This window comes from Mauremys mutica, chromosome 5, assembly GCF_020497125.1.
Source record: "Mauremys mutica isolate MM-2020 ecotype Southern chromosome 5, ASM2049712v1, whole genome shotgun sequence".
Taxonomy (NCBI): domain Eukaryota; kingdom Metazoa; phylum Chordata; order Testudines; family Geoemydidae; genus Mauremys; species Mauremys mutica.
In genome coordinates, this window is record NC_059076.1 from 10,214,689 (window position 1) to 10,286,777 (window position 72,089).

Below are 72,089 nucleotides of genomic sequence, written 5' to 3' on the forward strand. Positions count from 1 at the left end.
TAAGTTGTGGAATCAGCCAGATATTAGTCCCCAGAGGCAACATCCAGGAAAGTAACCAATGCCTGGGTGGGGTGCCAAACAACCCACCAACCGCCATTGTCCAGCAAGGGACCTACAATGCGATGACTCACCTGCATGGGACCACACCAGAGGAATTGCTCAGCCTAGCCTGGAGACTCAGTAATGCTCACCTGACTCTCTCTGAAGGGGGGCGGGGCAAAGCCAAGAGGGAGGAAAGGACAGGATAAAAGGAAGAGACATTTGCCATGCTCTTCCTCTCTCTTCTACCTCCAACTACAGACACCATCAAGCGACTAAAGCGCTGATCAAAGGGGAGAGCCTGGCTGAAGAGCAACCAGCCAGCCTGTGGTGAGAAGCATCTAAGTTTGTAAGTGTAACCAAAAGTGTTAAGATCAGCTTAGAATGCATTTTGCTTTTATTTCATTTAACCAAATCTGACTTATGTTTTGACTTATAATCACTTAAAATCTATCTTTATAGTTAATAAATTCGTTTGTTTATTCCACCTGAAGCAGTGTGTTTGGTTTGAAGTGTGTCAGAAACTCCTTTTGGGATAACAAGCCTGGTACATATCAATTTCTGTGTTAAATTGACAAACTCATATAAGCTTGCAGCATCCAGAGGGTATAACTGGACACTGCAAGAAGGAGGTTCCTGGGGTTGTGTCTGGGACTGGAGATATTGACTAGTGTCATTTGATTGCACAATCCATGGAGCAGCTTACATGCCAGAGGCTGTGCGTGAACAGCCCAGGAGTGGGGGTTCTCACAGCAGAGCAGGGTAAGGCTGGCTTCCAGACTCAAGGATTGAGGTGACTTAGCAGATCACCGGTCTGAATAATACCAGAGGGGAATGTCACAAATACCTTTATACTGCTAATCATTTTTTAAATTTTAAGAACTCACCTGTAAGAGTGTCTGAGTAGTATACTCAGTATGTAACCCCACTGAGCTACTCAGGTTTTCACTTGGAATTTCCCAACTTCATGGTTCCATTTAGACTGTGACACACACACACCGGTGGTATTTTAGTGTTACTGGTTGTGAATTTTTTTGATGAAATGTTTTTCTGAGGAAAAACACTGGTTAGTTAAAGCCAATACTTGTTGTGGGAATATACCAGTTTCGTCAAAACTTTCATCAGGAAGTGTTATGAAGGTCCAGAATGAAATTTCTGGTCAAAATGAGACAGCACCCAAACTAGTCAATAACCCAATTGATAAGGCAATCACCTGAGATTTGAGAGACCCAGGTTCAAGTCCCTACTTTGAATCAGGAGAAAGAAGGACTTGACGCTGGGTTGTTTCCTATTTCCTAGTTGAGTGCCCTATCCACAGGGCTAATAGCTATTCTGGGGCAGTGTCTCTTGTTTCTGGGGGGTCATTTCACATTGTCTCCGTTTTTTTCCAATACAGGATGAGAAAAGTGTTTTCTGACCTGCTGTCATTACTAGGTCCACATTTAATGTGGAAAATCAGTCATGTCAAAATATAAAATAGAGGTAAAAATTATTTATTATTATGTTGGTTGTTTGTACTGCAGTAGTGCCTGGAGGATCTAGCCCGGAGCATCTTCAGGGCAGCCATAGCTTCTTCCATTAAATTCCAGTGAGCCAATAGCATAAACGTTTTCCCGACTGCAGCACTTGTAATAAGAATAGACTGTGGCAATGTATACCGGAGACTGTATTCATGGTAATGATTTTTTCCCATATTTTGAATATGAACCTGACCTAAGCTGTCTCTTGCATTATAAGAACCCACTTTTCTTTGCTGCTGGAAAACTCATTATGACAAATTCCAAATCTCAGTCTTTATCTGGGTGACAGGATTGCCTGTTGACAGCTAGACGTATAATTGTATCCTAGTTAAAAGAAACCACTGTATATGCTAATCACAAGTGTGAAGGCTTTTCCTGGGGGAGGGTGTGTGTGCATGTTTTTAAGGTAATAATCTGGTGTTAGATTGGGGTGGGGGGCAGAGATAACCACTGACAGTAAAGATCATTCCACCAATATGTGAAGAATAGTCCTTTTTTTCATGGTAGACTTTATTTTTAAAGGCATTCTCACGTGTGAGTTGGCCCAGAGCTTTTTGGAGTCAATAGACTCCCATTTACTGCAGTGGACTTCAGATTAGACCCTTAAACTAGGTGAATTTTACTACATGACACTGTTACTTAGGTGCTGTAAACTCTGATAGCTACCTTGCTACAATGCCACCTTAGACTGATGATTCTGCTTAAACTAATCCTTTACATGTGTCACTTTGGGATTCTCCAGGTGATTAGGAATTTCTTGTTGTTTAGAAAATCAACAGGCCAAAGCATAAAAACAACGAGGAGTCCGGTGGCACCTTAAAGACTAACTGATTTATTTGGGCATAAGCTTTTGTGAGTAAAAAACCCACTTCTTCAGCTGCATAGAATAAAAATTACAGATGCAGGCCTTATTATGCTGACACATGAAGAAAAGGGAGTTATCTTACAAGTGGAGTATTATTGTTGACAGGGCCAATTCAATCAGGGTGGATGTGGTCCACTCCCAATAATTGATGAGAAGGTGTCAATACCAAGAGGGGGGAAATTGCTTTTGTAGTGAGCAAGCCACTCCCAGTCCCTATTCAAGCCCAAATTAATGGTGTTAAATTTGCAGATGAATTGTAGCTCTGCAGTTTCTCTTTAAAGTCTGTTTTTGAAGTTTTTTTGTTGTTGAAGAATGGCTACTTTTAAATCTGTTATTGAATATCCAGGGAGATTGAAGTGTTCTCCTACTGGCTTTTGTATGTTCCCATTCCTGATGTCTGATTTGTGTCAATTTATTCTTTTATGTAGAGACTGTCCGGTTTGGCCAATGTACATGGCAGAGGGGCGTTTCTGGCACATGGTGGCATATATCACATTAGTAGATGTGCAGGTGAATGAGCCCCTGATGGTGTGGCTCATGTGATTGGGTTCTCTGATGGTGTCACTAGAGTAGATATGGGGACAGAGTAGGCAACGGGATTTGTTACAGGGATTGGTTCCTGGGTTAGTGTTTCTGTGGCGTGGTGAGTATTTGCTTCAGGTTGGGGGGCTGTCTGTAAGTGAGAATTGGCCTCCCAAAGTCTGTTAGAGTGAGGGATCGTTTTCCAGGATAGGTTGTAGATCATTGATGATGTGCTGGAGAGGTTTTAGCTGGGGGCTGTACGTGATGGCCAGTGGTGTTCTGTTATTTTCCTTTTGGGCCTGTCCTGTAGTAGGTAACTTCTGGGTACTCTTCTGGCTCTGTCAATCTGTTTCTTCACTTCAGCTGGTGGGTATTGTAGTTTTAAGAATGCTTGATAGAGATCTTATAGGTGTTTGTCTCTGTCTGAGGGATTGGAACAAATGCGGTTGTATCTTAGAGCTTGGCTGTAGACAATGGATTGTGTGATGTGTCCTGGATGAAAGCTGGAGGCATGTAGGTAAGTATAGCGGTCAGTAGGTTTCCGGTATAGGGTGGTGTTTATGTAACCATCACTTATTTGCACTGTAGTGTCCAGGAAGTGGATCTCTTCTGTGTACTGGTCCAGGCTTAGGTTGCTGGTGGGGTGAAAATTGTTGAAATCCAGGTGGAATTCTTCAAGGGCCTCCTTCCTGTGGGTCCATATGGTGAAGATGTTATCAGTGTAGCGCAAGTAGAGGAGGGGCGCTAGGGGACAAGAGCTGAGGAAGCGTTGTTCTAAGTCAGCCACAAAAAATATTGGCACACTGTGGGGCCATGCGAGTACCCATAACAGTGCCGCTGACTTGAAGGTATAAGTTGTCCCCAGATCTGAAATGGTTCTGAGTGAGGACAAAGTCACAAAGTTCAGTCATCAGGTGTGCCGGGGCCTCATCGGGGATACTGTTCCTGATGGCTTGTAGTCTATCCTTGTGTGGAATATTAGTGTAAAATGCTTCTACATCCATAGTGGCCAGGATGGTGTTTTCAGGAAGATCACCAATGCATTGTAGTTTCCCCAGGAAGTCGCTGGAGTCTCGAAGATATCTGGGAGTGCTGGTAGCGTAGGGTCTGAGGAGTGAGTCCAAATAGCCAGACAATCCTGCTGTAAGAGTGCCAGGGCCTGAGATGATGGGGCATCCAGGATTCCCAGGTTTATGGATCTTGGGTAGCAGATAGAATACTCCTACGCTCTAGTGGTGTCTCCGTGTAGATTTGTTCCTGTGCTATAGCAGGGAGTTTCTTGAGCAGATGAGGTAGTTTCTTCTGGTATCCCTCAGTGGGATCGGAGGATAGTGGCCTGTAGAATGTGATGTTGAAGAGCTGCCTGGCAGCCTCCTGTTCATAATCCGATCTGTTCATGAGGACGACAGCACCTCTTTTGTCAGCCCCTTTGATCATAATGTCAGAGTTTCTGAGGCTGTGCATGGCATTGCATTCTATACGGCTGAGGTTATGGGGCAAGTGATGCTGTTTGCTCACAATTTCAGCCTGTGCACGTCTGCAGAAGTAGAAGTCCAGTCTGTCATTTTGACCGTCAGGAGGAATCCACACAGAATTCTTCTTCTTGTAGTATTGGTCGGAGGATTCCTGTGAGTCAGTGCACAGTTCAGTGGTTGGGGGGAAAAAGCCAAAGCATATGAACATACAGGATAGTGCGATGGAGTGACACCATCACAGGGTTGCAGAGGCTGTCACATTTTAGATTGTTTGACTTTAAAATGATTTTCCTGGAGAATAACTTCAGAAAACCTGGCTAAGATTTTGCAAGGGGTGACTAAATGTAGGTTTCTAAGCACATTTTTACTTAAGTAAGCAAAATGCCTCAGAATGTTTGAGCATCCAGCGTCCATCATTGACTTCAGTTTATAGTACATTCATGGGATGGGTGGAACTGGAAAGAAGGGGTCAGGTTTCTTGAAGAACCTAGTGTTGTGTGTCTCTAGGTGGCTTGGGCCTGCAAACTAGAGTAGGCTGCTACCAGATAAAGACCAGCCTCTGAGCATGTTTAATAAAGATATTTTTTGCATATGGCTCTCCCTGCCAGCTGCATCACTTACTGCTAATAAAACAATATTAAACGGCAGCTGCTCCCCAGCTTTAAGCCATAAATAGCCAACCACAGTAAAAAAAAATAGGCCCAATATTACCCCATTCCCTGTCAACAGATTACAACCCCCATCCCATCCCTGTTGTTCCAGAAGCTCGGGTAAGTAGGTGGGCATTAGAGTCCAATACCAAGGCCTCCATAACAGAGAACACCCTGGCAGTAGCTCCTTCTCCTTTACACTGAGGTGGTCCCAACACACGTGCCTTCTGCTGATCACAAAGCTGACATTGTCACATGGGGAGAGAGCTCATTTCTCAAGCCAGGTTCCTGGCCTTCATTGCTTTTTTTTTTTAATTATAAAACCCTAATTTTCAATTCTACCTGCAATTGCGTGCCACAGCACAGGTGTTAGATGCTAGCATGGGCATATCTCACAGCCGTAAGGTGTGTGTCTGAAAGAAGTGGTCCCAGTCTCCCATCTGGGGTCGGGGGAGGGAAAGATTGTGACAGTTAAGCAGCTGGAGATCCAATAGATTCCCCCAGATTGTGAACTCATGTATGAAATAGGGGGCATAAACTCTCAAGAAAGCAGCAGATATAATTCCAAGACTGGTCTCCCCAGCCTACTAGCATCAGCTCAGCGTTTTCCAGCTGCCGTTTCAGCTGGTTTGCTCTCATCTTTGCCCTGCCCCAACCCAAACCCAGGGCCAGGCATTCAGTAGCACAGGGTAGTGTGGGTGAAAATGACGGTGACACTGAGCGCATTGCAGCCTAGACTGCAACACTCCCTCTCCCAGCAGCCCCCGAGAGGGAAGATATGATGGAACACTGAGGAATTCCATGACGCTGCCCCTGGAGAAGGACAATGGCCCTAGACCACCCTGGGGGAATGCTCACAAAGGAAGAGATGGAGCCACCCAGTAACAACCCCAGGCAGGGCTTAAATTCTCATACGCTATTTCTGGAGAAGCCTCCCCACACCCCCATTCACGCTTCAGCTGCGGGGCAGGGGGTCTCGGGACTTCCCCTCAGGGCTCACAGGAGATTGGGGTTGAAGAGGAGATGTGGCTCAGGGCTGAAGCCCCAGAAGGTATGCCGGTGCTCACCCCATGGGTCTGAGAATATTTATCAGTGCTCCAATCTGGAGAGCTCCATCTGAATTGAAGCCCTGATCCTAGACGTATGTGCCTGCATTCCACCTCCATGAATGCATATGTGAGAAATTGCAGAGCAGTGTGACAAATAAATGTATCCTGCTCCTTTGACCACCTCACCTATACTCTTCTCCTTCAACTATCCACCAGAGTTACTTCAATCAGTGACTGGTTGTTTTTAGATCAATCTGCCATAGGAATATTTTCTCCAAATATAGAGCGTCCCACCATACTCCCCCCAAAAATACCCCTGCTCACTTGGGCCAGCTGAAATTCAGATCGAGTGACAGTTTTTCTATAAAGAATCACAACCTTAAAGGTCATTAGGTCAGGTTCTCACAGGGCTAGAAACAGAGTTTTAGAGCAAAAGACAAAACAACAGCAAACTTCATTTGCCACAAGAGCAAATTGTACAGAGGGTGAAAACATGGGAGTTTTGCCACTTACTTCAATGGAGCCAGGATCTCACCCACCCCCTATGGGGCTTTAATTTATAGCAGGCAGCAAAATCTTTGGTAACTATTTTGGGTAGGGAGGACTATAATGTCATAAGTCAAAGCAAACAGTGGAAAACTTTATATGCTGCCTATCAACAGCAAATGTCACTGGAAGAGCATTAGTAATAAATGCCATGGAGTGCGCTAATTACCTCCTACAGCTCTGCGCCTTTAGGGTAGATGTTCCATCCACTGAGGTCATGCTGTGGTACATATTAATTAAATGTCTTCAGTGTTATCCGCTGTGTCTTGGAGGCAGCAAAAGCAATGTGCAAAATAATGGTTTATCTTAAAAGAAAAATAAACACATCCCGGAGCAGGGAAATATCTTGAAATTTCAAAACATGTATCTGTTATTAAAACAACAAAATAATCAGCTGATGCTGTAGATGGATTTTCTTCCCTTTTTCATGGCATATTTTAGAACCAATTAATGAACAGAAGTAAGAAGGAGAAATTGGGCTCGTACATGAAAGCACAAATGCTACTGTTTACTAAATATCTGTGCCTCTTAAAATACTGGCCGCATTATCATAGATGACTTGCAAGAAAATGCTTCTCTGTACTCACTGGCTGGTAATGCATCTACAGGCAGACCCATGCCCTTTGCAGAGAGAGAGAGAAAGATTTCATTGTGCTCCTAGAAGCCAAAAAGTGGTTTGTTCTGGTCCAGAGTCCACTGAAGTCAATGGGAGTAATGGAAGAATTCCCTTTGATGTTAGTAGGGTTTGAATGAGATCCCCGGTGAACACTTTTATATATGAAGACAAATATGAAGATATTTGAGAGACACTTGCTGCTACTGTTGCAGCTTGTTCAATCTTGGTTGCCAAAGGGATATCTGTAATGTCTGTGGTGGAGAAAATCATCCATTAGCTAGGAATCATCACCCACCAATAGAGCTTGAAGAGGAGATTTTCCAATGTATCAAAGGGATTTGGGAGCAAAACTCCTGCTGAAAGTCATTGAAACTTGTCCCCCTGAATCCCTTAGATACTTTTGAAAATCTGGCTCTCTAAATCTTGAAACCCTTGGGAATCCCTAACAACCTGTCCATAGTAGGACATAAAAGTATGTATTTTTTTAAATGTTAGCTTATACATTTTAATAAACAATCTTTAGTGTTTACAGGAAAAGTTGTATTTTAATACATTGTCTGGTCAAGATGAATCTGAAGCCATGTCTACACTATGGGGACTATAGCATCATAGCTACAATGTCACTGCTCTGCTGACATGTAGTGTAGTGTAGACAGCCTACACCTATGGAAGAGGTTTTCCCATCAGTTGTAGGAACACCAACTCTCCAATCAATGAGAGCTAGGGCTTGTCTACACTTAAAGTCACTGTAGCACTTCAGTGAAGATGCTACCTGCACCAATGGGAAAGCTTTGCCTGTCGGTGAGATGCTTTACCTCCCTGAGGGGGAAGTGCTATATCCTTGGGGCAGCCGGTGTAGGAAGCAATCACTTGAGGCCAGAGAGCAGACAGCTACCAAAACCTCCATTTTATTTACAGATATACAGAGAGCTCACTCAGCCGGTTGAAACCGGCTGAGCTATCCCTTAATAGTCTAACTCAGTTGCGATAGTAACAAAACCCATGACAACCAAATACACAACAGGAAGTAGCCAGGTTGATGGGAGAATTCTCTCCTCAACCTAGTGGTGTTTATGCCCGGGGTTAGGTCAGTTTACCTGCATCTCACAGGGGTGTGGATTTTTCACACCACTAAGTCAGAGTTGTACCGTCCTAATTTCCTGGTGTACACTAGGCTCTAGTTACATGAAAGCATTCTTCCAGTGACCGAACTCTGTCTACACTGTTAAGTCGGCATCCCTACATTGCTCAGGGGTGTGGATTTTTCCCATCGCCGAGTGACATAGTTATGACAGCCTAAATTTTAAGTGTAGACCAGGCCGTAAGCTTGCACCTATGGAGCCAGGTAACATGTTCAAATACAACTTGCCTTGTCTACACTAAGGCCTTGTCTACACTTGCAAGTTAGCAAATTATGGTAGTTATCCCAGTGTGCAAATGGCTGCAGTGTGCTTTGGAAAGGGTTTGCAAAGCATGAGGGGCAGAGTGTGTCAGCATGCTATCTTGTAAGTTCAGACAGTGGCGGGGGAAGGAGGAAACCCAACATCAGCACCGCCTCTGCCCCCCCATCTCTCTATCTCTATCTCTATCTCTCTCACACACACACACACACACACACACATGCACGAACGCCTGTCTCTGCAGCAGGAGCGTTCCACAATAATGGTTTGCTTTGTGTCCCAGAGCAGATAAGCCTGAGGGCTGTCAGAAACAGAGCTTTGAAAGGGGATATTCACATGCCTGCAGCCAAGTTCAAAACAATGACCAGATTGGCCACTTGACTTCAGGGGATTATGGGATGTTTCTGGAGGCCAATCACAGCACAGTAGTGCAACACATCGTTCACACTGACACTCCGGTGCTCCATCCAGGGCACTGCAAGCTCTATGCTTCTCATTGAGGTGGATTACCAGGGGCGCTCCAGCTGTGGGGTCCGGGCACTCTAAGTGCCTTGCCAATGAGGACACCTCAGGAGTTATAGCGCCCGGGGCTGATTTAATGCGCTCTAGCTTGCAAGTGTAGCCCAGGCCTGTGTTATTTGGGCTGCATCCACACAATATAAATACTACCTGTATAGCCCTGCGGATATCGCATGGGCCACAGCTGTGTGTTGTTTCGGCCTCAGGTGGCCCGTGGGTTGAGAACCACTGCCTTAGAGAGTCGATAACACCATGAGAAGCCACCTGAACAGTTGTCCTTTCCTGGAGTGAAGGTTGGCTGTTGAAAACTATAGCTAAATTACAAGAGTAGTAACATACCGGTATATTCTGACTTAATGGAGATGCATTGGTCTAGTGCCCAATGATTGCATTAAGTGTAATGTTCTTCCCGCTTCTAACAGGGAATTTACCAAATACAGTTCAAAAAAGAGGAAGGAAGGAAGGAAAGAATGCACCGTGTTATTTCTATTGATCTATCTTAAATCAGTACAGAGTTTTTATTTCCCTTTTGAGAAATGCGTGCAACAAATCTCTGGATTCAAACCCTCACTCCAGAACTGAAATTTGCCCTGTTATAGGCCTCATCTAAACCTACTGAAGTTTTGGGAGGACTGAATCTGGATCCAGGGATTAGATTCTGGCTGTTGTTGAGTTAAGAAGTTAGGAACCAGACCCAGAGTTTGGCTCTGGAGTTTTAATTTGGGTGCATTTCTAATGTTAAATGTTTTCAGCATTTTTCATGGTCTTTTCTGAGGCAATGCGTTGAAGTGTCCTGGCTAAGAAGTTTATGGTATTTGGCATATTTCCCATGCATATCTTCTTACTGTGCTCTGTTGTCTCTTTCATTCACAAATATCCAATTACGAATACTCTGAACGCTTTTCTTCTAAAAGCATCCGCTGTTCTCCTGTGTCTGATGGCTGGCGTGTCACTCTACTCTAAACATCAGATGAAGAAATCAGATCAGGTAGGATGGATTAAAATTATTCTTTCATTTTCTTCACATCAAACTGTGAATAGGCTCATTCTTTCTCCATGAGGCTGGGCAAGAATGTTATAGCCATAATAGTCAGAGCTGTGCTTATGTAACCTGACGCATGACCCCATCAAATGGAGTCTTGTCTATTTGAGTTTTAATGTGTGTGTAGGCTCAGAACAATTATTTTAACTATATAAAATAAATGTTCTTAGCTTTAAATCCTACTTTACATTTCTACTCATCAATGCCTGTATGCAGCCATTAGCCCTCTCTTTTGAGTCTGATAGATTTAGTCACTAACAATATTCAGGATCCTTGCACGGAAGAAATTTCACAGTCACTTGCAATAATGAAGTTGCTGCGGTCTAAACACACATCCAACTAGTGATTCCACTGCAAATCCCTGACAAAGAGGCAAATGGTCTCTTCAAGATCATGACATGGGAAAGGAATTCCTGTTTCAGCCTCAAAGAGATGGAGCTACTTTCTGAGGGCACTTGCGTAGAAGGTCATTAAGCAGAAATGATTACTCAAAAGCTGTGAAACAGTGATATTTGACATCAAGTGAAGTCACAGAAAGCCATAGCACAATCACAGCATGGCATCCTGACATTTCACTGTGATGTCTTTGTGATGACATTGCATTGTCTTCAGTCAGTGTCACTATGTAACATCACAGGGCAAACACCGCATTTAAAGGTCATACTATCGGGCCAGAATTGTTTTGGGTTTTTTTGATTCTCTGAAAAATGCAATATCTTACCTTTCTTCCTTCTTGGGAAGTGGGAGGGGGCAGGAGAGGGGGATTTTCCAACATATTTTCTCCACTTACAGACGTGGAGAAACCAACTCTTCGTGGCTTCCATCCTGCTTGTTCTACTTTCTCACCACTTGGCATTTCCTCTCGTCACTTGGGAAGCAGTATGGTCTAGGTCGGCGTTTGCCGACCTTTTCAGGTTGGCAGCCCCTAAATGGAGGTGGAAAAACTTTCGTGACCCTTTATATTTATTACAAAAGGATACAAAATGTATCAATGATGTTAAGTCTATGCAATTGAATTGTGTGTGTGTGTGTTTTGAGAGGTTGACAGAGAATGCTTGATCTTGAATGGTAAAGGTGTGTGTGTTGGGGGAGGAGGGAGAAGCAATATATTTTGCTTTAGATTCCACTAAAAGTTTCAATTTCTCACAAGTGACCTTACTGGTTGCCTTTTGTAACCCCTCTAGGGATCACTAGTGATGCTGTGCAAATAGCTGATTTTCTGGTTTGTGGCAATTTTGACAAATTAAAAAAATAATAATTTTGTGTCAACCAGAAAACTTTTTTTTTTAAATTTTTGGGTGAATTGAAAAGTGTGTGTGTGTGTATTTGTTTTAGTCAAACAAACCATTTTATTTGATGCAAGATGAAACATTTCATTTCAATGTTGAGCATTCTTGAACTTTCATAAAGACAAAAGGAAAGGAAATGTCTTAATGAAGAGGTGTTTTGAATTGAAAGAGCAAAACATTTTGAAATGAAAATATTGAAACAAAAGATTTTGATTTTGGGGGGATTTTTTTTTCAACCAAAACAATGAGGTAAAATGGACCAAAATTCACAGGTTTCTGTCCACGTGCACCTGCATTTTTTGCAGAAGAAAGGTTTTAGTTAAAAATTTTCAACCGTCGCTATACATGGCCTACGGGTTGAGACGCCCTGGTCTAGCGTAAAGAGCAAAGGGACTGGAAGCCAAGGCTTGAGCTGTAATCCCAACTCTGCCAGTAACCTCTTATAAGACCTCAGGCAAGTCACTTTCACTGCAATAGGTTGCGTATCACTGCCTAAAGGGGCATCCTACGAAAATATTACAGACCTGGAGACAGGAACTCAAGAAGACTCAGAACTATGTGCTAACTTGATAGTTCCCATCTATAAATGCAAAAAAAGTTGTGCATGTTCATTAATAATCATAATACCCAGTTCTTAGATAGCACTCTGCAATTCTGTAGCTCTCGAAGTGCTTTACAAAAGAGGTCAGTATCATGATGCCTTTTTACAGATGGGGAAACTGAGTCACAGAGCAGTGAAGTGACTTGCCCAAGGTCACCTGGCAGACCAGTGACAGCACCTAGTATAGAAGCCAGGTCACCTGAAGCCCAGTCCAGTAGTCTAACCACTATCCCATGCTGCTTTGTTTAAAGCAGTTAGAAAGTGGGAAGGGGGAAATATATTCATGATGCTAAATAAAAACATACTTATGCACTGGAGATATTTTAGGAAGTGCTCAAAGAAGAGAAAGGCAATGGGGCCCAGTGAATAAGGCCCTGCACTGGGTACCTTTGCTCTATGTCTCGCTCTGTTGCTGACTTGCTGTATGACATTGGGCAAGTCTCTGTGATTTCTTCCCCATCCTCCCCTTTGTCTGTCTTGTCTATTAAGACTGTAAGCGCTTTGGGACCGGGACTATCTCTTGCTCTGTTTGTACAATGCGGCCCCAATCTCAGTGGGCGACCCTAGCTGCAAATGAATGAAAATAATAAATAAACAGGCCCAGATCATGCAAATACTTATTTGCATGAATAACTTTACGCACAGTTACTCCCACGTGTAAGTGCTTGTAGGATTAGAGCCCAAATCTGACCTCCACAAGTAGCAGATTTATATACCTGCAAAGTGCCGGTTCCAGAGATTGCCATTTAAAAAGTCACCATGTATCATTACTGCACTGTGCTATCTCAGGTACCACAGCTATGTACATACCTTCTGCTTGTCTCGATGGGGTAAGTAAATGTTAATTTGTTTTAAGGTCAGCCTTTAGAGATAGGTAAACACTGCTGGTGAACTGATTTTAGCTTGCCATGTTGGGCCAACCCCAAAGTCTGGCTGCTAATGCAATCTCCAGGCACCTATACACATGGCCTGATGTTAACAAATGCGGGGTGCCCAGCAGCTGCCATAGATGTCAATAGGGAGATTTTCAGATGTGGCTAAAGGAGACAGGAGCACATGTCCCATTCAAAGTCAGGCTAAGTTTTGTCACCCAGGGTCTGAAAATATTGGCTTAGATTTTGCAGATTCTCTAATAAGCTTTGGAGGTGACATTGATCCTGTTTCCACCATTGTGCGTCTGCCGTTAATTTTTCTGCAGCCTCCAATCCCTTGCCATTCTGTGACGGATGGATGATGATATTTTTGAGGTTATTTAAAAAGCAGAGTCATTTTCCCTGCTACTCAGAAGAAATTGGCATTAAGCAAAATAAATCAGTAAGGGGAGGAGCATAGTCAAAGTGCAGTGTTCGGATTTCTTAACATGACTTCGCAGAGTGCCAACATGGGCATGACAGAAAGAAAATAGATTCTTTAAAGACTTTATAGTTTCTTTCTTTGATATAACAAGCTGTAGCTTTTATAAACATGGGGATTCTGACAGGTGCATAATAAAACTGCAGAGATTCTGCTTTGAAAACCTGTGATTCTAGGAAGATTTACAGCGGGGGAGAGAACGCCACTCGCTTCTGTTCAGAGTTGTGGGCCTGCAAAATTCAAGATGAGCGACAAAATTATTCTGGATTGGAAGCCCACAGTAATTTAGGAGAAGATAACTTTGTTGGTGGCTGTGGCTCAGAGAAGCTGTTTCATTGAAAGTTAGGTGCTCAGAAGGGTATGTGATGCTTTGCACTAGGGTTGTGATATAGTTCCTATTCTGTCCTGGCTTAGGGCCAAATATCTACCATTGCTTCAAGGTAAGTGATTTGCTTCCATAGCTGTGCCTTTAAATTACACTGTGTTGCTTCTCTCGCCATTGTTTCCTATTAAAAACATTCATTGTCATTCTTAAAACAACAGGCAATATCCCCCCCCCAAAAGAGCCACCTTGGCTTAGATTCAAATATTACTCTGTGTGCTACCTTCCTGTCAACCTTCATCGTATTATATGTTAAAAAAGCATTAAAAATAATAATAAAATCTGTAAATCAGGCCTGCTGTTTACATTTCATGTCTTTTGGCTTGTTTAGGGCTGTTTAGAAAGAATGATGTATATAAATACATATTTAAGTTGTGCTTTAAAGCCAGGATCCTCTGCTAAATCACTTCCTTTAATACCATTGCTGAAAAATCTTGAGTATGTGTGTGCTCAGAAAGGGTTATTGAAATTTTTTATTGTGGATTAAAGAGAAAAAATGCAGATCATCTACATACCATAGTGGGGATCTGGAAAGACCGAGAGGTGTCTTGCGGTTAAAGTGGTGGAGTTTCTGAAACAGGTAAACTGGGTTCAGTTTCTGGCCAGGACACAGATGTCCTGGGTGACCATCAGCAAGTAACTTAGGCCTGGTTCCTCAAAAGTCTTTAAGTTCCTAACTCCCATTGATTTCAAAGGGAGTTAGGTACTTAAATACTATTGAGCATCTGGGCTTCAATCTCTCTGTGCCTCAGTTTCACATCTCAGAGATGGGAGATTTTTTTTTTGTACTCACATCCTTTGTCTCATCTATTTAGACTGTAAGGCCTCCAGGGAAGGGACTAGCTCTTAATATGTGTATGTATGAGGTCTAGCACAATAGGGTACGGAACTCAAGTGGGGCCTTTATTAACAACATTAACTCACAGCACAATAACATAGGAGACACATGTAAATCCTTATGAACCAGGACTTCTATGAGCAAACAGTATGAGGTATGGAACGTCAAGGGTTTGATCCTTCAACCTTTCTCGTGCAAGTTGTCCTTAGACACAGCAATAAATCCACTGATGTAAATCGGGTCAGATTCCATTCTCAATTACACTGGCATAACTCTATCTGAGCCAATGGGGTTAGTCCTTATTTGCACTGGCGAAGCTGAGATGATAGTCTGACTCTAGCTCAGTGGGGCTCCTCACTTTCAGATGGTCTGTTTAGATGCATAAGGGTTTGGAAAAGCTGGCTTTAAAGTTCTAAATATGGAGGAATGATTCCATTTCTGGGGGATTTGACCTGCTCCCAATCAAGTCAAAGGCAAACTTCTGCCAATGTCAGTGACAAGAGATGTGTCCCTTTGTCCTTTATCCTTTAAAAAGCTGAATATCTTTATCTCCCTTGGGTGCTCAGGATCTCTCTAGAATAATTAGTATCTATCATGAGAAGATCAGCACCTCATGGGGGGAGGATCTATAAGCTGTGGTAGATGCCATTGATGCATTTTACATAGAATTCCCTTGAAAATAATACAAACCCTAGACACCGACCAGAACTGAATGAACTGATAGTTGAACTTGATGAATAAAGGGACAGAATTTTCAAAAGTGTTTAGCTCCTATGTAGCCACCTTACCAGATTTTGAAGAGGATCCAGTATCCAGCAACTCCCATTGTTCTCAGGGGGAGCTGCTAGTGTGGGCTGAGAACTGGCAGTAATGGAGGAGAACAGTCAGAAACAGGTGACTCGTGATTCGATCCCTCACCAGAAGAGGTGAAGTCAGACCCCTCAACTGCAGATGGGTCCTGAGGACTGGCATGACCTGGCAACAGCTGATCTACATGTCGCCGCCAGGTAAGATTCTCTGCAGTCCGGACTGTGTAGGAAACAGGTCCTGTTTGAGTGATGACTGTGGCCGGAACCCATTTAGCTATGGAAGTATAATTCCGAGCCAAAACTGGCTGTCCCGGGCTAAAGGTTCGGTCTTTTGCTCTGGGTGCTGTTGTCCCCTTGCTGATTTCAAAGCGTTTTTCATTGTCTGCACAAATCTTTCAGCTAATCCGTTGGTGGACGGATGATATGGTGCTGACATGATGTGGTGTATCCCATTTGCTTTCATAAAAATTTGAAACTCCTGAGAAACGAACTGCGGTCCGTTGTCGCTCACAAGTTGTTCTGGCAGACCAAAACGACTAAAGAGTCCTCGTAGTTTTTGGATAGTACTCTCTGCAGTAGTGGACTGCATTATAGAGACTTCTGGCCATTTAGAATGGGCATCTATTGCCACCAAGAACATGCTTCCTTCAAGGGGGCCAGCAAAGTCAACGTGAATACGTTGCCACGGGTTTTCAGGCCAGTCCCATGGGTGTAGGGGTGCCCACTGGGGTGCATTCCTCACACCCTGACATGACATACAAGCTTTTGCCTTCTCTTCAATAGCGCTGTCCAGTCCAGGCCACCAAAAATAGCTTCGTGCAATTTCCTTCATGCGCACTATTCCACAGTGACCGGAATGTAGCTGTTCTAACATCTGTGATCTCAGTGGTGGTGGAATAATGACACGTCTCCCCCACAACAAACAACCAGATTGGACCGATAACTCCGTCCGCTTGGACATGTAGGGAACAAGGTCGGATGAGACCGGAGAGGTTTGTCGAGATGTTCCACGCATCACCAGGTCCATAACGTGGGACAATACTGGGTCAACGCGAGTTGCCTTCTTTATCTGAGTAGCAGTGATGGGTGTATTCTCTACCTGTTCAAAGTAGAAGATTTCCTTGTGGGCACTATCTTGGTGTTTGACCGGCAAAGGCAACCTTGAGAGGCCATCTGCATTGCCGTGTAGAGTGGATTTCTGATATTTGATTTCATATGTGTGTGCTGAAAGTAACAATGCCCAACGTTGCATACGACTAGCAGCTAATGGGGGAATGCCTGTGTAAGGTCCAAAAATTGATGTCAGAGGTCGATGGTCTGTGAGAAGAGTAAATTTTCGCCCAAACAGATACTGATGAAACTTCCGAATTCCAAAAACAATTCCTAATGCCTCACGTTCGATTTGGGCATAGTTAGTTTCTGCTTTGCTTAGAGTGCGTGAAGCAAAAGCAATAGGTCTCTCTTCTCCTGAAGGCATAATATGTGACACGACCGCTCCCACTCCATAAGGGGAGGCATCGCAGGCCAATTGCAGTGGTAAGGATGGATCAAAGTGCGTTAGAACTTCAGAATTTAGCAGTGCATCCTTAGCTTTGTTAAACGCAACATCACAGGCTTCAGTCCACTTCCAGGCCTTGTTCTGCCCAAGGAGCTCATGAAGTGGTTTTAGCAGTGTGGCTAACTGTGAGATGAACTTTCCATAATAGTTCAGGAGTCCTAGAAACGAGCGCAGCTGGCTTACATTTCGAGGTGGGGGAGCCTCCACAATAGCTTTAACTTTTGCAGGGGCCTTATGAAGACCTGCAGAATCAATGATGTGTCCCAAATATTCAACAGAGGGCTTGAAGAATTCACACTTGTCTTTGCGAACTCGTAGGCCATACTCTTCCAGTCTTTGTAGGGTAGCCTCTAAATTCTTTAAGTGATCCTCTTCATTTCTTCCAGTGACCAGGATATCATCCAGATAGCACTGAACTCCTGACAAGCCACACAAGATCTGGTCCATAGCCCTCTGGAACAAGGCGGGAGCAGACGTTATTCCGAAGGGTAGACGACAGTATCGATAAAGCCCCTTATGAGTCACAATAGTCAACAGCTCTTGGGACTTTTCATCGACGTGCATCTGTAAATATGCTTGACTCAGATCAATCTTACTGAACTTTTGTCCCCCAGCCAGGCCTGCGAAGAGGTCATCGATGCGGGGAAGCGGGTATTGCTCTGCACACAACACTGGGTTGACAGTGACTTTAAAATCACCGCAAATCCGGAGAGAGCCATCTTTCTTCACGATTGGAACGATAGGAGTGGCCCATGAGCTATGGGTAACTGGTATTAGGACTCCATTGGTGACCAGGCGCTCCAGGTCTGCTTCAACTTTTGGCCTGATGGCATATGGCACAGTTCGGGCTTTCAGATATTTTGGTGGACTGCCAGGTTTAATGTTCAATGTCACAGTGATTCCCTTCATATTTCCCAAATCATCTCCAAAAACAGCAGCATGTTTCCTTAGTATAGGGGTTAGACTGGTTTCTTCTTTAGTCATCCGGTGCACTTCTGCCCAGTTCAGTTGAATCTTCCCAAGCCAAGACCTACCCATTAAGGCTGGGTAGTTACCTCTCACCACAAACAGTGGCAATTTAGCCACCTGTCCATTGAGCTCCACCTTAACATCAATAGTGCCCAGCATAGGCACAGCTTCTCCCGTATACGTCTTCAGAACAGTTTTTGTTGCCTTAAGCGGAAGATGCTGTAGCTTTTCTTTATACACAGTCTCGGAGATCAGTGAGACGGCTGCACCGGTGTCCAGTTCCATGCGTATACGTTTGCCATCCAATAACGGGGTTACCCAGTATTCATGTGAGCCCATTGCCAAAGACAAAACATGCAGTGGCACTTCCTCTTGCAATGAGGTGTCACCTTGATCATCCTGGGTCTGCTCTAGGGTATGCAGGGTTCCTCTTTTTGTCGGCCAGACCACAGGCCTCTTTTTCTTTTGTTTACAGGCACACTCAATGTGTCCCTTTTTGCCACAGTGTCGACAAACCAGGTCCTTACATCAGCATTCTGATGCCTGGTGACCCGGCTTACCACAGCGGTAACATTCTTGACTCTGCACAGTTTTGTGGGTCGGTTCTTGTGACACTTTTTGCACCCTAGGGGGTGCACCGATATATTGTGCCTCCCTTGTAGCCAGTTCCATGGAGACAGCAATATCAACAGCCTTCTGTAAGGTAAGCTGAGCCTCTGTCAGTAGGCGCTTCCGTATAGCTTCACTGTACAGGCCACACACTAACCTGTCACGCAGGGCATCATGTAACATTTCTTTAAATTCACAGTGTTCTGCTAGCTTTTTTAAAATGGCTACAAATTGTACAACTGTTTCATCTTCCTTTTGGTCTCTTTTGTGGAACCTATATCTTTCAGCAATTACCAGTGGTTTTGGGGAGAAATGAGACCCCAGGATTTCCACAATGTCACTGTAAGATTTAGTCTCAGGCTTAACAGGGTGTAGTAAGCTGCGTAGCAGAGAGTAGGTTTTAGCCCCTACAACAGTTAAGAATATTGGCACCTTCTTCGCTTCTGTAATGTCATTTGCAATACCAAAAAGCTCAAAACGCTCAGTATACACATGCCACTGCTCTGTATTCTCATCAAAAGGCTCCAGGGGCCTGGTCAGAGTAGCCATGATTTTTAGTTTCACTTTCACAGTCAGTGCAAACAAGCAGCTTTTTTGTTTGTTTGTTCTTTACCTTAACTTCTACTTCCTTCTGTTACTGGAGCAGCACCGGAGTCTCACCCTCGTCGCCAGTGTTATATCCTTGGGGCAGCCGGTGTAGGAAACAATCACTTGAGGCCAGAGAGCAGGCAGCTAACCAAAACCTCCATTTTATTTACATATCTACAGAAAGCTCCTCAGCCGGTTGAAACCGGTTGAGCTAACCCATAATAATCTAACTCAGTTGCCATAGCAACAAAACCATGACAACCAAATACACAACAAGAACTTTTGGAAAATCTAGTCCCAAACGTTTCAAGACCCTATGGAATTGATCTCTAACACAGTATGGAGCTTATAGGCAGCATCAGATCTTAGTCCTCACCACATTGTACTGAACATCCCAAATTCACTGTTAATAAAGCAGAAAGTTCTAGATGTGATATCTTATGAACATGTTTTTTTTTTGCAAGGCAATCTCATCAATTTCAAAGGAAAACAGAATCAGAGGATGATTTTGCAAATGCTAAGAATTCATTTATTTACAATTGTGGCTAAAACCAGGCATATTTTTGCATTCAGAAAATTTAGAGGCTATTTTATACTTTTTTTTTAAAAAGTCCCTCTGCATTTAAAGATGAGCTTTAACTGCAAGTGTTTGTCCTCCAAGATGAAAGGGACATGGTCCCGTATCCTCTCTTGGAGATTGTCAGTGAATGTCTAATCACTGTCAGGACTTGCATACAGGGTCTGGAAGCAATAAATGACACCATAGTTTGAGATACAGGAGGCATGTCCTTGAGAAAACTAAGCGATAAATAGAAATGACATGAGTGATGGTCAAAGTCAAGTGAAAGTAGCAACTTCTTTTAAAAAAATAATAGTATAGCTGATCTGGAAGACTCTGCCCAAGTAATCAGCTCAGTAAAAGGCAGGAGTCCAAAATGTACTTCCTAATTCCAACTTGACATAATGCCCAGAAATGTCCTTTGCATCAGCTACTCCCACAAAGAGGACAGCAAACCCTTCACCCTCCCTCAGGGAATAAACAGCAGAGCGCCAGCAATTCACTCAGATCTCTGGGAAAGCATGGAACCCTATGTGACAATCAACGTGGAGGCGCTCCTTTCCCCTTGCACTGGCTCATCCTGGCCTTTTAGTAGCAGGGCTTCCAGAGGAGTCATGCTGCTATGTGCTCTTAGCCAGCCACCACCTGCCATGCCCATCTGCAGCATGTGGAGGTATTATAACGAGCTTACCTTCTGGAGTACTGCAGGCTTGGGGAGAGCTAGCAGCAGCAATATTACCTAAAATCAACTCTCTGCAGTGGAGCTTATGGGACTGGTACCAGCCGGGGGAAGCTTGGGGATCCCACATGTGGCTATTGCTAGGGGCCAAGGCACAAACTAGGGGAGCCCTGGGGCAGCTCTAATTGCTCTTTCCATTGTCATAGATACTGTGTGTAGTAGGAAGAGAGCCTGAGACATAAGCCCTTGTATCAGCGGCCTGGTATAAGGCCCGAAGCCTGGGCTAAAGTTGTAGTCAAAGCTGTGCTGCTATAAAGCAAAGTCAGGCTCTGTGCTAGAGGCAGGGCCTGTTCACAGAATCTGGCAATATTGCAGAAACATTCATTCCTAAGGCCTGGTCTACACTAAGGGGGAGGGGGGCCGAACTAGGGTACGCAAGTTCAGCTACGCTAGTTCGACTGACTTACCCGTCCAGACGCAGCGGGGTCGAACTCCGCGGCTCCAAGGTCGACTCCGCCACCGCCGTTCGCGGTGGTGGAGTTCCGGAGTCGACCAGAGTGCGCGGGGAGTTCGAACTATCGCATCTAGATTAGACGCGATAGTTCGAACTCCGAGAAGTCGAACTCACCGCGTCGACCCAGACGGTGAGTATAGACCTACCCTAAGAAGTGCTAGGCACAAAACACACATGGAAACACATTCAAGAAGGGTGGTACCAGAACACCCCGACACCAACACATTCTCCAAAGATAACAGAAACACGCTGACCCATCTTAAAGATAAGGTCAGGATTACAGCATGATGGATAGAGATGTTTTAATTGAACCAACATGTACAAGATAATGGGTGGCACCTAGCCAGGTCAGAGGGTAACATCTAGCCACATCAAAGGGGCAATACGTAACTTGACTGTATCAATGTATAAGGAGGTATCTCAGAGGGAATGTCTTTGGCCAGCCAAGGGGATAGTGGAAAGTCCTGCCACTAACTGAGCTGTTACCATTGTCATGGGCGTAGTGTAACTGTAGATATTGATCCGGGGAGCTAGGACCGTGCTTCATTGCCAATTAACCTGACTTAATGCCTTCGTATCTTAACAAATCTTGTGGTCATTGGGGAGTTCGATTGAGGTCTGCTGTGCCAGCTCTCTGCGCAGAACTGGGATGTCACACAGAGAGAACACACACACACACAGCAAAACATCTGACTACACTGTGGAACTTGCATCATTGGGAAATAGCTGGGGTGCAGGTGTACCCTGGAATGTTCCAAAGTTCCATGGAGTGGTAGAAGATGACTAATGGAGCCATCTTTGCACTGGGTGGGAGTCATCTGTACTGTAGCAAATTCACCATTGGGAGGTCATGCTGTGTGGCCCATTTGGTGTCACTTGGAACAACAGAGAAGGAGTGAATTCCCTCCCCACATAGCTCTCAAGAGTAAAAAGATTCAAGAAATGCAATCTCAATGTTGCAATCAAAACTGATTCTAAACATGACTGAGAAATGCCTGCATTCAGTATCAACTGACAAATAAAGCACTGTCCCCTGGGGCCCTTTCATTTCTGCCTTGACATCGGGGTACAATTTTCCTTTGGTTTGGCTTCTTAAACTTTAATCCACTTCTCATCATTCCCTACACTTTACATCTGTTTCTGCAGCTGTTAACTCCTGCACCCCCCAGGCTCTGTTCTTGGACCCAATTTTAGTGTGTTTCTCTTGTTCCTTTCAGTGCTGTAATTTGATGTCATGCAGGGGGGTTCCAGTTGTGTTCTGATGTTATGCAAATGTATTTCAGGACAGCTGCCAGAAAGCCTGAGGATTTATCTTCATTGCCATGATTTTGTTGGACATCAGCACTGGGATGCCAGGTAATCAGTTATCTCTTCATGTCAGAAAGCTGAATTGCGCCTGTAAATCTTTTGCATCACCTTCTACATCTTTCTCCTACTGTATTTTTTGTGGTCCATTCCATTGTAAACCTCTTCTGCTTAAATGTTCCCAATTAACATTAAGTTATTAAAGATAAGGGTGCAAGAAAGGCCACCTTAGTTTTCAGGTTTGAGCATCTACGTCAGTTACAGGAAATAGAGGATCTCCAGATGATACTCTGAATGATAAAACCAAACTTTATTCAAAAGAAGAGTGATTTGTTAAGCAAACAGGCATGCAGTTACCACTTATACTATTCTACAATTATGCTTGCACTCGAAGATGAAATAGGGTATCAATCGGTCCACTGACAACAGAGTGAAATACAGCCTTATAATCATGAAACCTAATGGTACCCTTCTGATATTAATTGGAACTTCTCAGTTTAACTACTCCTTTTATTATTCATACTCTTCTGCCAGGTGAGCATTATTCCTGTGTTGGTTCCAGGATATTAGAGACACAAGATGGGTGAGATAATATCTTTGATTGGACCAACTTCTGTTGGTGAAAGAGACAAGATTTCGAGCTACACAGAGCAATTCTTCAATTAATAAATTGTTGGTTGTGTCGGAGAAAAACTCAGTTCTCGCTTTTTCTTTGGGTGCAGCAAAATCAAATACTTTATTATTTCTCCAGTAATTACAATGGAGGGAGAGAGTGTCCTAGGACACAGGGTCGCCCCAGTCCCGGACAGGTCTCTCAACAGGTAAACAATTACAGAAAGCATTTATACCTTTGTTACAGACAATAACAAGCAATAATACAGACAATAATGAGCAACAGCTGCATTTTGTTTATACATAAGCCATCCTGCTATCTTATTTTTCTCACTCCTAGAAGACACCAGTCTGCATATTTGGTTACAAGTTGCAAGGTCGTAATAACTTTTTACACAGTTTCTTTCCCTCTCGCCTCACACCAGCCTCGCTTCTGCAAGTCTCACGTCATAAGGGTTACAGTGTGGCCTGACTCTTGCTAACTGACTGACATGCATTAAGATCCCCTTCAAATCCTTATTAATTCTTTCCCTGCTTCCACACTCCCCCCTTTTGTACTTCTAGTACAACAGATATTTTCAAATCTCTATTTGCATTAAACCATGGATTTCAGAGTCTACATCAGATGTTTCAACCTTAGGGGTTTTCATTGGATGTAATGACAATGCATGATTGGTATGGACATGAAAGGTATTACTTTTAGAACATCCTTTACAACAACAACATAATCCTAAGCTAACTTAGGAGCAATACAAGCAATAACATTCCCATAGCAATAATATAATGGGGTTGTTATACAATTTTGGTCACAAAGCACAATACGTCATACTTAGTACATAAGTAAACATCCTATAAGCTGTATGAAAGGCACACTTTTCAACTTGATATATATTCTGAAGCATATGAATTTGCCCTTGTATTTCAGAGATTCTTTGAACCTCTGATAACAAATAATGAAAGCAAATCTTAAAACCTTTTAGGTACAAGTGAGGGTAGACTCCTGACAGGTACTAAATTAGTCCAATTAAAAAATATCTGGAACCTAAGGCTACTTGCAAAATTTTATCTGCAGGCCAGTAAACAATATGATTGCCTGCAGCAGTGGTAAGATTAATATGTATATCTTGCAATGTACACACAGCTATCATTAGCTTGAAAAAAGTAGGTGTTCTGTCAGGATAGTTCCTTGTCCTCTACCCTTCCAGCAAACATTATCATGAACAGTGACAACTTCCCCTGGCTTCAGTTACGGATACACTGAAGCTGTAGGGGTTCTAACAGCCAAAATGTCCATTGACTCCCTATTCTTATCCAAAATGTCAGGTGTTATTCTAGGGGCACTGTCTATAAATCAGTTAGGTGTACCAGGTGGTCTAATTTCCCAGAAGTCTCTTAAATAATTCAGTCCCACATGCATCCTCCCCATGGACCTGGCAGGATTCGGTATGTGGGAGCCCACACCCCCCTAACCGGTCCATATGCTTGGAAGGAGCACTGTGAATGTCCACACTTTCATCCAGAAAGTGTCCAAGTATGTTTCCATGACCACAGATCAGATGGTACTCCTGACGTGTCTGTAAGGGCAGTGGGCCAAGTCTGATGCTCTAGATCATTCCAAATGGCCATCAGCTGGTCATTCAGGAAATCCTGATTTTTTAAACATACTAGATCCCACTGCAATGCCTTCCCAGCCTCAGTGATATTCAATACCATCTCTGTCAGTAACTTCTGGGTCATAGAACTAAGGGTGGAAATGACATGTAACTCACCAACTCCAGCCTGTACTTGGGTTAGCTGAGCTCCAGAAATAAGGCTAGTGGCCTTTTCTAGTTGGCCCAATTTCTTATCATGTTCTTGACTTTTAAGAATACTCCAAATGGCTGCTGCACTATTGGCCCCAGCCCACAGGGATCTGGTTAATTCCCCCTTCTTCCAGAGGAAATAACCCAAACTCTCTGTGTTGTGCTAATCTAATGGCAGCCCCTTGTGAGCAATTTTGGTATGTAAAAGTGATCTGGAAACTGGATAAGGGCAATGTCATTTAAAATCCAATTAGGGAGGGCAATACATGCTGAAGGATTTATCCAGAACACAGGGTGCAGCCTGTAGAATAAACCCCAAAATCCAATCAATACCACATTCCCAAGTAGGGGTCCCACAAATTTCTTCCTGACAGTGTATAATTCTTTGTTTCTTCACCAGGGTCAGTTCTTAATGTCCTTTTTTGGTCAGGAATTCCTGGACTTTGGCAATGTCAGTGGAGTTAGTATTTCGTCTTCTTTCCCAAAACAGTTGTGGTTCAGTGTTCTACAGGGGAGAGGTTGCCAGCACATCACCCTGTAATGGTTTTGCTTTTTTCTAGAAAAGTTTAAAGGCACAGTAGATCTGTCAGTGGACAAGGGAGAGGTTAACTAGCACGTCACCTTGTCCTTTTCTCCTGCTGTCCAGAAGGCACAGTAGAGCTAGAAGAAGGAATAGGCTAATCATCAGTAGGAGAATCCTCCCAAGGTGGAGGGGTCTTTTTGCAGTAAGAATCATGGGTCCAGGCAGGTAGTCCTTGACACTTCACAGCAGTGTTGGTGGTTAACAGGACTTGGAAAGGGCCTTTCCAGCGTGGAGCCAAGACAGTCTTTCGTTGATGGATCTTTATGTAGACCCAGTCTCCTGGTTCCAACGAGTGGCAAGGTTGCACAGGATCCTTTGGTAGTGCTTCCTTCACCTGTGTATAAAAAGACTTAACACATTTCATTAGTGCCTGACAATACTTAAGCATTATTCAAATGAATGTCCATCTGAGCTAGGGTTAGTGGGGGTGCATCTGGTAGTTGCATTGGGCGTCCTGTCAAAATTTCATGAGGGCTGAGTCCAGTCTTTCGATTGGGAATGGCTTTCATCCTCATCAGTGCCAAAGGAAGGGCATCTGGCCACTTTGAGTTTGTCTCAGCACAAATCTTGGCCAGTTTATTTTTTTAAAATCCCGTTCTGGCGTTCCACTGTCCCAGCAGACTGTGGGTGGTGAGGGCAGTGAAGGTTGTGCTGGATCTGCAAAGCTGCACATAACTCCTTTACAATCTGTCCAGTAAAATGAGTTCCACGATCACTGTTGATACTCACAAGGATGCCAAAACGTGGTACAAAATCTTTAAGCAGAAGTTTCACAACAGTCCTGGCATCTGCTTTCCTGCAGGGAAAAGCTTCAACCCAATTGGTAAATACATCAACTAAAATTAATACATATTCATAACCACAACATTTAGACATTTGAATAAAATCAATCTGAATATTTACAAAAGGTCCCCAAGGAGGAGGGTGGGCTGCCTGCTTAGCTTTAACAGCTTTACCAAGGTTGTGCTGTTGACAATTCGCACAGTGTTGACAATAGGAATGTGCTACAGAAGGGAAACTGGGTGCACACCAATCTCGTTTAACTGCAGCAACCATCCCCCCCTTTCCTTGGTTGTCAGCCAAGTCTTAGATGTGAGTGGTGTCCTTGACTGGGGCCAGCACCTTATCCTTAGACTGAGTATGTTAGCTATTCTTTTTCTTCCCTTCTTGGCTTCTTTTAACCTACTAAGGAAACTTCCACTCTTCACTCATACACCTTCTTCCATACCATGAACACATAAACATTGCTGTTATACAGTACATTAGTCTTACTATTCAATGTATGCCACATATACCCTTTCACTAAAATAACTTTATTACAGAGCTTTGGAGCAACAAGCCAGGACAAGCACACCCACTTTGAGGAGTTCACTCAATATAACCTCTAATCCAATAGCTTCCCACCATCCCCAGCCCTCTGGCTAGAAATCTGAGGTAGCCAGAAGGATCCCATGTACAATATGGGGAGTGGGTTAACTTTTCATGTCCTTGCTTCCAAAGACTGTTGGTATGCAAATTTTAACAACAAATAACAAATTTTCAATTAACAATCTGGCCAATGAAATTTCTTTTTCTTACTTAAGGAAATGTATTAGACTTTAGTATATCACATTTTCCTGATTTATCCAAACACTTTGTATTCTAAGTTGAACAAAACAAGTATCTGCATTTCAATCCAACCCTTCCGCCTGATTCCAAACCAGACCATCCCATGAAAATATTAAACATAACAATTCTGGCCATGAGACAAACACCACAAGACAGGACATAGAACACAAAACATAATTCCTATTATGCCAGTAAATGTATAGTACATTAAATGCTGTTCAGCTGGCATCAGTTTTCTTTGATTATCTGAAAGACAAAAAAAACAGGTCTACCCCTTCTGGGCAGTCAATCATTGCTTAAAATATACAAATACCCTTGTTGATTTCAGGCAAAATAGAGGAATTACCCCCATATTTTCTTGTATTTGTTTGATAGGCAGCCCAGGTTTCAGTGGCTTCTACCTTATCAGTTAGATAATTTGCATTAATACAGTTGCTTTCTGGCATGCTTCTGGATTCAAAGCTATTCACAGCTTAAAGATTCTTACCTTAAAAGGGACATAATTAACTTTACCAGTCATTTTGATGGCTTTTTTTCTTCTAACTCCTGCTTTCAAACACTGAAAGAAAAGCACTTCTTATAGTGCCCCTTAGAGCCTAATAGGATTTCAATTACGTTGCACTGTATACATTCTATAGCTAATTCAACTAAATTGTTTATAGACAAATGATTGCAATCTAATAATTTCTTTGCCTGAATTTATTTACAAACATTTCAAAGACACCAAGAACTTTTTCTCTTTAGCATTTTTACAAAGTTCAACTGCTGTTCCCTCCAGCAACTACAGAGTTAACTTTTCACTCTCCCTTAAATCACTTGCTTAAATCACTTATCAATTCAAATCACCATTCCAAATATTCTCCTGGGTATTTGAAATCCCCATGCTTATACTTACTTACTTCTTCCTTCCACTACACCCACAAAATTTCCAACCTGTTTTCCAATCTCTCTGTCTGTTGCCTGCCCGCTTGGGCCCGATCCTGCTTTTCTCGCTGAACCGTCCCTTCCATGGGCACCAACTTGTTCCACTACCAGTTTAGCTAGGAGGGTGGGCTTCTCAACTAGCCCCCACCCTTCTGGTCTTTTCCCTAAAACATTTTTACTCACAAGACTACCCGAGTCCTCCCTCATGAGGCTTGCCACCTGGGCAAAAATACATGGCCATTGGGTAAAGGCCATTTACTTAACATATAATCCAAACCACTTTAGGGGGTTTATCCAGAGACCCACCCATTTGTCTGCTGACACTTAAACAGAAAAGAAAATTACACAGAGAGCAGAGAGAATTACAGTCTAAGCCAGATTTTCCTACTTCTATTACATTGTCCATTACAGGGGGCGGGACAGAAGGATCTCAATACAACCTCAGAGCTTCATCACACACATGTCTTCCACTCTGAGGAATTACGAACAAGAAGTTCAGTTCCGCCCACACACCTAGCGCCCAAATGAACAGAGCAGAAAAACAATAGTAACCGGTTAAACAAAACAGAACCAGAACCAGATAGTGTTTCCTTATTCTATTAGGGCTCACCTTTAATCATGCAATCCTTAACATATAACACCAACAATACCAAACAAAGCAAACATAAAATAACAAGGGTAAAACAGATACATGGTGTAAATTCTGCAGGGCTCCCCCATTCTCAATTGCTCACCAAACTGTGACAAATTTCTGTTACCAATCTCTCTCTCATGTCAGGTGATCAGGCTGACATTGCAGGACATTGGGGGAAGGTAAAACACACCATATAACCAAATTTTAAAGCTTCATTAAAAACAATAAAACAACAATGGAGAGTGTTGGGAATGCTCTCACATCACTCAGGAAAAACATGAATGCCCCAAGCCTTAAGCCACTTTAATACTCACACATGTCCAGACTGGCCACGTCTGTGTATAACGTTCAAAGAAGGGGAATAGGTGGACGGGAGATTATCCTGTATACAGCTCGTCCAGAATTTCCAACATGCTTCCGCTCTTGGGACGGCTGTTCTTTTACACCCTGGACTCTCCTGCGGTGTCTCTTTTAGAGATTCCAGTCCAAGTCGGCTGCCTGTGGCTTCTCCAGTGTCACCAAGCCACACCGGCTCCAGGGTTGCAAAGACTGTTGGATCTCACTGAACAGTTAAGCTTTGCAAATGCAATCTCAGTTCTGTAACTTGTATTGCCTCTGGTTTGCCTCTGTCTATATTTTTCCCACAGCCAGCTGGGGCCGAAAGCAGTTTTTCTTTGTACTTAGCATAGTCTGCGCTGATTTTTGACCTTGAACATAGAGCAACTTTCTCTTTATCTCTGGGCCAAGCTGAATTTCAAATTAACCCGTTCTTAGACAAATTGCTCACACTGTGTCAGAGGCTTTTCTTTGGTGATTAAAAGCTCCTCTGAGATGTATGATCTTATCTAGATTGAAAGTACCTTCTAATGGGCATTGTTTAGATGGATCTTCACGCGTGTAAAGATTCCAATTCTCTAAATACCTGCAGGTTTTAGGACCATAATGTACGTACATGTAATATGCTGGGGTACCCTTAGGGGGTAAGGTGGAATGTTTAGACTGTCCCTCCCCCATTTTCCACTTACACACACAGGGAGGGTGCCCTGTCCGCGCTAGCAGCTCATAAACTAAGGATCTCTCCCTACAGGGTACTCACACAGGAGAGACTAACGAGGATGACCACGACTCTCCTACACCTCCCTTCAGCAAAGAGCGTCGGCTAGTCTCTGGGAGACGGCGCCGCTTATTCTGATTGCATCCAGTGAGATGATCAGACTGTCAGTAGCCCACACGGAAGGGAAAGGGGAGGGAAGATGGGTTCACACGCTTCTAGACCCAGGTAGCTTCCTCACCGGACGATGCCAGGCCGAGTCAGCCCACCGTGGGTCGGATCTCCTAAAGATCCACTAGTTATCGAGCTTGCGTTAGAGTAGTCCTGGTCACGAGCTTTCGCTTCACAGGTTACTCTGGGCGTCTTCCGATAACAGTCACTCACACTGGTGTACACACACACACACACACACACACCAAGGCCTCTTTTTTCTTTTCTTTTTTTCTCTCTTTTTTTTTTTTTTTTTTTAAACCACGATGCATCTTTATCTGGTCCGGACCCAATACCATGAGGTGGTATGACAACCCCTCTTGAGGCGGTAAAAACCCCTCAGCACCGGTGCATTCTAATGCATTTACCTATGCATTACCTAATGCATTTACCTATGCATTACCTTGTTGGCCAACTCAGCAGTTCCCAATACTGCTATAAACTAACCTTGTTGGGGCCTTTCCCCAATACCACTCTGCATCTGATCTTGCTGCACAGTCAATAAGTTCAGATGGCGTGAGCCCAACAGAGACAGACGTCCTCACGGACAGTCCTCCTCCGATACCCCAATAGAGATTTCAAAAGCTCTCATACCTCTCAAGTGGCACCATGGGGTTCGAAGGGGAATGATTCATAGTAGCCGTCTGTGGATCCATGGGCGTTGCCATCCCGGACGAGCCCCCAAATTGTCGGAGAAAAACTCAGTTCTAGCTTTTTCTTTGGGTGCAGCAAAATCAAATACTTTATTATTTCTCCAGTAATTACAATGGAGGGAGAGAGTGTCCTAGGACACAGGGTTGCCTCAGTCCCGGACAGGTCTCTCAACAGGTAAACAATTAAAGCAAGCATTTATACCTTTGTTACAGACAATAACAAGCAATAATACAGACAATAATGAGCAACAGCTGCATTTTGTTTATACATAAGCCATCCTGCTATCTTACTTTTCCTCACTCCTAGAAGACACCAGTCTGCATATTTGGTTACAAGTTGCAAGGTCGTAATAACTTTTTACACAGTTTCTTTCCCTCTCGCCTCACACCAGCCTTGCTTCTGCAAGTCTCACGTCATTAGGGTTACAGTGTGGCCTGACTCTTGCTAACTGACTGACATGCATTAAGATCCCCTTCAAATCCTTATTAATTCTTTCCCTGCTTCCAAGTTGATTAAGAGCTAGCCGGAGATGTTAGGAGTAACAAGAAGGGTTTCTTTAGGTATGTTAGCAACAGGAAGAAAGTCAAGGAAAGTGTGGGCCCCTTGCTGAATGAGGGAGGGAACCTAGTGACAGAGGATGTGGAGAAAGCTAGTGTACTCAATGCTTTTTTTGCCTCTGTCTTCACAGACAAGGTCAGCTCCCAGACAGCTGCACTCTGCAGCACGGTATGGGGAGGAGGTGACCAGCTCTCTGTGGAGAAAGAAGTAGTTCGGGGCTATTTAGGAAAGCTGGACGAGCACAAGTCCTTGGGGCCGGATGCGCTGCATCCGAGGGTGCTAAAGGAGTTGGCCGATGAGATTGCAGAGCCATTGGCCATTATCTTTGAAAAATCATGGCGATCGGGGGAGGTCCCGGATGACTGGAAAAAAGCTAATGTAGTGCCCATCTTTAAAAAAGGGAAGAAGGAAGATCCAGGGAACTACAGGCCAGTCAGTCTCACCTCAGTCCCTGGAAAAATCATGGAATCAATCCTGAACCACTTAAAGGAGGGGAAAGTGATCAGGAACAGTCAGCATGGATTCACCAAGGGCAAGTCATGCCTGACTAACCTAATTGCCTTCTATGACGAGATAACCGGCTCTGTGGATGAGGGGAAAGCAGTGGATGTACTATTTCTGGATTTTAGCAAAGCTTTTGATACAGTCTCCCACAGTATTCTTGCCAGCAAGTTAAAGAAGTCTGGGCTGGATGAATGGACGGTAAGGTGGATAGAAAACTGGCTAGATGGTCGGGCTCAACGGGTAGTGATCAATGGTTCCATGTCTAGATGGCAGCCGGTATCAAGTGGAGTGCCCCAAGGGTCGGTGCTGGGGCCGGTTTTGTTCAATATCTTCATTAACGATCTGGAGGATGGTGTGGACTGCACCCTTAGCAAGTTTGCAGATGACACTAAACTGGGAGGAGTGGTTGATACGCTGGAGGGTAGGGATAGGATACAGAGGGACCTAGACAAATTAGAGGATTGGGCCAAAAGAAATATGATGAGGTTCAACAAGGACAAGTGCAGAGTCCTACACTTAGGACGGAAGAATCCCATGCACTGCTACAGACTAGGGACCGAATGGCTGGGTAGCAGTTCTGCAGAAAAGGACCTAGGGGTTACGGTGGACGAAAAGCTGAATCTGAGTCAACAGTGTGCCCTTGTTGCCAAGAAGGCTAATGGCATTTTGGGTTGTATAAGTAGGGGCATTTCCAGCAGATCAAGGGATGTGATCATCCCCCTCTACTCAGCACTGGTGAGGCCTCATTTGGAGTACTGTGTCCAGTTTTGGGCCCCACACTACAAGAAGGATGTGGATAAATTGGAGAGAGTCCAGCGGAGGGCAACAAAAATGATTAGGGGGCTGGAGCACATGACTTATGAGGAGAGGCTGAGGGAACTGGGATTGTTTAGTCTGCAGAAGAGAAGAATGAGGGGGGATTTGATAGCTGCTTTCAACTACCTGAAAGGGGGTTCCAAAGAGGATGGATCTAGACTGTTCTCAGTGGTAGAAGATGACAGAACAAGGAGTAATGGTCTCAAGTTGCAGAGGGGGAGGTTTAGGTTGGATATTAGGAAAAACTTTTTCACTAGTAGGGTGGTGAAGAACTGGAATGGGTTACCTAGGGAGGTAGTGGAATCTCCTTCCTTAAGGTTTTTAAGGTCAGGCTTGACAAAGCCCTGGCTGGGATGATTTAGTTGGGTTTGGTCCTGCTTTGAGCAGGGGGTTGGACTAGATGACCTCCTGAGGTCCCTTCCAACCCCGAGATTCTATGATTCTATGATTCTATGATTCTATGAAGAACAAGCAAGTGTTCCGATTTGAGAAATAATGTACAAATTAAAAGTTGACCTGAAAAGAGCCCAGTGGTAAAATAGTAAGCTAACACTCCCTGTCCTATTGGAGTCTATTAGATATTGGCAGACCTAGTTTGTTAGATTTCAGCTTTAAAATCTAACTGGTATCCCGGCAAATTCATAAAGTCACCCCACTTCTGCGTAGCTTGGAAGCTGGTCTCTCTCACTAAGTTGGTCCAATAGAAGATATTCTCTCACCTCCCTTGTCAGCTGAACATTATAACGGGCGGACTTATATATGCACTGCTATGATGCTGTTTGTTATTTATTTAACATAGGATACTTGTATGGAATCAGGCTGAATAGAATTGCACATCGTGTTTGCCTTACGAGTGTGCTATAAACCACAAACAGGGCAAGACCCACTACGATCCAGTTAGAGAGATTCTACTGAAATGAAGTTTGCCTTTATTGCTGTTGCCTTAATTGTATATAAGACATCAGTATAGGCTGGCCATATGTTTTTTTGTTAAACTATGGTATATCTTGTTTGCAATCTCTTTTTAAAATAAGGAGAGTGAATTATACAGTTTTTATGATTTATGCGCCAAGGGTCAGATTTTCAAGTGTTCAGCACCCCGAGCTGGGAACAGATTTTCAAAAAGGCTCAATGCCCATTTAGGCACCTGTGACACTCCCCAGGATGCAATCTGGAGTGCTGAGTCCCCTTAGCTTTCCATCCTCGGATGTCTTTGACACTGCTTTGATAGTGAACAGCAAACCCCTCCAGGCTCTGCTCACTCACAGCCACCAGCATGTAAAGTCACTCCCAGCTGAGTACATGAATGCTATGCCCAGCCATCGATGAATTACATATAGGGCGACACCCGCATATCCCCATCCCCATCCTTGCTTCCCAGAAACATGCATCTTATACCGTTCAGTCCCCTCCTGGACAGAATAAACCCAATACTGGGAATGATTATGCCCCAGCTTTTGTTATCTCAAGTAGAGGTTTCCCAAACACTTCAATCAAACACTGGTCTAAATAAAACAATAAAACAAGTTTATTGATTAGAAAGGATAGATTTTAAGTGATTACAAATGATAAGGCATAAAAATCGGAATTGGTTACAAAAGAAATAAAAGGGTAAACACACAAGCCAATTCCTAAACTTTTCCAAAGCTAATAGGCTTTAACGGAAAAGGTTTGTCTCACCATGAGCTGTAGTAAAATTTCACATCCTTGGACCACTCCCTCATTTTGTTCAGTTCTTTGAGAGTCATTGTTTTCATGAGTGTAGGACAAGAAGCAATTGCAGCAAGCGAGGTTAAGGAAAACTTCCTAACTGTCAGGGTAATTAAGCACTGGAATAAGTTGCCTATGGAGGTTGTAGAATCTCCATTGGTGGAGATTTTTAAGAGCAGGTTAGACAAACACCTCTCAGGAATGGTCTAGATAATACTTGGCCCAACCATGAGTGCAGAGGATTGGACTAGATGACCTCTCAAAGTCCCTTCCAGTCTGACGATTCTATGATTCTGTGAGCAGAGAGATGAAGAAGGAGAGGGGTGAGGTGAAGGTCAATGTTTTTTGTTTGTATATCCTCCTCCTTTCTTTGAGGATTTCCCGCCACCAGGGTGCAGACAAACAGTCTCCTGTGTATGTGAGGTTTGAAGCATTTCTTGGATGAAATGTACATTTTTTGTTTATACCTCCCCCCTCCTCCGCTGAAAGATGGACAGTTAAGTGGGTTGTGACTTTTTAGCACTTTGCTGGCATGCTAATGTGCCTTTGTCTCTGAGAATGGTTTGTGGGCATCACCCAGCACTACAATATATTTCAGTAACAATCATATAGCAAAATCTGCATAATTTTACATGCAGTGATGCTACACATATTTTAACAAGATAATAATATTCAGCAGATTATGAGTTTCAAATGATACCTCACAAGGCATACTTTGTACAAAATATATTATAACCTTACAAAAGTGGTGAACCTGGGGTACAGCACCAAAACACGGGTCAGATTTCCCAAATGGTTCAGTATCCAGCATCACACTGTGCAACATTTACAGCCAGACTTTCAGGAGTTCAGCACCCAGCATGAAAATCTGGCCCTTACCGCTGAGTACACTGTTTGAGACACTTCCTCATATGAAATCACCTCGATAGACTAGGGCCTCAATAAACTAGCTGCTTGCTCTCTCTCTCTCTCTCTCTCATATATCTAATCTATTAATCAATCTCTCTCTAATGTATTTTAGGATTTTGTCCTGCTGCCCATCACCACAGTATCTGAGAGCCTTCCATGTCAAATCAATAGCAAAACTGCTAATGAACTTCATGGAGTCTACACACTTAGTAAGAGACAGTGCCTGCTCCAAAGAGCTTTCAATCAAAATAGACAAGTCAGACAAAAGATGGACAAAAGAATTGTCATCCCAGTTTTGCTAAAGGTGAGCTGAGTCCCAGAGAGAGTAACCGATTTTCCAAAGGTCACCCAGGGAATTTTTAGTAGAAACCAATATTGAACCCACGTCTGCTGAGTCCAGATACCGTGCCTTAACCATAAGATCATGCTTTGTCTATAGATCTCAAAACGCATTCATTGCAAGTACAGTAACAATGCCTCTATCTCCACTAAGTGAATTCACAGTTTCAATCATTCATATTATGTTGTACCACACCAAAGCCGAGTTTCTGCACTGACCTGCAATCTGTGCTACTGTCTTCAATTTGATAGAATTCGATTGTAAATGGGAATAGAAATTGATCCCACTTTTTTTAAAGCTTTCATGTGTAGTAACTGGAATGTCTAAGTTGTTTTGTTTATTCTGTGAAGAACAAAGACCAATTAATCCACAAAATATATCCTCACGCAGCATTTCCTTATTATGAACACACAGACCTGATCTTTTGGTGCGAAGAGCTTAAAAAAAATCTGAAAATGTTTTTATGCCCATTTCTGACTTTAAAAGTAAGCAGATCCTCACCTTGGTAAATAAGTAGTGCTGACTTGTGTGCTGAAATGCGCTCCATGTGAAACTTCAGCCGAGAGAGAATTTTAATTATCTGAGGTTTTAATGTCCCAGAAAAGTCCTGTTCAGCATAGTGCATGGCTGGAAAAGGTTTTCCCATCCTGTAAACATTTGTGAGACTTCAAAAATTGTCCTGTTTCAAATCATTATGAACCCACGGTCTTTTGATATTTTTGAGCAAGATGTGCTCACCCCGCCAGAACAGTCAAAAGCTGGTGGGTCAGCCATTCACCTTGGATACGGAAGACCCAGGGTCATGTCCCTGCTCTGTTTGCTGTAAAGGGTTAACATGTAGTACCTGGTGACCACCTGACCAGAGGACCAATCAGAGATAAGATTTTTTCAAATCTCTGTGGAGGGAAGCCTTTGTCTGAGTGAGAACTGGTTTTGGATTTAACAGAAGACAGTCATGTCTCCAAGTTCTCCTGGAGTAGTTTCTACTAATTAATAGTGAGTATTAATTAGAAAGGTGAATTAGTCTTATGATTTGATTTCTACATTTGCAATTGTGTGTTTGCTAAAGGAAATGCTTTATTCCTGTTTGCTGATATTACTTTTACTGAGAAAAGGGGGAGAGGGGATTCTCTCCAGAGATTGATAAGGTTATACCCTATGAGTGTCCAGCTGGGGCTCATAGAGATTCTGTACTTTCTTTTTGTACTTTCAAGGCGTTTGAATCCAGGCATTCTGTCTCCGGAGCAGGCTGGAGAGAGGGAAGAGGGGGGAAGGTTCCTCCTCTGTGAATTGATCTGTGTTCCCAAGGGGGGAAACAGGGGTGTCCCGGCCCACGGAATTGACCGGGTGGTGGCAGCCGAAGGGAAGACCTACCCTAGGATTTTGGGGTGGGGGAAGACATGCGGGTCCTCACTTTGAAACCGCCCAGTTTCAAGTGAGGGTAGACTCTGACATGAGCAAGATGTGCTCACCCCGCCAGAACAGTCAAAAGCTGGTGGGTCAGCCATTCACCTTGGATACGGAAGACCCAGGGTCATGTCCCTGCTCTGTTTGCCCCTGTTTCAGGGAAGAGCTGTAGCCACCAGACTACTGGCTGTTCCGGGGTGTGGCTTGCTCTCTCTGGTGTTGACAAGAAATTCCATCCTAGATCTGAAAAATCTTTCCCGATGAAAATGTAGTTAAACTGGTATGTTCCTGCAAAAAGGTTTGGCTTTGATGAACCACCATTTTCTGATGCAACACTTTGTTTTATTGGCAAATTCCCAACCAGCTCTAGTATAATGGAAAGGATGGGAATGATTTAGGCTGGAATTTTCAAAGGGCAAAAGGGAATAAGGTACCTAACTGATTGAATCTCTCTGGGATCTGAGAGCTTAAATAAGGCCCCTTTGAAAAGTCCACCCTTAATTCTAGCTGTGCTAGAGAGCCAGGGTGTAAAATTATTCCATTATCATTTCCTCTTACAAAACCAAGTGTGTACTTTAGCTGGCACCCAGAGAACATTAGAAACAACAGCACTTGCACCAAAATCAGTATTAAGCTAAGAAAGTCCTTAAAGCAAGTGTTCCCTTGAATGAGCAAAAAGTCCTTTTTTCCATTAATGTTTAATGAGCATATACGTACATTAGTTTCCAGAAGCCTGTTGTGTCTCTCTTCCCCCACCCCCTTAGGCACTGCTGAAACATTAATTGAGCTTTGTGTTTGTTTACAACAATGACTAGCAGGGACAGTGCTTGAAAAATGCTGCCGGTAGCAACAGGAAACTTTCCCATATGTCAATATCACTAATTCAATAGTTAACGTCACCTAATGGGAAAAGGATCTAAAAGGGAGATTCAGTGCATTTGTCTAGGATCAGCGTACCAGTAGAGTGGCACACAATTTCAACCAGAACTAACACAGAGCTTCATGGAACTGTTTCATGCATCACTAAAATTCACCGTTAATTGCATCAAACTATAGACATCATGGAGAGATTAAAACAAAGATGCTGCACGTATTAAACCTACACTCATGGAGTAGTAATGAAACGCTTCAGTCAGTAGACTCAGACTGTGCTTGATATTCAGGTGATGCTGATGTTGATGTTATGAATTTATTAGCACAGCAGTGTTTAGAGAACTCCACAGAGTGATTAAGGTTAAATTTGTGCTACGCATTGTACAAACAAGCAACCCAAAGACAGTCCCTTTCCCAGAGAGCTCACGATCCAGGATTTAGACAACATATACAGTAAATAAACAGACGTGTCCAGGGCAAGATATGAAAGAACAAGGTAACGGCACACAGACAAATGACTGCATGATATAGTAGTTAAAATGTCATCAGTCATTGGCCACCACCCTAGCCAGTGCCAGATGGTGGTGATATGTAGGCAGCATGACTACAGCCAGTTAGAAAATTTTTGTAAAAACAATTTTTTTTGGCAGAAAAACTTATTTTGATGAAAACACATTTCTTGGTGAAATTATTTTGAATTTGATGAAAATTCCTGCAGGGGAGAAAAACCTCAAAATAAAAAAAAATCATCACAGAAAATTTTGATTTCAGAACATTTTTTAAATTTCTTATTGGCACTTTAAAATTGTATTGAGAATTTTATTTTATGGATTTATTTTTTTCTATTTTTCTGTTATTATTTTTTTAACTGTTTCATGATTTATCAGCAGTAGTGGTGCATAATATGCACTTACATAACTGTTGTGATAATATGGCATAATAGTTTACATATTCTATTTGATTTGATTTTTATACTCATTAAGGGCAGCTGCTACTCAGTATGGATTGAAAGAATCTTCTTCTGTATGTATACTTGGCCCTGCCTCAGTGCAAAGGGCTGGATTAGATGACTGCTCAAGAGTCCTTCCAGCCCTACATTTCTATTGTTCTTTTCTAGATCAAAGAATCTCCTGTAAGTGTTGCAATGAAACAATGTAACACTTTCAGAATGAAAACAAATTTCAAAATGTTTAAAATTCCTGCTGAACAGAAAATCCAACTTTAGGCCACTCTAACTATGAAAAATGCATTTTACTTCAGTGTCTAGGGGAGTTGTACTTTTTAAAGTCATATAAAGTGCATTTGCTTTTGTGTAAATGGTTTAAATGAATGTATTACTTAACATACTGAAAGTCTAATGCACAAGAATGTTATGTACATTTTCAATATATGCTAATGAAAATAATAGATGGTGTAGGCAGGCATTCGATACATGTTATCAGATATTCAAATATTTTAATTGCAATGTTTTTGTATAATTAATGAAATTATACATTTCCATTAGGGACCATTATGTTTGCCTGTTTAACATAGAATTTCTTTAAAAGAGAAATAAAACTAGAGAATTTGCTAGATCTTTTAGGAAATTAGGTAATTATTATTAAATAAATCTATTTATAACTGATCACCTTCCTTTCTCATTTGGGGGCATTCAATAGAGCTGTTTTGTTTGAACATTTGCAAGTCTAATCATCTGTTGCTATGTGGTTTTAGGTATCAGTAAACAAGAGAACTTTATGAAATACTATTTGGCATTTGTATGGTTATGACATGTGGCAATTTCCTGTAATGTTTTTGGAACATCTCACTGTGTGAGGGGTTGTATGTAATTCCATGGGGAAGGGTGACCAATGCTCCTCTAGGAATTAAGAAGGATTAGACAAATTCACTCAGGTTGTAACATCTCCTGAGCAGTATCCCCACCTGCGGAGGCTCATACTGGTTTCTCCAGAGACCAACAGACAAAGAAAGGACTTTGGGATCAATATCCTGAGTTTAAACTGATTCAGGGCCTTCATTCTGATCCAGCAAGCGGACAGGATCTTCTGTTGGAGGTGGGAGGCGGGAAGGAGTTGGTCTAACGAGGCCCCATAAGTTTGATGGCTGACCTCTGGTAAGCTTCTAGCATGTATATAAAAAGTTGTATTGGTTGTTTTATATTTTCTCTATAATGCTTTCACCTTAAGAATAAGTGTGCTTGCTTATAAAGAGTTGTGGCAACTTGCGACGACTAGTAATTACCACTGTTCATAGAGAAAGCAAAATGCAGACACCGGCCTATTTGGGAATTCTAGTTTGTTCAGAATCTCACAGTTAGGCCAGGAAGTGTGCCGAATGGAAAACCCTCGGAGGAGGTACAGAGAGATGCGGGACTCTACATAAGAGAGGTGATGGCTGAGGCGGTGAGAGCCTAGTGTGGTACCTTCATGGACCACAGAGGGGAAAGCAGATGCTGTTGCCCTGACCTGTGAAATAGGCATTGTGGCTATTCAGGGCTTAAATTCTTATAGAGTATTTCCCAGAGCCCTTCTTCCCTTCTCTCCTCCCTCCATGCCATATAAACCACAGGGGGATTGAAAATAGTTGCCAAAGCTCCACTCTGGACAGAACTGAATTTAAGCCCTGTGCATATTCAAAGTGTTCTACAAATGTTAGGGCTGTGTTGAGATACTTGATGAGTGATTTCAGTAGGAAATTTTGAAATATCCTCAGTGGTAAGTTTCCATCCTAGCATGAAAATTCTCTTTTTGTCAATTAAGGCAGACAAAATTAGAGTGAAAAGAAGTGAGAGATATAACAGGGGTGAGGTAATATATTTTATTGGACCAACTTCTGTTGGTGGAAGAGACAGGCTTTCAAGCTTTCCCAGAATTTTTCTTGGGTCTGGAAAGGTAACCAGACTATCACAACTAAATAGAGGGTGGGACAGAGATCGTTAAGAATAAGAGGTTAACAGGTTGCTAGAAAACACTTCAAATGAAGTGGGCAATTAACACCTCTGTAGTCTTAGCAAAAAGGAGAAGTAGATTACAAATTGTTGTACTGAACTATAAAACCAGTGTGTCTGTTGAGACCATGATATTTAATGTCTTGCAAAGTTATCAGTTTAACTTCCCAGTCTCATCTTTTGAAGATTGTGAGAGTGTTGTGAAGGTGTTGTCCTTTAAGGACAAGGACTGATCGATCAGATATGGAGTGATCGCATTGTGAAAAGTATTCAACCATAGGTGATATTGTGTTTTTGTCTTTTAACATTTTTCTGTGTGAGTCTATTTGAGAGCGTAATGTTTGTCTTGTTTCACTCACACAGATATCGGTGGGTCATTTCATGCAACTGAATGAGGTACACCAGATGTTGTGGTAGGCAGGTAGGCTTACCAATTCTCTAGTCACACAAACCCAAACACCCTTGCCCTGCCCCTTCCCTGACCCTTCCTGAGGTCCCATCCCTGCCCCGCGGCCCTGCCCCACTCACTCCATCTCCCCTCCCTCCATCACTCGCTTTCCCCCTCCCTCACTAACTTTCTTTCATAGAATCTCAGGGTTGGAAGGGACCTCAGGAGGTCATCTAGTCCAACCCCCTGCTCAAAGCAGGACCAATCCCCAGACAGATTTTTTGCCCCAGTTCCCCAAATGGCCCCCTCAAGGACTGAACTCACAACACTGGGTTTAGCAGGCCAATGCTCAAACCACTGAGCTATCCCTCCCCCCAACTGGGCTGGGGCAGGGGGTTGAGTTTTGGAAGGGGATGTGGGCTCTGGGCTGGGGCCGAGGGGTTTGGAGTGTGGGAGGGGGCTCCAGACTGATCCTGGGACAGGGGGTTGGGGTGCGGGATGGGGTGGGGTGTGGGTGCAGGCTCTGGGAGGGAGTCTGGGGGCAGGAGGGGGCTCAGGGCTTGGACAGGGGGATGGGGTACAGGAGGGGGTGTGGGATGCAAGCTCTAGGAGGGAGTTTGGGTGTGGGAAGGGGTTTTAGGGTACTGGTTCTGGGAGGGAGCTCAGGACTGGGGCAGGAGGTTGGGGCATGGTGCAGGCTCCGGCCCTGCAGCACTTACCTCAGGTGGCTCTATGGTGATGGATCAGTGGGGCTAAGGCAGGCTCCTTGCCTTCCCTGGCCTCACTGCCACTCCTGCCATCATGTCCCTGCAGCCCTTGGGGGGGAGGGGGCCTCTGCGCGCTGCCGCCACCCCGACCGCTGACTCCAGAACTCCCATTGGCCGGGAAGTGCCTGCAGGCAGGGAAAGTGTGCAGAGCCCCCTGTTCCCCCCAGGGGCTGCAGGGACGTGCTGGCTCCTTACGAGAGTGGCATGGGGCCAGGGCAACCAAGGATCCTGCCTTAGTGCTGTTGCACCATCGGACTTTTAGTGGCCTAAAATCTCCCAGTTTGGCTTCCATAGCCTCCAGGAGATAGAGCCCGATTCTGGGAGATTCTCGTCAAAACCGGGAGGGTTGGCAACCCTATCATAGAATCCATGGATTTTGGAAGTTGTGTTGTGTGGGTTATTGATCATCACAGCAGTGGAGATATGTCTGCAGGTTTTGCATCTGTTGTTCTGGCAGTTTCATGCTGCTTTGAGTTGACATATCCTGGTTTGAAGGGAGCTTGCTTCTCATGATGAACTTTGGTGACTTTGGGGGGTTATTTTAAGGCCAGAAGAGGAGGTTTAGAAAAAAATTAGGATGTGACCCCCCCATCAAGTGTGGGTTATAATTGTTTCATGATACCTCATAGGGGTTCCAGTATGGAGTGGTAGGTGACAGGTAGGATTTTGCAGTTGGTGGTGGTTTTTCTGTATTGAAGGGTATTTGGGTGGCCCATTCCATGATGGAATCTACTTCTCTTGTGGAGTGTCCTTGTTTGGTGAAGGTGGTTTAAGTGTGTTAAAGGTGTGTATCTCAGACTTTCTTCTTGGAGCATATTCTGTGGTACCTGAGTGTCTAGCTGTAGATAACAGAGTGCCTGATGTATCTGGGATGCATACTGGATCTGTGGAGGTAAGTGTGGTGATCCATGGGTTTCTTGTATATAGTTGTCTGTAGGGTTCTATCATTGAAGCTGATTGTGGTGTCCAGGAAGTTGATGCTAGTGTGGGAACATTCGAGAGAGAGTTTGATGGATGGGTGGTGGAGGTAGTTGAAGTTGTAGTGGAAATATCAGAAGGAGTTTAGGTCAGCTGGGCACAGGATAAAAGTATCATTGATGTTTTTTAGGTATATCATTGGTTTCATGGCCCATTTTTTCCATAAATTCTTCCTCAGTGTGGCCTATGAAGAGATTGGCATCTTGGAGAGTCATCCTATTACCCATGGCTGTTCCCATGGTTTGGACAAAGTGTTGTTAAATGTAAAGTTGTTATGGATGAGGATGAAATGGATGAGTTTGGCGATGTATTTGGAGTGGATATTTGTGTGTTGTATCTTGTCTTGGAGATATTTGAAATAGGCAGCGATGCCAGAGATGCCACAACATTAACAACCTCCCTCAGAACACCATCCTTGCCACCACTGATGTCACCTACATACACACCAGTATCCTTCACCATTATGGCATCCCTGCCTGACTCAAATACTAGTATGGCTCTGTCACACAATCTGGAGTGGCTCACGACTGTGAGGGCCTACCTCAGAGCGGACTGTCAAAAGATGGGCAGACACCCCAAACTGGTGGTGTGTTCTATTATTTATTTCACCAAGCCACTATACCAGTCATACCATGGAGCCACAGACAGTCCACTTAGACTCTCCAGCCTGTGTTGCCACCCAGAAAAACTGGACTTCATGATAAATGGCCACTTTCACCAAAGATCACACCACATCAGGTTGCTTCCAGTCTCAAGAGACCATACACATACTCCAGATCAATTGGTACCCTAGATCTTACACCAGAGACACTGCCTGTAGCCAATCCTGTAATAAACTATCTAAAGTTTTATTAACTAGGAAAAATAAATGAGTTATTTTCAGGTTAAAGCAAACATATAAACACAAATGAGTTACCATCTACATCCTGAGAGTGACAGAGTTGTCGTGATTTGTCAAATCAAAGTCTCTTTCAGGGCAGACCCAGGAGGTAGCCCTTGGGGATCTCTGGCTTCAGTTTGGTGTCTCTGGTCCTGTCAGAGTTCAAATAGCAAAGAGATATGGCAAATTTTCCTGCAACTTTGCTTTATTTCCTTCATTTAGCTTCCAAGTTCACAGAACAAGCTTCCTTGCATGTAACATTTCCAAGGTATGTTAGGGTCATTAACCAATACTCTGTATGGTGATGTTCCTTGGTGGCCCATCTGCTATTGATAGTCCTTCTGGATGGGTGTGGTGGGGGGACGATTCCCATGCTTGGGTTCACAAGTTCAGGACAAGCATTCTCATAGTTATAAAGCAAAACGTACACATTTTCTTATAGCATGGAATATGGACATTGTAAGTGAGATTAATGCAGGCAGCAACTCACAAGCATTTCAGAGTTTAAACACTAAATACATTCTTATAAGACTAATACCTATTTTGAGCAAAACTAACATACAGGTGAACTGGACTGATCTCCAGCTATAAGTTTGTTAGTTCTCACTAATGCCTACAGTCTTGGCAGGGGCTGGCATCTGGCATGCTAGCATCACACTAACACTTTAAAAAAAAAACACCAAAATTATGTGGGGCCTATGCAGGGGTGGAACACTACAGAATTGACAGCATGATGCATGGGGAGAAAGCAGAATGTCTTGGTTGGTATTGGGACAACCAATATAAGACATTTGCCTTACAGCAAGAGCTTGTTTCTTATCAGGCAGATGTTAAAATTTTGAGATGGGGCTGTATCCTGTACAGTGAAGAGATTGTGAAAATGGCAAAGCTGGGAGATATTGCAGAGAAAGATCCTGATAAATTCACAGAGGTAAAATTTTCTCTAGATCCTTTCTGGTACATAGCCATGAACACAGATGCCAACATTTTGTTCAGGTTTATGTTTTTGCAGTCCAACACCGTAGCACTTCTCTCTCTCCAGACAACTATCACAGACAGAAAAAGAGCTATTCGACCCTGGCAATTCAGTGCAGATCCCTGTGAGAGGGATGACTTCTAGATTTCTTTATTACAAGACGTAGCTCAAGACTGATTATCGGAAAAGACAAGGGTGTGTAGCCAGGACCCTCTGGGGCATGAATGGATGGTGATGATAGAAACAGGTAGGGTGCCTGCAGATTTCTTAAACAAAGCCCAACTGCCTCAACCTTGGGAGACGAGGGATGTTCTTTTTGTGGAGAAGAATAATGTTATTTGCCCATATTACAAACTTAACCTCGGTGAAGAAATCCATTATTATGATTCTACCAGCCTGTATCCTTTTGGGAACAAAACCAAAGAATACCCAGTTGGACGGCCTGATATCGTTCATGACAAATGGGGACTTCTCGCACAATTTTGGAATTGCAAAAGTTAAAGTGTAACCCCCATGAGGCCTCTTTTCCCCATGCTTACGTGTTAAGTGGATGGTAAATGTATGTTCTCTCTATGCCAAACCTGAGCAGAAACCGAGCAGCAGGAGATAAGCACCCATACTGATGAGGAGAGAGCTATCCTGGGGGTTTGGTGCACAGTGGAACTGAATGCAGCCATAGTGAAGGGGTATGTGGCGGCAAAGATTTATAGAATCTGTCATGTTGAAGAAACATCTGACAAACTAATTTCTGAGTACATAAAGTTCCATCACCGTAAGAAACCAGAGCCTTTAGGGTATCCTGGCTAGTGCACAAATGAAGGGGGAAAAAAAAGGTATGTTAATGATTTCTACCAGAAAGAACTCATGTGTTTACACCAACATGAGATCATGCTGAATCCTGCAAAGCGCCAAATTGCAAAGCTGTTTCTAAATTCCCAGTGGGGTAAATGAAGCCAAATAACAAACTACCCAATACTAGCGTTGTGAAAGACCCTGACAAGCTCTTTCAGTACTTATTTTCACTAATTATGAGGTTTCATCCTGCAAGCTTATCAATTATGTAACAGCTTGCATGTCTTGGAAGCATGCAAAAGAATGCTACACAGTGTCTGGTTATACAAACATCTCCATAGCTTGTTTCACAACCACTTGTGTCTGCTTAGAACTATATAAACTGCTAGATGGATTGTGAGAGCGGTGTCTCTACCATGACATGGACTCTTTGATATTTGTGAAAAGGGAGGCAGAGTGGAACCCCTCTCTGAGGGATTATTTAAGGGACCTCACAAGTGAAATCCCACCAGATGAACACATCACAGAGTTTGTGTCCATAAGTCCAAACATACGGGATAAGCTTCTGTTAAAAAAACCCAGGAATAAATTGCAAATCATGATGTTTGCTTGGCAAATGTACCCTGGTACGTTGCAATTCTTTCCAGAAGCAGTTGAGGATGCTACCAAAAGACTTTATGGCTAACTTGTGGTAAATTTAAATGCTTCTACACCAGAGGTTTATAGATTAAGAACTGGGCTTTTCCCTGGCTGGCAGTTTATACTTTGAAAAGAACAACAGCTGAGTATAAAAAGAGATGAATTATCAGCAGGTCCTTTTTAACAGCTGGTGCTGATGACTGAAAATATGTCTATCTATGTGAAGAGAAACCTGGTCCTTTTAAAGTTACTCAGCAAATCACCCCTGCAGCAAAGGAAGGCTATACTGTGTTGAGTTTCTGATGATTTGGAAGCAGCCATCTCAGAAATAGCGCTCGATACCTTAAAAGGAAAAGTACCTTTGACACAGAATCAAGTGCATGTGCAAAAAGAGACACAATTTTATAAAATAATAAGGTCTCATTTAAAAGAAAGAAGCATCTGGTGAAGCAAGCAAGGGAGTTTATCAGACCTCTGTTAAGTTTTGCTATCCATTGGATAATGGTGCTTTTGACTAATCAATAGTAAAATGCACCTGGTGGCTAGCCATCAGTTGGAGCCATTAAAGGTTCCCATCCAGTGGAGAAAAATATCACAACGACTCAAGTATCAGAGGGGTAGCCGTGTTAGTCTGGATCTGTAAAAGCAGCAAAGAGTCCTGTGGCACCTTATAGACTAACAGATGTTTTGGAGCATGAGCTTTCGTGGGTGAATACCCACTTCGTCGGATGCATGCTCCAAAACGTCTGATAGTCTATAAGGTGCCACAGGACTCTTTGCTGCTATCACAATGACTGAGATTCATTTATTGGATGCTGGAATGAAGTCCATTCTTCAAAGGACTGACTTAGCTGAATATGAAAAGGCTAAACTTTACTCCACCATGCTTCAAGAATACCTAATGCACGCGAGGCAGAGCAATGCAGATAAAGGGGAAATAAGTCTACTTCTAATGGAATAGGAACAAAGCATGCTTGCCAAACCCCAGAAACACCAAAGAACTCTGACTCAGTTGCTCAGGAGGTTTTGGATAACAAGAATAGGTGTTATAAGAAAAATGCATTAGTATTGCTAAATAAGCTGGGTCAGGATAAAAATATCTTTTCATGGAATGATAAAGGGCCTTTTGTGTACAAAAGCTTGGTGGTTAATGGTTCTAATATGCTTGATTTAGTCAGGGTGGTCACCCAGATGCACTCGGTTCCTAGCAGATGCGCACCTAAAGGTTGGGATGTTTTATGAATGGCATGCTGGACCAGAATGTACCATCTTCCATCATGCACAACACTGCCAACAGAGATCTTTTGGAATGCCTGAAGGCCTTAAGCACCATCACCAGGCTTGATCAAGAAATAACTCTACCATCCCCCTTTTTGCCTTCTAAAAAGCAAAAATTGGCTAAAAGACCTAAATGCCTCAGTGTGTAAGGTTGTTCATGCTTTAAAAAAGTAATTTAAAAAATGATAATGTTTTGCTTTAAATAAAAACTTCTATACTTTTCAATATATATATCTATATATCTACATGTCCTTTCTCTGAATTGGCCATTGCAAAAACAAACGTCTTTAAACCCCTCACATGTGGGCTTCTTGAAACACGTTTTGAGTGAGCCTAGACATGCCTGAGATTTTATGTTTTTATTTGTTTTACAACATTCATCACCATCCGGTCATTTTGCACTAACTCGGTAGAATACAATTTTAAAATCTGGTCAAAAGATAAATCCTTGCTGTGGAGATATAAGAGAAACATGCAGCGATAGACTCAGGCAACAGAGTGGGGGTCTTGTAATTGTCCCATGGGAAATGCAATTTTGGTGGCACTTTTGTTTAAAAAATGTCATAATGCTTCTAGGCAAGAAAATGCAGTTTGAGCATGTCCATATGAGCAAAAAACTCTCGAAGGTCGTGCTTTGCCAGGTACGAGGTGAGTCAGTGTTCATCTCATTGGTCATGTGGGGGGGTGTTGATCACCAAACCTGGGGGATGCTGAGACTGCCTGCCCCCGAGAACCAGTTGCAAGGAAAGACATCCAGGAAATTCTCTTCCATGTAAGGGTCCACTGATAAACCATGTGATAGCTATGTGGTGTCCATGTTCACATATAGTGAACCAGAACGTTTCTCCTCTGATTTATCTCTGTGATGTTGTCAAAAACCCCATAGCAATCATATTGACAGTCACCATCAAAGCCTTTGCAAAACCTATATCCACTCTCAGATTCCCAGTTTTAATCAGGGAATAATGATTGGCACATTCCTGGTTGTGAGACAGGTCAAAGGCAAACAAGGTGTAACCCTGTGCAAACAACTCACAATTGATTAACAGAGAACGATCTTTCATGTGTTTGCCTGCTGTTTGTTCCAGATTCATATACTATCTCATGCAGTTTGGGGCCTCAAAGTTTGGTTGCAGCAGCTTACCTGGTATCTGTTCACCATCCACATACAAGGCCATAAAATTAATATCATAAAGTTTAAAGTGAAAGTTTTTTGTTTTTTTTTATAATGTTATTTCCAGTAAAGGCATCATTATCCTTAAACCCTAGGACGAGCCTTTTGGATAACTATCCCAAGAACAGGTTCTCCTGATTACTGACCCTGCTGCCTGCAGGGATGCTAAATACTTTCATTCCCCTATGGTCCATGGGTTATTTAGAATTAATGGTAAGCAGGGCCTCCGTGTGCCTGGGACCTCCCGTACTTTCTTCACAAAAAGGTGATGCTGATATCATCCATAGTTTAAAGCCTTCGTTTGCATCACCTACTAAGCTGAAGGCGTCTTTACTGCATGTCAGTTTAATGTTCTCATCTACGCCATTCAACAAAAGTTTTTCTTGAAAAAACAGGTCGCTGTGTAGATGGACCAACAGCTCTGTTGACTTGCTCTGGGTCATCAGGTTGGATTCAGAGCTTTTGGGTGAATACTGTCTGGTCCTGGTGGCTGATTACTGCTTATCAGTTTGTGGTCTAGGAATTGAATCCTGGTCCTCTAAACTCCAGTCCAGGTCCTACCCACTTGGGCACATTTATACTCCTCAACTCCTTCTTCCCCCTATTCCCTCCGGACCGCCACCCAGCACTCAATCCTCCCATCCAGGGACTGCCCTGAGCCACCAGTCACCCCACCTAGAGTCTGTCCCCCATGCACCAGCTGCACCTCCCTCCTCATGGTCCTAGCCCCCTGCACCTCCCTCCCCACGCCTGCTGGTCTCCTACCTCTGCTACATGTAGCTTGGCTATGCACCCTGCCCGCCTGATCTGAGGTCCTAGTGCTGGGGAGCCAGCACGTGCTGGGGTCACTGGATTGTAATCTTGCAGGGTGGTGGGTGCTGAGCACCCTGGCATTCTGCCAATGCTGTTGGGCCCGATCCTCCTGGGGAGGGACTGACGCTGGGCCGGATCCTGCACTGCTCCATTTTTTGCACCCCTCTGCCAGCTCTGTGCCCAGGGCAGGTGCCCCTCCTACCTCACCCTAGTTCCGAACCCTGATGATGTCACATGGTCTGCAGCTGTGTGCAGATTGGGCAGCAAGTGGCCCATGGGGTTGAGAACCACTGCCTTAGTGCTAGGTTTGATCAGAAAGGAACCTGTGAGGTTGTTGGTGCCAAAGTCATTTGTTATCGGTGCCTTGTGTCTGGAGCCAGTCATGAATCGTTACAGGCTAAACAAGGAATTATTTCCCCCAGGTGTTCTAGGAAACTTTTACAGCAATACAGTGGTCAGAATCCCACCTTTGATATTCAATGTTTCCCTCAACTTTGCTCATTTTCAAATGTATATTTGTTTGTAGCCAGTCAAACAGTGGTTTGCCATAGCTTATTCAGAGAGACGGCAACTTAAAAACTAATATGCTGGGTTGGCATCAAGTGAGCGAAATTGATTTAGAAGATGACAGCTGAGGGGCCTGTGTACAGCCTGTAGATGCCAGCCTATGTCACACTTCTGCGTAATGTGTTTTAATTGATTTCTCATGGAAATATATTCCCGGGGAGCTGTGTTGTGAAAAAGCATCTTCAGAAATGTGCTGTTCAGTGCTGTGGATTTCCATCAGGGATTTTAACATACAGTTATCCCTAAAGAAGTTGAGGAGTCAAAACGTGCCCTAGTGGGTAGGACTTGGATTGGAATTTACAGGGCCAGGCTTCAATTCCTAGATCTTCCAATTGTTTGTTGGGTATCTTCAGACAAGTCATTTTTTCCCACCCCGTGCCTCGGTTTCCCCATTGGTAAAATGGGGTTAATGATAATGGTCTCCTTTGTAAAGCTCTATGAAGTCCGTGAGTGAAAAGTGCCCTGTAATTGTCCTATCAAAATATTTCTGTTTACATTTATTATTTAAAACATATTTGTTTTGTACTTCCATCCTGGAAGACACACACGTGTTCTGGTTTTCAGTAGTTACCTGGTGTCACTGGCCATATTGGACTTTAGTACAAAAAGCTAATGGTTAGATTTTCAAAAGACTTTGGGGGACATTTTGATTGCTGAATTGAGGAAAATGAATCATCCTTATTTTAAGGTTCCATCATAATGAGGAGAGTTAAAACCAGCCTGCCGTGGAATACTGTGGTTCGGCACATGGGGCTAGAAGAACACTTAAAATATAACTGAAATTTAAGGATGGGCTCACCTAGATGTGCCCCATCCCTGCGTCCGCACCTGTTCCTGTTACAGTCTTGGCAGGTCCCTCCGGGGCTGGGTGAAGTGTATGCTCTCGCATGCTGACTCTCCCTACTTGGAAAGGGAAAATCCTAGCAACACACAAGCATTTTCTCCAGCCAGCTCTCCAACGTGTTTTAGTCAACTTCAGTAGAGACGTGTCCATCCTTTTCCTGTAGTGCCTTTATTAAGGTCTACATTTTAACTTTTGACATAGCCCTTAGCAAAGGGAGGTGTGTAATCTGCCCTGACCCACGAGACATTACACCTCAGAATCGCAATACCTCCCCTGCTTGCACTGTGCTCGGAGGTTAGAAATGTCCCGATCGCCTACACCAGTGATGAGTCCAACAGTAGTAATTTCTTGCTGACCTTGTACTAAATTTCTTCCACCGTCCACTACCCCTGTGGGGGCTCATCTGTGAGTAGAAGGGATGGAGCTCTCTGCCTATTCCCTGACCCTCCCTGCTCAGCTGCTTCAGAGATGAAGTAGGCAGAGCCTGGGTAGCCCAAGATCTAGGTAGTCATTGCTCTTTTGCACAGCTGTGTTGCCCAAGGCTAAAATTTTCTAAAGTAGCCTAAGTAATTTAGGAGCCAAAGTCCCATTTTTGAAAGCCAAGCACTTCTGGAAATAGGACTTTGGCCTAAAAGATTTAGGAGCCTCCTTTGAAAAATTGACCCCAAGTAACAATCTGTTTTTCACTACCTTCAAAGTTTTGCACTTATAACTATGAATTATGGGCTCCAATCCTGCAGCCATTACTCATGCAAATAACACTTCCAACTTGTGCGTCTGAGTTGAAACCCATTGAAATGAATGGCTATGCTCCTATTGACTTATAATAATACCGGTACTTTGCTCTTACGTAGCACTTTTGATAGGCACATAAAACATAGGAGTGGAAAGGATCTCCTGGGTCATCAGATCCAAGGCTTTGCTATCAAAGGGTAGCCTGGTCGTCTAATCCCGTTCATTAATTTATCAAGCTCCATCTTAAAGCTAGTGAGGTTGTTTGTCCCCACTGCTCCTATGGGGAGGCTCTTTCAGATCCTCCTTTCTCTGATGGTTAGAAACCTTCTGATTTTCAACCTAAATTTATCAATGGCCACTTTGAACCCATTTGTTTTTGAGACAACATTGTCCTTTAGTTTAAATAGCTCTTCTCCCTCCTCTGTGTTTGCCCCTCTGATGTACTGGTAGAAAGCAATCAGATCCTGTCTCAGCCTTCACATTGCTAGGCTAGACAAGCCAAGCTCTTTATGGGTATGTCTAGACAGAGCATAGACTCCTGCAGCTGGCCTGTGCCAGCGGACTTTGGCTCATGGACTCTAGGACCCTGCGTGGCGGGAAGGTCCCAGAGTGTGTACAGCAATGAAACAGCGTTGCAGCTGAAGGCCAAGTTGGCCGGCGTAGGTCAGCTGCAGGTTTTTCTTTGATGTGTAGACATACACTTAATCTCCTCTCATGAGACAGGATGAGCAGGGGAATGAAGAGCCTAGTAGCCCTTCTCTACACATATTAACTCTCAAGGGGAGGTCAGTAACATTATCCCCATTTTACAAATGGAGAAACTGAGGCACCAAGCGGTGTAGTGACTTGCTCAGGTCACCCAGCAGGCCAGAGGTAGAGCCAGGAATACAACATAGATCACCCAGTCCAGCGCGCTACTTACTAGGCAACACTGCCTCTCGTGAGCTTTGGATGAGACTCCGTGTAAATTGGGCCACTGGCTACAGATTACACCCAGGAGGAAGGGTTGCAAAATCAGCCCGTAAGATTTGAAGTGTGTTCATTAAGAAATAGTAGTTGAGAATATTGCATACACAAGGAATGAGATTACATGTGCCTGGTAATGCAAATAATAAATAATACTAATGTGAAATGGAAATGGCTAGATCGAGATGAGTTTTTTCCACATAAAACAAAATATTTCTTCAGAATAGACTGTTAAAAGTCATTGCTGTTGTTTTTCTCTCACAGTCAGAGTTTAGTAACTTACTTGCCCAGAGATTGTAAGTCTCTTCCAGTTGCATGGGAAAGATAATAATCGTCTCTCATATGTAAGAAATCCTATATATCATTTCACTCCTGGTAAATTCACAGCTGCTCCAGAGATCATTACACGGAGGATTAATTTCACATTCATTGCCCATAATTTTTTTAATATTTTTTAACAGCACATCGCTTGTGAAGGCACTTGCCTCATCTTCATGGTCAGCTGCCCAACCCAGGTGTGGGCATGCCTCAGAGACACAATTTCCTTCCTATTTCCCCCTCACTCTGGGGAAATAATTTGCTGCTGGGCTATCCCGGTATCAAATTACAGCCAACCCCTCCCTCCCATGTCAGGTCAGCTAGCCTGGCCAGAATATTGGAATACCTGAACCCAGGCTCTGCCCATTACCCACCCTTCCTCTCCCACATCTTATCCACCTGCTCAGTGTGGATGTGATGATGGGTAGACCTTGCAGGAGGCTGATTCTCTTTATTCCTGACCCTATAAAAGGCCAGGGAAGCCAGAAGGCAGACAGTCTCTCTCTGCCTTCAGAGAGAGAAGGGCCTGGCTGCAGGGAGCTAGAGACTGGATACCTGAGTGAAGTAGGGTTGGGGAAAGGCAGAGGAGCTGGGGAGCTCCAGCCTGGAATGCCCCAGGCTGCGGCCTAGCATTGGGCCAACAGGTACTGTGGGTTGCAGGGGGCAGCCCAGGGGTAGGCCAAGGCAGCAGGTCCAAACCCTCCTTGCCAGTGATGAGTAGGCTGATACTGCAGTCTGCCCCAGGACGTGGGGCTAGACAATGACTGGCAGTAGCCATATACTGAGGCAAGGTGGGGATAGAGGGTGGGGGTTCCCTGGGGAGGGGAGACCCTGAGAGAAAGGGGTTACTGCTGGGGGGGCAGCACCCCATGTAAGAGGGCACTGGGTCCAGGGAGGGACACGGGGGCCAGAGGACAGGTGGATCACTGGCCTGCAGAGGGCGCTCCAGAGCTGGACAGAGCTAATTCCCGGAGTCACCAGCAGGAGGCACCGCAGGGGTGAGTCCCGACCCGTCTACACCGTGTTAGTCTGGATCTGTAAAAAGCAACAAATAGTCCTGACGCGCCTTATAGACTGTTAATCTACCTCTCTGATACTTGACACCATGCAAGGCATTGCATTTAGCTGTATGGAGTGGAAATCCATCAACCTCATGAAGAAACTTGCACAAGAACAGACAGGTATCATCTTCCTTTCCAAAAAGTCTGTTAGTCTCTAAGGTGCCACAGAACTCTTTGTTGCTTTTTCCATAAAGAGTAACATGTAAAGCATCTATAGAAAGCTTGTAACTTGTCACGATTCCTGCACAGTGTATGCAAGGATAATATGTAGGACATGCTCTATCCGTGTTGAAAGAATGCTTTAGGGAAAGGGTTTCCAATATTTTCATTGGCACGACCCCATTTTAATGAAATGTTTGCTTTTGGGACCTCAGACACATGGAGAATGCATTTTGAAGAACAAAATGGCATCGGCCCCAAAGCATGACCCCATGCACTCCATATGTGCGAGATCATGCTGCATGGAGGATGCCATTTTGTACATATGGAGCATGTGAGGTCACGCTGTGCAGAGGATGATATTTTGTAGATCAAAGTGGCATCCTTCATGCATCGTGACTTCATGTACCGTATATGTGAGAGCAAAATAGCGTCCTCTACACAGATGGTGCAACCCCATTTGGGTCCTGACCCACAGTTTAGGAGCTGCTACTTGAGGGACATGCAGTAAAAACCCTGGAGTCACCAGGGTGTCGCAGTAAGAGCCCATTCGGGCAAGGGGATGTTGTTACCCTGCCCTGTTTGGCCAGTGATGTAATAGAAGGCTTGATTGTTTAGACTTTGAATAGGAAACCAGCAGAGGCAATGACAACCAGGGCAAACCCCTATTTCGTTGTAAGGTCTCTTTTTACCTTTAAGAGATTTTGACTATCTGTGAATAGAAACAAATGGTTGTTTTCAGTATAACAAAGTGAGAGGAAGGATGCCCTGTATCCATTCACCGAGAAAAAACCCTGGTGGAGGGTGGCGCTTTCATCAATGTTTTGACCCTGGTTCTTGAGGAACCAGCCAACTCAGTAGTGGACTGAACTTTGAGGGAAACCTACTTTATTTGACAGTAAAGATACTTATTGATAAGTGTAGATCCAGGTGTGTGTGTGTGTTATGATTTTGTTTTGCATTGGAATCCCTTATTTCCACCACTCTCTTTTGTTTCTAGTTCAATCTCTATTCCTCCAAAAAACCTGCTTTTGTTTCATGATGAGTGCTTGCAAGTGCTGTGTGGGTTATAGGAGCCATGGTTTAAAGTTAAACCAGTAAATTGGGGTGCACTGTAGCTTTGGGTGCCGAGGCTTCAGAGTCTCTGTGAGTAGCCAGTGTCAGGGACTGGGTATCACGATGCAAAGGGACTCAAGGACTGAGGTGCATCTGTGGTTAACCTGCAAGGCAAAGTGAGGGCTGGCAGAGCCCCATAGGAGAGTGCTTGTGTGGGTAACAGCTGGTGGTGTCAGGGAGCTGACACCCAGCTATCACAAGATGACTTCCCTCTCGAGATAGCGGGTAATTGGAAAACCATCCTATGTCCCTTCTGGCCTTAGGATCTATGAAAGCCTAATTCACTACCCATCTAACACATGTGCATGCACTTTGCTCTTGTTGTGGTACCACTAGGTAATTGGGCACCGTAGAACACATGGCCATGTCCTCAGCTGTCTCATGTGACCGCCTGAGATCCAGGCCTCTGACAAGGGGGATCTGCACAGCTGCTGTGTATCACAAAGTAAACATCAGATAACACTGGGCCTGATCCTGGCTGCTGGCTCTCTCCCCTCTGCACTGCTCATGGAATTGTTACTAGTCATCCTGGAGTCAGATAGCATCCCCCTTCTGTAGTATGCTACAGACGGCTGAGCAAATAAATTACTGTTATGTTTGTTTCATTGGCTTGTTCTGCTGTTAAAAGGAAAATGAAGCTTTTGGTAGGGCAGGCAGATGAATGGGCATTATTTTCTGTGCAAAAAAATTCAAGCAATATGAAAAATCTGGGGTTAGTTTGAATTTTTCCACATATTTTCCCATTGTGTTGATGAAACAATTTAAAATGAGAATTTTTAATTTAGAGTCAATTTGAAATGCCCATTTTCTTTTAGTTTCTAATTGAAGGAAGTTGGAATGCATATTCCTTTGTTTTTCAGGATTTTTTTTCTTTTCATTTTCTCTCCCTTCCCTCTCCACTTTTTGCAGTGGAGAAATAAAATGAGGCAAGATGGGGAAAAAACAAAAATCAAATACTGAAAAAAAATCCATTTTGATTTGAATTGAATATAATAGAATTTTTTTGAAAGAATTTGTAAAAGAATCATAAAATTTGGAACCATATAAAAGGTTCACATGATTTGAAATGCCATTTTTAATCAAACTAACTTGTCAACTGAAGCTTTCCAACCAGCCCTTCCCACTAAGTGAAGTGGATTAGGCAGAAATGTGCAGTAAGAATCTATTGATAGATTCGGCTCTTCCAGTCTGTTTATTTTAACAAAGAGAAGGTTAAGGGGTGACTTGATCACAGTCTGTAAATACCTACATGGGGAACAAATATTTAATAATGACCTCTTCATTCTAGCAGAGAAAGGTCTAACAGGAGCCAATGGCTGGAAGCTGAAGCCAGACAAAATCAGACTGAAAATAACAGTGAGTAATTAACAATCGGAACAATTTTCCAGGAGTAATGGTAGATTCTCCATTACTGACAATTTTTAAATAAAAATTGGATGGTTTTCTAAAAGATCTGCTCTAGGACTCATTGTGGAAACGTTTTATGACCTGCATTATACACGAGGTCAGATTAGATGATCACAAATGTCCCCTCTGGCTTTGGAATCTATGAATTTGTAACATGAGGCAGCTTTCCCTACATTAAAATATATTTTATAACAAAACATCTCTCTTTTTATGTAAGAGAATAGAGCACAGAGTGAACTTTGGGGGGTAAATACCCAGGACCAGGTTTTAAAGGTATTTACTCATCTTACTGAACCCCAATCTGATAATGCTACACTCTAGATTGTAAACTCTTCTGGGCAAAGACTGTCTATTTTTTGCCCTATGTTTACACAGTGCTTAGCACAATGGGGTCCTGATTCATGACTAGGGCTCCTAGGGGCTATGGCAATACAAATAAATAATAAATAGTTTTTAAGCTCAGTTACATCTACAGCTCCAAACCCCAGTGGAATCAAAGGGCTGTCAAGTTTTAAGCAATGATTTACTTTTAATGAGCCTAACTAAATAATTAGAAACGGGCAGAGTACATAAAAAAGCAATTGTTTTCCAATAAAGTTTTTCACATCATGAAATTATGATTAACGTAAAACAAGTTCTCTAAGAAGCCTGAGCAATTTGGTAGAGTTCTTAGCATGCTTATTTTTGGAGAAAAAAAAGTTTTATTTTTCATTTGAAAAATAAAGTGCATTTCCTCTCAGAAAATCTGTCTGCAAGTTGCTCTTAAAGTCAGTATTTAAATAATGGCCATGATTTTCCTAAGTGACTAATTAGTTTGGCTCCTCATTTTGGGGAGTGTGTGTGGGGGGGAAGCTAAACTGAGGACCTTAAAGGGGACTAATCTTCAAAGGATGGGTGCTGAGCACTTTCCAAAGATCAGACTGTGATGTTAAACCCTATATTCGTCATAGAAATATGGTTATGATATGAATATGGCATAACTAAGATACTTAATTAATCCAATTTGTATGCATGTATCATTTTTGTATCTAAAGCTGGGAATTTTGATCATGTATCTGTATTTCAAATGTGCTCTGTTGGGTGACACCCACAAGCAGCCTTTCAGGTATGACAGTAAAAAGGCCAGACAATGTTAATGGCTTATGGAGGGAATGCACACAAACACAAGGACTACTGCAGGAACTGTGTGCAACAGAAACCTCTCTGAGGTAGCTCGACACATTGGGAACTATTTAACCAAGGTCACAGCAAAAGAGCTTTCCAGCGAGTGAGAAGAAGGTATAAAAGGGAGACAATGACATCACTGGGGGTCCTCACTCTCCCTACAACAACACACCTGGAAACATCTGAGGAACAAAGACTGAACTGTGAGAAGTGATGGTCCCAGGCTAGGATTTTAGCCTGTGTATGAAAACCTGGGAAAGCCAAGGCAACTTGTGCCTTCAGAATCTGCCAGCCTATTTATCACTCGGGGTGAGAATTTGTTAATTTATACTCTACCTATCTAACGTGTTAAACTCAGTTTGCAGCTTTTGTTTATTTACTAAGGTGATCTGCATTGTTCTGTTTGCTATCTCTTATCACTTAAAATCTGCCTTTTGTAGTTAATACATTTGTTTTGTTTATTATTAAACCCAGTTTGTGCAAATTCATAATGGCAGGAGGTGGCACGAAGCTGTGCATACCTTTCTCCACATTGAGGGAGGGAGCATATTTTACAATATACCTTTGGGTCTGCACTCTAAGGGAGGTGTGCACCTGAGTGCTGGGGGAATCCTCTCACATGGAGCTGACTTTGGTCTGTGTCGGCAGCTGGGTGTGGCCGTACCTGTATGCGCTGCAAGAGGCCAGAGAGCCTAATTCAGGAAAACAGAAGAGGAATCCAGGCTAGTGGAGGAGGGGCTCAGTGAAACCCCAGTACATCAGGTGGCATCCCAGATGGGGTCTAACCTCTCACGCAGACCACTTTAGGGTGTCTTTCATAGGGAAAATCATTCACCACTTTTGAAAATCTTGAGGGTGAAGTGGGGGAGAGAGAGACACACACATACACGCATTCATGAAATGTAGCCCTCGTGAGGTGGCAGTAAATGATAGTAAATGGAAGAGATTCTGTGAGCTTTTTGAGGTTTATGGGGGAAAAAAAGAATCTGAATTTTTAAAGCTTTTACCACAGAGTAAACTTAATAAATGATACTTACTATACCCTAAGTTTACTTCAGAAAGATAAAACTCTGATTCAGTGCTGCCAAGGTCTGAACCTGTGTGACTCAGGGAAATCTAATTAACCTGTTGCTTTATTCCCTATATTAGCCCCACCAGTTTGAAAACCCATTCAATCAGTGAACGAATGGGAAGAGACTACTAATTAGGTCTGTTGTCTCATGTCTATTCCCTAGTGGACACAACAGGGACTAGAGAGGAGTTGTAATACTGACACCTCCCCAAATTTTAGGTGGATAAGCTTCAACTTTGGACAATAACTCCTGCAATGCAGCACGGCATACCAAATACCTACTTAATACTCTTTTCTAATTGTTATGCATCAAAGCTGAGGTGCCAACTTTTTTTAAAAATGTGAGGCTTCAGTTCACTTTCTGAGTTTGTTGTGGCATTGTGTGGCAGCTGATGCTAGAGATGGATGAATTGTATATTTTATTTAACAAAGATTAAAATAAATTAGTTATCAATGTATTGCTTGACCTAAACAGCTAGTAAGTACTGCCATCTTTCATTCCCTCAAGAAATCATTGTCTAGGTTTATGTGATGTGGTGATGTAGTATTCATAGATAATTGCACTGGCAATGCGATCACAGATTCTAGATGCACAAGACTCTTCATAAAGTAATGAAAGCCTTGGAAAGAAAATGATAGTCTATTTGTGAATACAGACGCTCCCTGGGTTACACAAGACCTGACTTACGCCAATCTGCACTTACGGAAAAAGTTCCGTAAGCTAGAAATAGGAGTTTTTTATTTGCTATTTGTGTAATGGTTAGAGATATGTTTCCGACTTATGCAAAATTCGAGTTATGGAAGGCATTCTGGAAAGGAACGCTTGCATAAGTCGGGGAATATCTCTATGCATAGACACACACATAGAGAAACACAGGCCTTCATAGATTCAGGAAAATGCAGTATTTTCTGTTAATCAATGGTAGTGACCCCTCTGTCTTTCACGTCCCATTATAATCCTCTAATTTCAATTGTTTATAATGATACACTTTAAATATTTGGACTAAAAATGTCCTTGCTTGGTCTCTGCCCGCATGTGATTAAAAAAAATCAGCAAAAATGGTTCTGCCATTTCTGAGAATGAGGCAAGGGAAAAACAGACAGTTTTGTCAATGTTAACCCATTTTTTTCTGGTTTATTTTTAAGAGATTTAATGTCTCCTTGGTTTGTAAGAGACTAGAAATCAAGCTTGGTCATAATCCTACAATCAGAGATGTCTCTTGCTATTCCTATGAAAATTCATTCAGACTTGACAAAGTTATGAGCTACAGAAAATCACCATTTGCACTTGCACCGTGGAACTTGTGAAAGTCTTGCTGTTAAAATCTTGGAACATGGCATCTGCACTAAGCATGCTCTCCATCCATAATAAGGTTCCTGAAGACTCCACAGAGACCAGAATGGCCTCTCTACATGGATGGGACATATCCAAAATAGATTTTCCTCCGCTTTCTCTTTGGCCTAAAGGAAAGTGAACAGAGCTGGAAGTCAGGAGTTCAAGTCTCGCTTCTTCTACTGACAGGTGGTGTTAATTCTATGCCCTTCACAATCCATACTGTTCTTCAGTAACCCTTCTCTAGAAAGAATTCAAGTATCACCACACTGCCAATTATACGGAAGCAATTGGAAGCTGGCACAAGATTGTTATGGGCAGTCAAGAATAGTACTCATACTTCTATATGGCACAACCAAGTATCTGCTGCTTAGCCCCATTGCCTCTCAGAAACAGCTTGCCAGATCTATGTGCCTAGGTCTGCCATTTATGAAAAGGGCCTATTTCTACCTATGTAATCCACAGTTTTAATGTCTTCCAAATCCCCATCTCCAGTAGCTGGTCCACAGCAGTTAACAGCCCACTGCTATCATCAGCAAACAGGTAGAAAACACCTATGGTAAAGGACAATTTTTCATGTTGCAAAGTCCAACCATTCAAAAGTTAGGAATTGCCAGAATTATGGTTGCAGCCGAGAGCCCATAAACACTATGGCCCAAACCCACAAAGGTATTTAGGCTCCTAACTTCAATCAATATCTTTGTGAATCTGGGCCAATGTATCAAAAACCAATAATAAAACCAATAGGTATAGAACAACTACTGTTAGCACCACTGAGGAATAGAGAAATACACCCACGGTGCACTTGTGAGCACTTCTAGCTTGATCCTGCTTCCAACGAAGTAAATCACGAAACTCCCATTGATTTCATTGAGCAGTTCCATAATTAGCCATTTGTAACAATAACAGACAACAAAAGAACCAAGGTTTATGCTTCACAGGCCTCCAAAGCAATTGACAATGTTTCTACTTATGCTTAATCTCTCATGGAATATGCTCATGCATTTAAAATTACTGAACTAGTTTTCTTCAAACTTGGCTTTTTATTTTATTTTGGTATATCTTACTAAGCCAAAAAAGTCAAGCCCAGCCAGAAGATGGGCTGTTGTAGTAGAATGTATTATATGTAACGTTGTATCAAAAATCCAATTTGATTTGTAGTATATATTTTATTGATTACGACTTTAATGATAGAATGACCAGACCTCCAGCTGGTATAAATTGGCATAACTCCAGTGGAATCACGGAAGCAAAATCAATTCACACCAGCTGAGGGCCTGGTCTACCATAATGTAAGGGATAAGCTTAAGAAGGCAGAGTTAATGTTTCAACCTTACTCTGTATTTCCTGACCTTTTGGTACTTGACTTCGATGCTTATCACTGCATCAAAGCTATTTTTTTCCTTGGCATATAGATAGTGTTTGTTTTCAAATATCCACAAAAGTAGAGCTGGGTGAAATTTTCTGTATGCAACTTTTTTTTATTTAGAGTTATTTATTTATTTTTATTTTTGGTGAAAAATGCAGATTCAGGGACAGTGAAACATTTTAAACATTTGTATTGGTTCCACTGAATTGCTCAAGTTGGGGGAGGGAAAAATCGGAAAAAAGTCATCCGTTTCCTTTCAACATTTTCAAACAAACATTTTTATTTTTTTGTTTTGAAATAACTTCTCATTTTGCACTTCCTTTGTTTTCTTTTAAAATGTCAACAATATTTTAAAATGATCAAACTCAAAACAGAACATTTTGATTTTGTCTAAATAGACAATTTCCTTTGACCCCAAATGAATTTTGTTCAACTTTCGAATGTACTGAACATTTTGAAACATTTTGCGTTTGGTTCAGCCTGAGACAAATGTTACTGATTTTTTTTAGAATTGTCAGCAAACTGAAAAATCCATTGTTCACCCAGCTCCACCTCAGATCACTTTTCTTCTTAGCCCCTGATTCCTGAGATGTTACATAGTCAAATGATGAGCTTGTACTCCTTGAATATTCAAGTTGTCTCATTACTCAGCATTTCTACCCTTTCCCCCCACCATATTTAAAAGGTCTATGGCCAGATTCTGATCACTAATTACATTGGTATGAATCCGGAGTAATTCTAATTAAACCAGTGGAGTTAATCTGAATTTAACTGCTGTAATTGAAACCAGCAACTAGCTTTATACCACCTCACCCCCATTATTTATTGCAGTCTACATAATCTGTATTGTCCTGCATGGATTCTGACTGACTGGGAGATTTCTTGACACTTTTTCATGAAAGATGCAATATAAAAATGAACTATACTGTGTTCTGGTATTCTACATTCCCCTGTGTTGCCCTTGAACCTTTGTGGATACTAATATTATTCAATGTGTGTGTATTTCCTAGTTACCTCATGCAGTACTATTTCACTGTATTGGCACAGTCACTTTTCAAAGTTTTTAGCTTTTCACAGATTTTGTTTTGTTTTAATTGGAGGTTTGCAGGGAGTGAAAGCTTGTTTTGTTTGTTATCTTCACTGTTTGCAGACCATTTTGGACTGTGTTGGTTACCTAGGAAACAGCTCTAAGATAGAGTTTGATGCCAATGATCTCAGACCTCCTCAGTGCACTAGAATTTGTGCCTTGTTCCTTTCACACTGCAGAGCCAGTTTAAGAGCCCCACAGCAACTTTACCTCAGAAAGACTCTGCTCTGGGTGGGCTAATGTCGGAAAATGAAGGCTGGGGACTTTCAGTAGTGCTTAAGGAAGTTACATGTCCAACTCCCTTGGAAATTCCTAGCATAAAAGCTTAAGTCTCCAGTTCTTATTCACCCAAGGCCTGATTCAACACCAAATCAAGAGAGTGGTACAGGCTTGAAACTGAAGCAAAGCAATGGTGAACCAAGTCACTGATGTCCGAGGAAGTTTTGGATGAGCAATGATGACAGGATCAGATGTTTAGTTTCTCTTGTTCTTTTGTATTTAGTACCCCAGTGCTGCCAACTCTTGTGATTTTATCACACCTCTTGCGATATTTGTTGTTTTTCTTAAAGCCCAAGCTCCTGGAGTCAGGTGAGTACCTGAGAATCTCAATTTCTATTTGATTAAAAAAAGTTTCTAGCCTTCCTCATTATGGAGAAAAGCTTCAAAATGTGAACTCTAAAGGCTCAGAAAATAGAAGATAAATTTAAAAAAGTCAAGTTTGTTTTTCACATCTCATTTGACTCTTGATTTTCAAATGCATGGGATTGGCCATCCTGGCACCCTGATTTTTATATACTGTTTCTTCCTATTTATCTAAGAGGAACAGGCACCAGCCATATCAAGGTTTATTGTGAAGTAATTAGGTTTGTTATGTTCATGATTCTTTACATTAAAGCAGTTATGAAAACAGACTACTTTGCATGCTAAGTGTTTAATTCTCAAACCCAAAGAGTTCTAGATCTGCTCTTCAGCAAAATAGAAAAAGGAGGTGGTGAATTTATATCTGATCCTTTGAAAGGGGTTAGATGAGAGCTGCAATGTGATTGAAAGAGGTTTCCAACCCATGAAATATCTTTTAAAAAATCCCATTGCGACTGTAAAGCCTCTTTCATCACCAGTCCACTGTATCACTTCTAAACTGCTCTCACATTGTAAGATGTATACAGCACCTTCCATCCAAGATGTGGAAAGTGAGGCATGGAAAGATTAGTGGTAGGATTTTTTACAGCACTCTGTAATTGGCCTAACCCTGATCCCATTAAAGTCAATGGTAAAACTCCTGTTCACTACATTGGGAGCAGAGTTAGGCCAGGTCTATTCTCCAAAGTTTTGTGTCTCAGGGATGTGAAGAAAACCACACTCCACACTTCTGTCAGCACAGCTAATGTTGTTCGGGAGGTGGTGTTACTATACCAGTAGAAGAACTCCTGGTGGCATACACTCTGCCAGTATAGCCATACCAGCAATTCATTTGTACATAGACTAGGCCTTAGGCCAATGCTGAATCTTCCCTATGCGACTTGCACAAGAGAGTCAGGGGCAGAATGGGCAACAGAATCCATGCATCCTGCATCTGTCTCTGGTACATTCACTGGGGCTGGGATTTTCAAAAGAGCCTAAAGGAATTAGGTACCTAACTGCCATTGACTCTCAGTGGAAGTTGGGTCCCTAAGTCGCTTACCCACCTTTGAAAATCCCACTACAGCAGAGAGAAGAACTAGGCCAGAAGGACCCATTCTAAACAGAAGCTAGGGGATGAGTAAGGTAGTAGAGACCCTCCCATGCTTGGAGCAACCAGAAGCGGTGTAGGGTAACAGAGACCTCCATCTCCCCACTGAAGCAGCCAAAACCTTGCAACAGCAAGGGATAGAGTAGAAGGGATTTTATGCCTCTCTCCCTTCTTCACATCAGTGGAGGCTCTAAAGAGGGCAAAACAGACCAAAAAAGCTCCTTATTCTTTCTAGCATCTACATAACACCTGCTAGCCAGAGGCTGATGCAAAAGATAGATCCCCCAAGCAAGCTTCAAGAATAGCCCCCTGGTGGGTATCCCAGAAACCGCTGGGAACAGGTCAAGGCTCCTCCACTGATAGAAAGCAGCAGAGTAATTGCCTCCTGGAGACACTTTAGGCCTAGCTCACTGCTGGTTTCTAAACAGATGGCATCCTTTACCTTGCCTTTATTTGCAGCCAAAATTAAGTTAGTACTCTGTAGAAACTGGCTTCAGCCGCAGAATCCACTTGATGTCTTACTGCAGAGAAATGAAGCTTCAAGTCAGAGGCAAGTATTTGAGGCTAATAAGAGCATGGGCACTCAGACTGAAGGAGTGAAAGATTCCACCTGCCCCTAGGTGACACTGCCCCATGCTGCACAGCCTGCACCTTATCTATGACAGACCTTAATACTTGGCATGCCAGCCAGGTATTATTGAATGGAAGTTAATTGAAAGGGGGCAGGGTGGATGCAGGTGCTTGACTGAGGAGGACAAAGGGGAGGATGGGATTCAGTCCAGGATGCCAGGGCAGCCACTGGAGCTGTCTGCCTGGCCAATGCAGGGATGTAGACTACAGCGGGGACTACCTTTATATTCTGTCAGGTGGAACACATTCAAAGACAGGCCTTGCTGCATTAAAACCCCTCTTTCCACCACAGTGAAATGCACTCATTGTCCCATGAGTGTGAGTCTAATGGAGAGAGAGAGCTGGACGGGGGCTCAGGACTAGAGCTGGCTGGAAAAAAATTGGCAACCATTTTCCATCAGAAAATGCAGTTCCTCTGGAATTGAAACACTTCCAAAATCATGTTGACTCTGCCTACATTTTGTTTAGGAGAAAAACCAAAAGAAGTTCCTGGAAGGAATGAGACAGTGCTTAGGTGAAGTGACCTCATGTAAGATGGAAAGAGCCTAAGTGTATTTAATGGATCATATATTGGCTAGTAATGTATAAGTAAAATATAAACAATATAAATGTTGGCTTAATTGGTCAATAATACCTTTGAATAAACCCTTTGGGAAGGAGTGCATCCAAAGCTGCCTTGGTTTACTAAATATCTTGTCATTCAGCTTTTGAAATGTGCCTGAGTGTCCCTGACTTGGGTACAGGACACCAAAAAAGACATTGTGACCTGCTAAACACAGTCAGGGAGAAGAAGGGAAGTTCATGTCAAGTAAGTTCAATAGCTTTCTTATTGTTAATAAATAGATAAACATGTTATAATCTAGTGTGTAATGTAGAATTTTGTATATAGTCATTAATATTATTAATTATATAAAGATTCAGAAGAGATGGTGTTGATAAAAATAGGGTGTCATCTTGTGTATGAAAAGAGTGTACTGAGACTTAAGCCTCTGCCTTTCTCTGTGTAAACAGAGAGCACTCATTTTTCTGTTACATCCCAATTGATCACTGGGGTGATCAATGCATTCTCCAACTACATTGAAATAAATCTGTTCCTTGGATTTGAACTCAGAGCCAGGAGGTGTTTTTTGTCTCCTCTGGCCAGCAGCTAGGTTTGTTAGGTAACCTGTGGGTCTGGTGGGTAATCTTGAAATATCCGTACAGTTCCAACACTGCCGAAACATCCCATATAAATGTTTTTGGAAGGAAACATTTTGATTTTTTTCTATATGAAACAACTCTTTGTTTTGAATTGTTGTATGCAGTTTTGTTATAGCCGAGTTGGTCCCTTAGAATTGTTTAAAAATTTAAAAAGTCTAAATCTAAACAACTTTTATTTTTCAGAATGAAATATTTTGACTGATCCAAAATGGATTTTTCTTTCTGGAATTTTTCTTCACAGAGAATTTAAAAAATTTCAGGATTCTTCCCAATTTGAAGCAAAATCCTTCATGAAATGGAATTATCTTCTAGCCAGCTCTACTTAGACACCTGTACAATGGAGCTCCTGTCTCCAGGTGGTACTGAAATATTACTTCTACTAATAATGTGTTTGTTGTAACTTGTCTCGGTTTAAACTAAATAAAGGACACTATGACATACATGCATACTGTATTGTATAAATATTGAATTCAATATAGACCCTTTACTGAAGACATTAGCGATATATATAAATGTGACAAGTTTACAATGTCTAAGTGTTAACAATTTGAAGCTAGAGGGACCCAAAGCAGCAATATGAAACCATTGAAGATTTTTAACAGGTTAAATGACAGTGACTTTTAGCCTTTTGAGAATCACTTAAACCTTTTACACAAATTCAGTCTGTGTCTCTTTAGAAAGTGGGGACAGATTGGGAAGGAAACATTTTGTTTTCTCGTATCAATGGGATAAGTCCATTCTTTAACGGCATCTTTTAGTGCATGTTTAGCTTCTCACCATCATGTATCCAGAAGATTTTTAAAAGTGCCTTAAGGTTTGGGGAGCACAAGGCAGGATCTGTGTTCCTAAATCTCTAAGGCTTTTAAAAAAAATCTACTCAATGTCTATATATTGTAAGTCATGTTTGTGTGGGTACTACAGGCACATATTGTGCACTGAAAACATTTCCAAAGACTGTTTCCAATCATTGTATAAAGCATAACTCCAGCTCCACCTGGTGGCTAACTAGGTGCAACAAAGACACGCTGCTAACATTTATCCTATGATTTTTTTTTCTAGTAAAAATATTGCTGACCTCAAGCATGCAAAAATCTTGAGAGTGGCTTGAATATAATGAGATTTCAAAATGTCGGCATCTTTTTATTTGCTTTCTGTTTTGTGAAACATTGAGTCATGTTTTTCTCTGCAGTCAGGAGAGCTAGAAACGAACTGTTATATAAATGAATGTTGAGATTCTGATGTGATTACATGACTCCAAGAGCTGGGGCTTTATGAAAATACCAAATATTGTGAGACTCGAAAACACTGTAGTACTAAACTCTAGCTCTCCATATATGACCCCTGAAACCCTGCTCTCAGAAATGGAACTAGTTGTTGACAATTTGACCCTTGCAGTTAATTCCTTTAAAACATGCTATATTGCATGAGATAATAAAAATAAGTGTATTCTGTCCTAATTAATTCCCTTACATATATTAGAGCTGGGTGGGAACAGGAATTCTCTGCTCTTAGGAAATTCCATGAATTTGAAATTTGTTTTCATTCCAGATTGGACCAAAACCAAATAATTTGAAAATCTTCCACAAAACAAAATTTTAGAAAAAGAGATTGTTTCAGGTAAATCAAAAAGTTAAAGTGGATAAAATGAACATTGGTCATTTTTTATTTGATATTATAAAACACAAAAATTATAACACACAAAATCAAAATGTTTTCTTCCAAAACCCAATGTTTAAATGCCATCCAAATGCTTTGTTTAGATTTTGGGAAATAAAATATCGTTGATGTCACCACGTTCCAGTAGAAAGCTTTGATTTTGACGAGACAGCATTTTCCAATGGAAAAAACATTCCCTTGGCAATTGTTCAACCATCTCTAACGTTAACATAATTCAAGGTAAGGGCCAGAGTAGGCCACTGGGATACTGGCTGTCTGAAGAAGATGGTTGGGGGCTTGGGAAGGGCCGTTCCTCAGGTTCCTCTGGAAGTGCTTGATACAAAGAGAGACTGCAGAAGCTTGCCCTGGCTGATAATGCAGCCTTCTACCCCAGCTGCTTCTGCTAACCAGTTTGGCGAAGGGTCCGGGGCCCTACCCACCATAGGATGATATGTGTCCCTGGAGGAGCAGGAGGAGAATGATTATGTGTCCATCAAATACCAGAGCTGTGATGGGTCCTTGTATGGGACATGCAAGGGAGGCAAGCATTTTCCTGTACAAAGCTCAGGCTCCATTCAGCCCATAGAAGATACTGTAGACAGCATTGCTGGGGGGTTTTTGCTTTGCCCTCCACCGTGTAAGTCAGCCCTAAATAATGATTCACCTGACGATTTTATCCATCTCCATCTGTCTGAGGAGCACTTTTTGCTGCTCGTTAGTATGGTGCTCAATCCACAACCCAGTATAGCCTATGTGAGCCTTTCCATGGATTCCAATGGGCTTTGGATCAGGCCAATACAGAGCACATGCTAACATATGCCTCTTTCATGTTCTTTCTTAAGCATCCTCATCATCTGCAAGGGCAGCACAGCTCTGGGAATAGGGTTCCACAGTTCATTTATACTCTCTTTCCTGGCTGTGCTGTACCTGAGCACACAGTTTAACATCTCACAGGCCTTGGACACCAGTGGGGGTGCAAAATGCAAGACGGGTCTGTGTTCTCCTGGTACTTACTACTAGGTATATTGCAGTAGCCGCCAAGAGACCTTAAATGAGATCAGGAGAGTATTGTGCTAGGCACTGTAAATAGTAAGAGACAGTGTTGTAATCTCACATTGCAAAGAGATTACGTTCTAAATGGGTCAGACAGATAAATGGTGCAGGGGAAGTAGGGGCACAGAAGGGTGAAGTGACTTCCACAACCTCACAGAGCAAGTCCATGGTAAATCCTAGAACTGAACTCTGGTCTCCCAAGTCCTGTCTAGTTCCCGAGCCATGAAACCCTTTTCGTCTCCACTCAGTAGCAATCACAATACAATTAATAGCAAATACACTGAAACCCACTTGCAAGGAAATTTGATAGAGTGAAACGACAGAGATAAGGAATTGGGAAATTAGTTCAGTGCATTGTGATGTGCAAATTAAAACTTCAGGTGTCATAAACCTCAGCTTAGATGAAGAGATTCTGTGGGGGAGGAAGTTAATTACAAGAGATTTCTGTCATATTTAACTCTGCTGAATTTGCTGCAGAGTTCTATCCACTTAGATGCACCATCATAATAAACCACCCTGGGGTTATGTACCAAAGTAGTTAGGCATTTGGGGGATGGAAGAGTTGTATATTCCTGTGGTGTACTGAAAACTGATATAATTGTGATCTATCATGTTATATTCTCAGGGGGGTTCCTGCGGCTGCTTACAAGCTAGGGAGCTCTGTGAGGAAGCATGTGCTCTGGGCCTAGCAGCAGGCAGTCGGCAGACAGTCCTCTTAGAATCATGTGGGGGAGCTGTTTGTCACTGCCTTAGGGAGCAGTCTGCTTTGTCCCTCTCTGTTTCGGTGTTCATGTGTGTCAATCTTTCTAAATTCTAAGATATAAAGCAGTGTTACATTGCCACCTTCCTGCAAAGTAGTTTATATTTGTATCTAACTTTTCTATATGTAGGCCATGAACACAACTCCCTCTTTATGTTTTGCACATTTCTCTTTCATTACAGTGAAGAGAGATCATATCACAACCAAGAGTTTTCTAGGTCTTAGGCTATGTCTACACTAGCACTTTTGTCAGTAAATCTTTTGTCAGTCAGGGTGTGAAAACAAACTCCGACCGACATAAGTTGCACCAACAAAAGCTCCAGTGTGGACAGTGCTATGCCAGCGGGAGATGTCCTCCTGCCAACATAGCTACCGCTGCTCATTGGGAGTTGTTTAATTATGCCAACAGGAGAGCTCTCTCTCACCGGCACAGAGTGGCAACATGGGAGACCTTACTGCATGTACCACCACATTGAGTTTTGTACCCTGACAAGAAAGAAATACCAGGGATTCCATGAGGTCCATTATGGACTTCAGTATTGCTGCTGATTTTACATGGAAGCAGTTCAGATATTGTGGTGATGGGTTTCCGGATAAAATCCTAAAATAGATAGCCACAAAAACACCCTTCCTCTATAATAATTAAACTTTAATTTTATGCTAAAGGAACATTTGTTTTGCTCTAGAATATTTCTGCAAAACAACCGAGACGAAAGAGAGCGAGAGCGTGTGTGTGATCTCATGAAATGCAGATTAATTTGGCCTGAATAATGACTGTGTCTGAGTATTTTTGGTGCACTAAGATACAGTGCGAAATTACAATAGAATTGGATTTAACATAGACCAGGAGAACAAACTAACCATGAAGGTGGAGGGACTTGAATCATAGAATATCAGGGTTGGAAGGGACCTCAGAGGGTCATCTAGTCCAACCCCCTGCTCAAAGCAGGACCAATCCCCAGCTAAACCATCCAAGCCAGGGCTTTGTCAAGCCTGACCTTAAAAATCTGTAAGGAAGGAGATTCCACCACCTCACTAGGTAACCCATTCCAGTGCTTCACCACCCTCCTAGTGAAAAAGTTTTTCCTAATATCCAACCTAAACCTCCCCCACTGCAACTTGAGACCATTACTCCTTGTTCTGTCATCTGCTACCACTGAGAACAGTCTAGATCCATCCTCTTTGGAACCTCCTTTCAGGTAGTTGAAAGTAGCTATCAAATCCCCCCTAATTCTTCTCTGCTGCAGACTAAACAATCCCAGTTCCCTCAGCCTCTCCTCATAAGTCATGTGCTCCAGCCCCCTAATCATTTTTCCACATCCTTCTTGTAGTGTGGGGCCCCAAACTGGACACAGTACTCCAGATGAGGCCTCACCAATGGCGAATAGAGGGGAACGATCACTTCCCTTGATCTTCTGGCAATGCTCCTACTTATACATCCCAAAATGCCGTTAGCCTTCTTGGCAACAAGGGCACACTGACTCATATCCAGCTTCTCGTCCACTGGAACCCCTAGGTCCTTTTCTGCAGAACTGCAGCCTAGCCACTCGGGCCCTAGTCTGTAGCAGTGCATGGGATTCTTCCGTCCTAAGTGCAGGACTCTGCACTTGTCCTTGCTTCACATCTGCCTTACTTCAATGGGTGAACTCTGTCTCCATTTATAGTGGTCTGAGACAGCCAGATTTAGGGTGGGAAAGGAATTTCCCCCAGGTCAGACTGGCAAGGGCTTTGAGATGCTTGGGCATACCTCACTCAATCCTTGCCACTGCAGGGGCCTTGAAAGTTGACGGAACCTTGATTTCTTCTGGTCTCTGCCTGTGGCTCACCATTCACTCTCCTGAGAACTGAAATCCTTTGGGCTAACGAAAGTCTGTTTGCTCCGTATAGCGGTATCTGGGTGAAATTTAATGCCCTGTGATATACAGGAGGTCAGACTAGATAATTTATTGGTCCTTTGAGCCTTGAACTCTATGAAACGATGAGACTAAGGTCTAGGTAGTCATAGAATCGTAGAATCTCAGGGTTGGAAGGGACCTCAGGAGGTCATCTAGTCCAACCCCCTGCTCAAAGCAGGACCAAACCCAACTAAATCATCCCAGCCAGGGCTTTGTCAAGCCTGACCTTAAAAACCTCTAAGGAAGGAGATTCCACCACCTCCCTAGGTAACCCATTCCAGTGCTTCACCACCCTCCTAGTGAAAAAGTTTTTCCTAATGTCCAACCTAAACCTCCCCCTCTGCAACTTGAGACCATTACTCCTTGTTCTGTCATCTTCTACCACTGAGAACAGTCTAGATCCATCCTCTTTGGAACCGCCTTTCAGGTAGTTGAAAGCAGCTATCAAATCCCCCCTCATTCTTCTCTTCTGCAGACTAAACAATCCCAGTTCCCTCAGCCTCTCCTCATAAGTCATGTGCTCCAGCACCCTAATCATTTTTGTTGCCCTCCGCTGGACTCTCTCCAATTTATCCACATCCTTCTTGTAGTGTGGGGCCCAAAACTGGACACAGTACTCCAAATGAGGCCTCACCAGTGCTGTATAGAGGAGAATGATCACATCCCTCGATCTGCTGGAAATGCCCCTACTTATACAACCCAAAATGCCATTAGCCTTCTTGGTAACAAGGGCACACTGTTGACTCATATTCAGCTTTTTCCACTGTAACCCCTAGGTCTTTTTCTGCAGAACTGCTGCCCAGCCATTTGGTCCCTAGTCTGTAGCAGTGCATGGGATTCTTCCG

The 72,089-nt window shown here is 42.9% G+C and overlaps 1 long non-coding RNA gene across 1 annotated transcript; it reads left to right on the top strand.

Annotated features, from left to right (window-relative positions):
* Positions 1 to 10,126: 10,126 nt before the first annotated feature.
* LOC123371904 lies at positions 10,127 to 35,343 on the top strand. Its single transcript, XR_006580004.1, has 3 exons — positions 10,127 to 10,189; positions 22,275 to 22,347; positions 34,984 to 35,343. It is a non-coding gene; the product is annotated as an uncharacterized LOC123371904 (long non-coding RNA).
* The last annotated feature ends 36,746 nt before the right edge of the window (positions 35,344 to 72,089 follow it).